Raw genomic sequence first — 72,089 nt, forward strand, 5'->3', positions numbered from 1 at the left:
TATATCTTTCAGTTAACATTATCATGCTTCACATATCACACATGCAGGGGAGGGATGTGTGGGATCCGGGGTGGTGGCGAGAAGGTGGGGCTCCAGAGACATCACTGTAGCGGGCCCCGAGATTTCTGTTGCCAACCCTGTAAATACTAATAATAGATTTAGTACATGCTGTGAGTCCCGAAGTTTCAGTTCGACATGCACACTGTCTTTAAGGCAATGTACAATTACAAAAATAGATATGATATAGATAAAAAGAGAATCGGTATGAAATACAGATGGACGGGATGCACTGACTCTCCTTTTCTGCACCCTCATACTAACCTTCCCTACTCCGCACCCTAACCCTCCCGGTAAGTGCCTAAACCTAACCCTCTCCCCTTAGTGCCTAACCCTCCCCCTTTAGTGCCTAACCCTAACCTCCCCCCGGGGGTGCCTGAACCTAACTCCCCCTGTCTAGAGCCCGACCTCCCTCCTCCCGCAGCCTAACCCTAAGTCTGCCCCCTTTGCGGCTGATACTTACCTTTCTCCGTCTCATTACGATCGGGATGCCGTCTGCCGGGATTCCGACGTCAGCATCCCCAGTTATGTCGGGATTTCGTCACCAGTGTTCTCACGGCGATCAGGATTCCAGTGCCGGGGTTCCGGCAGATGGCAACCCGGTTGTCGGGATCTTAACCGCATCCCGATAAAAAGACATGGTACTGTAGCACTTCTCTTGCAGCAGCCGTTTAATAGCACACCAGTTCAGTGTATTGGTACAAGTACCCAAAATTAGTTTAATTTGGCAGGCCTCGGAAAAGGTCTGCATTTGTCCGGCCCCTCCCCCCCGTTACCTCCAGTGCTCACTGATTTTCACTCACTCTGCATCTAGATTATCACTGTGACCGGTGTCGGTAATCATCAATCTCGGCACATTTGCGGTGCGACTCATACGTATGCACAGTACAAAACAAATTGCTCTACTTCCCAAACTTGGGCATTGTATCCCCCTCTGAATCAGGCCTGACATTGGGACATGTGTGGTTGTAAACCTAACCACAATGCCTGATAACAATCATTATTGGTCATGTTGGTTAATACAGTGGGTAGAAAGCCATCATCTGTGATCTTTCTATCGCACTAAAGGAGGCAGTTACACTGGGAGAGATCCAGATGCTTTCTGAGCACCAAATTACCAGATCTCATCCAATTCAGCCATCTCCATACATCACCAAATTGCGCAATAATTTAGTTGCCTCTGCTTTGGGTCTGTTAAATAGGTTTTTATGGGTGTGCTCTGATAGATTTGTTGTTTCCTGCTAATTTTTACCTCACTGAGTCAGGGTCAGTATACAGTATAAGGTGCACAGAGAGATCCCTCAGGTTAGAAGCAATGGCTTTTGGGTTTTTTCAGCCAAGTTGAGAAAATACAAACTTGTTTTTCCCTGAAGTTGAATCAGTCACCAGCTGCAGTCCATGAGATATATACTGTAGGGGCAGATTTTGAGTTGTGCGCAATTCACAAAGCGCATGGATCTTGTCGATTTCAGTATACTGCACACGCGCCTAAGAAAGAAACTGAGGGCCTGATTCAGAGCCGGACGCTCTTTAAGAGCGCTTGCTCTGAATCAGGGCGTTTTTTTTTCCTTTGTTGCGGCCTCCTGGCCGCTCGTTAAGCTGTGGGTGACCACCCACAGCTTTTGCGAGCGGCCAGGTGATGGTCGCGATGGTCACGACCATCGCAACCATCGGGGCTTGCGACGAGACCCTTGTGGTAGGGTCTCTTCTGTCGCAAGCCCCAGAGAGCTTCCTGCTCTGACAGAGCAGGAAGCTCTCCCTGACATCACTGGTGATGTCAGTGGTGCCTCACACAAATGGCAGGCGTTCCTTCGGGAACGCCTCCGTTTGTGTAGCCACCCCCCCTCCCCGCCTACAAAACGGGTCGAGCTGTCGATCAACATCGACAGCCGCCCCGTTTGTAGTGAGTCCCGGTGCGAGAGAATTTCTCTCTCGCTCCGGGGTTTGCACATGCGCAGTACCCCACTGTCGACCCGCTTGCGAGCACTATGCGCTCGTGAGCGGGTCTGAATCAGGCTTTGGCTTCCACTTATGCATCGGATCAGGTATCCGCATGCGACAGAGGGCCTGATTCAGCACGGATCGCAACTGTGATCGCAGCTGCGTAATCACGTGCAATGTAGCTGTGAAAATATGCTAATGTCTGCCACTGCTCAGCCAGCATAGACACACCCACTGCTGCTTTCTCACATCCGTAATACCTCGCAATCCTACGTATACATTGGTAACATCGAAGCACATCGGCCCGTCACGCACAATTGCAGCAGGTCTGACCCGTCGCAGAAATTGCAAGTCTCCTCGCACGCAGTGAGTACTCAAGCGCCGCAATCGCAGTGGGTAATTTATGCACGCCCATGCAACGGCGTTCAAATGAACAGACAGACCTGCGTTTCTTCAATCACTCCCCCGTCACCACCCCCAAACGCTCATGGCCTGTCACTCATTCTGCGATGGATTCCTATTGACGTGCGTAATCGTAGTGCAATTGCGGAGCATACACATGCGCAGTACTGAACAATCGTCCGATCTGTGTACATAGTTACAATTGCGTGTGAAGCTGAATTAGGCCCAGAGATCGCTAGTGTGTAATGAGTGATCCATCCGTCGACAGACCACACTATCCATGAAATGGGCACCTCTGGGTGGTAACTGGGCTGTGACCATGTGTTTGCACTGAACTCTTTTGTCTCCTGGGAGTGTCATGGGCGCGTAGGCCGACTTCTATGCTCAGTCCCAGCGTGTGGGCGGAGGTGGGACATCTGTTTCAACCGTATCCTTTGCACTCAGCATGGGGCTGGTGAAAGTCCTGACACAGTGGGTGGGATAGGCGGATTCTCATATTGTCATGATGTAGTTAGCAGACATCTGATGCCAGGTGGAAAAGTGCCCGGGATGCACCCAACTCAGAATTGCATGCTGGCTGTTTATATGGAGTTAAAGGGCCAGTATTTGTCTAGAGTTACACACAAATATTCAGGTAATATTAGTTACAGTGTATATGGTACAGGTGTTTTATCACCACATTAACTCTATTTAATGGCGTCTAACAATAGAAACCATAGTTTTCAATGTCATCATATCTACTAATTTTTTTTTTTATTACTGTTGCATTTGTGTTCTATTTTTCAGGCCTCATTCTGTACCAAGCATATGTGCTGCTAAAAGTGTGTAAACTAGGGGTGTGCACCGGCCACTTTTCGTGTTTTGTGTTTTGGTTTTGGATCTGGATCTTTCTTCGCATTTTGGATCTAGATTGGTTTTGCCAAAACCACCCTTCCGTGTTTTGGATTCTGGGTTTTGTGTTTTGGATCTGTATTTTTTTGAAAGAAAAAGCATAAAAACAGCTAAAATCACAGAATTTGTGGGTTTTTCTGCTCCTACGCTTTTATTAACCTCAATAACCTTAATTTCCACTCATTTCCAGTCTATTCTGAACACCTCACACCTCACAATATTGTTTTTAGTCCAAAAGGTTGCACCTAGGTAGCTGGATTATGCCAAGCGACACGAGTGGGCGGCACAAACACGTGGCCCATCTAGGAGTGACACTGCAGTGGCAGACAGGATGGCAGTTTGAAAAACTAGGCCCCAAACAGTACATAATGCAAAGAAAAAAGAGGTGCAAGATGGAATTGTCCTTGGGCCCTCCTACCCACCCTTATGTTGTATAAACAGGACATGCACACTTTAACAAACCAATCATTTCAGCACCAGGGTCTGCAACACGACTGTGGCTGAAATGATTGGTTCGTTTGGGCCCCCACAAAACAAGCTGGCAATTAATCTGTCGCTGCACAAACTGGCTCTACGGAGGCAAGATGTCGTCCTCATCCTCCTCATCCACCGATTCTTCACCCTCTTCAGTGTTGTGTACATCCTCATCCTCACAGAGTATTAATTCGTCCCTGCTGAAATCCACCACCACAGGTCCCTCTGTACGTTCTAGAGGCTGGTCTCCCTGGAAGAGTTGATAATTAATTTTTATGAACATCATCTTCTCCACATTTTGTGGAAGCAACCTCCTACGCCTTTTGCTGACAAGGGGCCTGATTCAGAGCCGCTCGTAAGCAGCAGTACGCTCGTAGCGTTCCGATGTTGTGAAACCACGCATGCGCCGGTGTTAAACTGCGCATGTGCGTACGGCTGATTGCAAGCTTATTTTAAGTCATTCGTCGAATAGCGAACATGAAGTGACATGTCAAATGTGATTGACAGAACAGGCCGTTTTTGGGCGGTGACGGGGGTGGAGATGGGAAAACGCAGGCGTGTCGAGGCATTTTGTGGGCGTCCCTAAATTATCTCATGCGAACGGCAAATGTGATCGGAACAAGTCATACGTCACTGTCTGATCCACTTTCCGTTCAAACTGCTCGCACAACTTGTGGTCTGGTATACTCTACCACAATGTCGATGGTCTCGTCCTCCTTCCCGTGCCTCTTTGATGTTTCATCGATTGATCATTTCTTGCCAGAAAAGCAATCAACTTAGAATTGAAAACTTGCTTGTAATGTGTTTAGCAACTAGTTTTTTTTTGGTAGCACAAAACCGTACGCAGGTGAAATACTCTAATTTCTGGATTAGACAATCAATTAGCGTACCTTTTTTTTTTTTTGGGGGGGGGGTTTTAATTTTTGTTTTGTGTTATTGCAACAATATTGTCATCATGTTTGTGTTTTAGCAACATTTTTAATGGTCCCGGAAATTTCTCATCCATTTTGTTTGGGCAAAGTGTTCCTTTAAACTCCTAAATGGTTTTTAACCCTTTGGAATCTGAATTAAAATTATTTATTTTATTTTTTTTATTTTTTGGGGGGACGGGATTACCTAAAAACCATTTTTAGAATAATGTCACAATACAATGGAGCAGATTTTGAATTGTTTTTATTTTTTACACACATTTTTATATTTTCATGTGCATTTGCCAGTTTGCAGTTCTGGCTAACGTCAAAAACTTAGCCAAAAAAAACAAAAAAAACAATAGTGGCATTTGGCAAAAATAAAATAACACACATTAAAAACAATTCACAAGAAAGGAGAGGGAAGTTTTGGCCATTAAGGAATATGGGGCTAGCACAGAAGGATTGTGGGAAAATTAGCCAGTGCTGTCATCGCTTTTTGCCCGTTTGGCTGGGGTAGGGTGGGAGCCTGACCGGGTCCGGGATGTCCTTTGGCTGGCCTGTCCAGAGGCAGATGTTGGGGCCTCTGGACTAGGCAGAGGGCTAGGCACATTTGGAGGGATGGCTGTTGTTGTGCCAGAGGTGGAGGATCCTGTTGTTCCGGCAGGAAGGGAGGGTGGCTCCACCATGTGCTGGCGAACGAGCTGCTCCAGGGCATTGGCAATTCGGATGTTGGCCCTGGTATTTTCCGCCAGGGCCTGACCAATGGTCACGTTGGCCGCAGCATTTTGCTCCATGGCCTCCGCCACCCGTAGCAGACTGGCGTCCATACTCAGCAGAATCTCCGTGTGGTGATCCGATTTAAAATTGAGATCCGTGAGGAGGGCCACTGCCTGCGAGGGGGATTGCCCTGGACTAGCTTCTGCAGGGTCCCCAGCTGGATCTACTGCTTCCTCCCCTGCAGAGCCAGCAGAAATTCTGCGGCCAAGGCTCCCCTCGGGAGCAGACTCATCCGCCTGTGTCTCTGTGAGAAAAATGAGAAAACAGGAACATTAGAATCTACATATTGTCACAAACACATTTCAGAGTTGGTAACATAACAACATTTACCTGGGACAACATGAGGAGCCGCAAAGTCTGGCATGTCAGTATCCATGTTGGACACGCCAAACACCTCCTCATACTGCACACACCCCTGTGCCAGCTCTTCCAAGTCATTAAGCTCCAATGACACAGGGGTGGGACCCCCACCTGTCCCCCTTGCATGCCTAGCCCTCTCTGCCAGTTTTTGTTTCAGCCGATATTTATAATCGGTCCATCTGTGGGTGAAAAAGTTTGCATTATTCCTGCATTATTTGGCCCTGTAACCACTTTTTTTTAAAATGTAGTTTTTACGTACCGGCGTTTGACATCCCGGGGTAGACGTTCAAACTCACCCACCCTATTGACAGCACTGGCTATCTCCTCCCACATTTTCCACTTCTGGCTTGCACCCATATTCCGATCTGCCTGTAGCAGGGTGTCAACACACATTTGTACCAAAACCTCCATCTCCTTTCTTGTGAATTGTGGCTGCCTTTTTTTTTTGGATTCTTTTGTTGGCCTACTCGACCCAGCAGCCTCTTCCATGGCATCCTCAACACCTTTTTTCAAAAACATTGTTTAAATTTAGATGTCCAACTTTCTCTAAATTCGGGTTCTAAATAATCCTTTAATCCAAAAGAGACAAATACTTACCGGGCACCTCTTGGCCATTGTTTTGCTGGTCTGTAGCCATTTTGAGCACAACAACTTGAACTACTACCGTTTTTGATTTTCCGTGATGTATTTATACATGCGTCATTATTCGTCTGCATCATTGATTGTGCGCTCCTATGATCCGTCCTTAATTTGAGCGGGAAAATAAAGACTATTTATGGCTTTTGGCGACTCGAGTCGAGGTGGCGGGTGATGATTGTTGGAGGTTTCGTGTGTAGTAGTGGATTGTTGGCGGGACTAGTGAATTGAGGCGGATTGTTGGAGTAGGAGTTGGTTCTTGTTTTTTTGGGGGGATTTTCCGTTCGCTTTTTTTTCTTGCAGTTATTTTCTTTGTTGGTTATTTTTTGAGTAAGTATTTTTTACAACTCCTTTAAAAAATAAGGGATCTACAAACCAAATGTTCTTATTTTTTTTTTTTTTTACAATTATTTTGGCCGGGCCCCATTGAAGTTTTTGGACTGTGACTTATTTGTCGAATTTCGGTAAGTTTTTCTTTTTTCATGATTTTCCAAATTTGATGTGTTGGTCTTCGCATATATTTTGACCATTAATGTTTTATTTCTAATTTTATCAATCATGTATTAACACTAAATATAGCGTAATGTTTAGCCAAATATATTTCCTTCGTTTTTCCCTCAAAAATGCAAACTATTTAGCGCACTAATGTTTCCTTATTCCCCATGTAAAAATGCTAACTATTTAGCGCACTAATGTTTCCTTATTCCCCATGTAAAAATGCGAACTATTTAGCGCACTAATGTTTCCTTATTCCCCATGTAAAAATGCGAACTATTTAGCGCACTAATGTTTCCTTATTCCCCATGTAAAAAAGCGAATGATTTAGCGCACTAATGGTTCCTTATTCCCCATGTAAAAAAGCAAACTATTTAGCGCACTAATGTTTCCTTATTCCCCATGTAAAAAAGCAAACTATTTAGCGCACTGTTTCCTTATTCCCCATGTAAAAATGCGAACTATTTAGCGCACTAATGTTTTTTTTATTATAAATTTGGGCATTCTTGTTTGTCCACTCAATGTAGGGTGCATTTTCAAAATAATGTGTGCTCCCCCCTATCTTTTAACGCATTTGGCAAAATTTTTAAGATTCAAATCTGTCCCCCCAAAATTATAAACAGAATTTCTAATTTTGAAATGTAGGTTGTTGCACTCATGACAATACCCCAGCATGTAAGCATCTTTGGATTTTGCGGCAAAGATAAGTATATTTTTGAATTTACATTTGCAACAAACATTAACTACCTGGCTTACCATTTCAGGTTGATGTTGGTCGTCTTATTTTGGCCATGCTTCCGGAACCCGACCAACCTCAACCTCGTCCCAGGCGTAGGCATCGTAGGCATGCAAGGCCCCAGATATATAGAACACGTGTCACCCTTTTTGGAATGCCCGATGATGAGGTTTTAAGACGATACCGTCTTCCTCCACAAATCATCATAGACACTCTCTCATTAATAGAGAGTGATCTGGAGCGGCAAATTGACAGTCCTACAGCAATACCACCACTTACGCAATTAATGGCAGTGTTACATTTCTGTGCCTCAGGATCCTTTCAAACCACGGTGGGAATAGTGGCCGGAATCTCCCAATCCTCCTTTTCAAGGATCCTGAGGGCAGTGATGGAGGCCCTTTTCAAGCACCTCCATCATTTTATTAAAATGCCATTGGATATGGGTTCCCTTAGTGTGGCGAAGGCCAATTTTTACCAAATAGCTGGCTTCCCACACATCATAGGGGTTGTGGATGATACTCACATACCACTTCAGCCTCCAGCACGGCTGGAGGCAATTTTTAGGAACCGCAAGCACTATCACTCACTGAATGTAATGGTGGTATGTGATGCTTCCCTCCAGATCCTGTCCCTGAATGCAAAATTACCCGGGAGTGCACATGACTCATTCGTCATCTGGCAATCAGGGATTTGGCATAAATTAGACAACCTACAAGCTGGTGATGCATGGCTTCTGGGTAAGTGGAGACCTTTAGTTGAAACCAATGCAAAGCTTGATACACAGTGATCCTGATTGTTGTATTTGTTTTTTCACAGGAGACAGTGGCTACCCTTGCACGCCCTGGCTGCTCACTCCTTATTTGGCTCCCACACCAGGGCCACAAAGTGAGTATAATTCCGCACTTACAGCCACCAGGCAGGTGGTGGAGCGCTGTATCGGCCTTTTAAAAGGCCGATTCAGATGCCTCCACCGCTCTGGTGGCGAACTCATGTATTTGCCGGCTATGGTTTCGAAAAATGTGGTCCTGTGTTGGATCTTTCACAACATCGCCATAAGGAGTGGTGTCCCAATGCAGCCAGAGGATGCCTTGCCTGAGGATGGCCCCCCCGAAGTTGGTCGGAGGTCAGTATGTGGGGGGGCCATACGCAATGATGTGGTGGCCCAATTCTTCAGGTAATTATTGTCAAACATTTACTTAATTGACACAATGTCGACATGTACCATTGTAATGTTCCTTTTTGAAATTATTAATTTATTTTTTACTTTTCTTGTCTTCCTTTACACACCTCGACAAAACGATGCCTACTACCTGCTCCACTAAATTGTGTACATGTGGCCACATTGGATCTAACTTTGGAATCAATTATTTAATCACCTCATTTGTGGCTTTATGTTGGCCTGCTACTTATTTCATCAGTTCTTGATTGTTTCTTTTGTTGTTTGCTTTTGGTGTTGGTTTTTTTTGGAGTGTCTTTTCACTGTGTGAATTGCTTGTCACAATTCATTTTCTGTATGTGTTTGGTGTGTATTAAATTTTTGTTTGACGTTAAAAAGACTGTTTTTTACTAAATTCTTATCACGTGTAACCTGGCACAAAAAAGGCCAACTTTCGTAATGCCTAATCCTGTAATGTGTGAAATGTTTACGTCTTTGAACATGCTTTGTGGCTTAACAAAAACATCAAAGGTATTATGTTGAATCAGTAGGTTTCCCAAACTAGGCCTAAGCTGTTTTTTTAAAATAATTACATTACCCACCCAAAGAAAAACAAGAAAATGTTTGAATTTGTAATAACCTATTGGTATGGTGAGGTGTTTAATGTGGCAGCTTACATACTTCCTAGCGCTTTGTACAATATAATTTACCTTACTTTAAAGAACATAATCAAATAGTGGACTTATGGAAGGTTAAACAATGTAATTGTTTCAGACAATGAATGAGACTCATTAAAATACAAAGAAATTTAAATTTCCAAACCAGGAAAAAATAAATTCATCGCCGAAGGGCCGCCGCCATGTGGTCAAGGACCACTAACATGGCAATCATGTGACCACGCAAGGCGGCCAAACCTTCCTGCATACAATGCAGCCGCCTCTGGTCCTCTGTTGGAAAAAAAAAGAGAAAAAAACAAAAACTTTACATTATAAGTTTAAAAAACCAATTCCTCCCAAAAAAAAGTGTAAACAAAGATCCAGTTGTGATGAAAAAAACAAAGTACTGGCAAATGCAAAGATGGCAGAAATACTAAATTACAAATGAACACAAAAAAAGGCGACCACAAAAAATAAGAAGTACCCTTGTTAGGGTAAACAATAACTACCCAAGTATGAGTGTTTGGACATGTGTGATATGTATCATTGGTAAAAATCCTATACATTGTCTATCCAAATAAAAATGTCAACAAGACAAATTTTCAAATTTATAACTGGGAAACCTACCGGTCATCGGGAATTGGGGGTTTGTAGGCCCTACATCCTCCTCCTCCTCGGAGGTGGTACAGTGCTGTAGGCTCCACGGAGGAGAGATCTGGGAGCTGCTTGATGGCGATGAAAAGCGCCGGGGAAGGGGCAGGTGAGGGTGAAGAAAAGAGAAGGGGGGGGTGGAGTGGAGGCTGAAATTTGTGGGGGGCTCAAAATTCCAGAGGGAGGGGCCTCAGGTAGTGGCCGGTCAGGGGTGGAGGGGGAATTGGGGGAAAGTTGGGGAGTTGCTGCTGGGCTTTGCGTAGGACTGAGGGGCCGAGCCCGGCGTCTGTGCCTGTGGCGATGGTGGATTCTGCGTTCAGCCCCTAAATGAGTTGAGAAAAATGTTTAGTTTTTTTTTTGGGGTGGGGGGGTTGGGCCACAAATTAACAACTACACAAATGTTCTAACATTTTAAAAATTTAAAACATGCACACGCAGGCCTGTCCAAAAAATAACAACAGGGCTATACTGAAAACATGCACACGCAGGCCTGTCCAAAAAATAACAACAGGGCTATACTGAAAACATGCACACGCAGGCCTGTCTAAAAACTACCAACAGGGCTATACTGAAAACATGCACACGCAGGCCTGTCCAAAAAATAACAACAGGGCTATACTGAAAACATGCACACGCAGGCCTGTCCAAAAAATAACAACAGCGCTATACTGAAAACATGCACACGCAGGCCTGTCCAAAAAATAACAAAAGGGCTATACTGAAAACATGCACGCGCAGGCCTGTCCAAAAAATAACAACAGGGCTATACTGAAAACATGCACACGCAGATAGGGCTGCAAAAAAAGAAAGGAAAATAAACAAACAAATACTTACTTTCAGCTATCCGCTGCTGAAAACAGGCCAGCAAGCGTGGCGTGCGGCGGCGCAGATCCGACCACCTGCGCTCGAGCTGCCCGATCTGTCGGCGTGAGCCGAAGGAGCGCAGGTGGCGGCGAACCTCTGCATAGGCGGATCGCTTCTGGCGGTTGCTGATGGGGGGAGGCTGGCTGGTGATCCGCCGGTCCATCACCTCCGACCAAAAGCTCCCGCCTGGTAAACGCGGAGGGTCTCATGATGGCAATGTTTTTTTTATACAACAAACAGTTTTAATAAAGGCCAGAGAAAAAATTTGATTGGCTAATGTAGTTGGTAAATTAACAGGAACCATTCTATTGGTTATTGTATGAGTCATGTGTCTTCCAGCCTAAAAAATATAATGTGAGTTATGATAGGCTCGATGCAGTGACATTCATAAGGTAATTTAAATAAAGAAATGAAAAAACTAAAATATGCCTATCACAAACACATGAAAACAATAGGATCATTGGTTCAAACATGTATTTTTTATAAAGTTAAACATTGTTGAAACCGTACGTATTCTGCTGGAAAAATGACACACGGACAAGAATAAAGTTTATTGAAAAAAAACGGATTGCAAACATGTGAAGAGCAATTAAGCTAATTAATATATTGATTGGCATGAAACGATTAAAGTATGTATGCAGAATGAACGAGCAGGTAATCGAAATCTGACAGGCCCACTTCCGGTTTGGACTTGTGCGAGTGTTCTCTGCAACCAAATTGGGAGATGGACGGTCGCAATTTTGCTCGTTCGTAAGCTAGAGGAGGGGTTGGGAGACTTTGGGGCGGAAGATTAGCTACGAGCGAACTTACGAGCGAGCGCTGGAATTTACATTTTCTCGCTCGTTCATCGAACGAGCGTACTGCCGCTTACGAGCGGCTCTGAATGAGGGCCAAGGTTCCCACGCACACAATTCACAAACACAGAAAATAATTTTTTTTTAGGTTTGGACTGGAGTGTACTCTTGGGGGTTACAGCACCCTTAACGGTCAAGCCAGCCGGCCCTTTACTTATGACACAGGCGCACGCTTGGCACTACTTTGTTGATGCACGTGCGGCTACTGCGCACACAATTCACAAACACAGAAAATATTTTTTTTTTTGGTTTGGACTTGAGTGTACTTTGGGGGTTACAGCACCCTTTAACGGTCAAGCCAGCCGGCCCTTTACTTATGACACAGGCGCACGCTTGACGCTGCTACTGTGTTGATGCACGTGCGGCTACAGCGCACACAAGTCACAAACAGAAGAAAAATAGTTCTTTATTTTTTGGAGCACTGTGGGGTTACACCACCCCTTAACAGACTGATGGGACACAGGCGCACGCTTGGCTTTGCTCCTTTGTTGATGCACATGCGGCTACTGCGCATACATTTCGCACACAAACACAGAAAAAAAAGAATTGTTTATTTTTTGTGGAGCGCGCATTGGGGGTTACACCACCCCTTTAACAGACTTATGGGACACAGGCGTACGCTTGGTGCTGATCCTTTGTTGATGCACGTGCGGCTACTGTGCATACATTTCGCACACAAACACAGAAAAAAAAGAATTGTTTATTTTTTGTGGAGTGCACTTTGGGGGTTACACCACCTTTTAAGAGATGAGCCAGCCGGCCCTTTACTTATGGGACACAGGCACACGCTTGGCGCTGCTCCTTTGTTGATGCACATGCAACCACAGTGCACACAATTCACAAACACAGAAAATAATTTTTTATTTTTGTTGGAGTGCACTTTGGGGTTACACCACACTTTAAGAGATGAGCCAGCCAGCCCTTTACTTATGACACAGGCGCACGCTTGGCGCTACTTTGTTGATGCACGTGCGGATACTGCGCACACAATTCACAAACACACACACAAAAAAAAAAGTACAGTACCCCTCACCCAGCACCCCTGTCCCAGCACAGAGCACAGCACCCTTCACCCAGCACAGCACCCCTCTCCCAGCACAGCACCCTTCATCCCTCTCCCAGCACAGCACCTGCGCTAACCACTAGCCATCGTCCAGGGGCCCCATTCCCTCAAACTTGCGCTGGCGCTCACTGTTTGCTGCTGCCAGGCTCGATCAGAACTGTCAGCTGAGCTCTGATCATGGACGCTGCACAGTGACAGTAGCAGCTGCCATAATCTCTGCCCAGCCAGCAGCAGGTGCCCCGGACGTGTCTGCCTTAAACCCCTGCCGGCCCTAGGTGGGCTTGGGTGCCCCTAGGCATTCCAAATGCCCTGGGCATTTGCTTAGTTTGTCTATGCCTAGGGCCGGCTCTGTCTGGTGACCTAGCACTGGCTGTTAGCTGTACAGTGAGACTTATTAAGACATGCCTGCGATTTTTAGTAACTGCACATACGTTAGAGCATACACAACTTTGAGTAACTACAGATGATTCAGAGTCGCAAGCATCTCAGCCGCATTTCCATTTGTGGCTTAGTGGGTGTAACTGGGTGCTTAGACTTAGTATGAGGGTGATGTGGATGCCCAGACGGAATTACGGGCTATTCAAGGTGAGGGAACACAAAGATCTGGCTGATATCAGACGGATCTCCTATGCCAAAGTTAGGGTTGGGGCAAATCTGCACCGACAGTGATGCCTACATTCACAAGCGAATGATAGTAGGTTGTGCGTCAGAATAGATGCGCCAACATGGACATTCTCTTTACATCAGAGCACCCAGATGCAACCCAATAGCATGTGAGTCTGAATTATGCAGAGTGTGTCCACACTCACAGTCTGCAACATCAGCCTCAGGGTATAATTCAGCAAGGAACGCAGATGCTAAAACGCACGCAATCGGTCGATGTTTGTGCTCTGCGCATGTGTATGCATCGCAGTGCGCTTGTGCAAACTAGCAATTGCGATGGGAACTGCGATTGCTGAGGATACGTAAACCCAGAGCACAGTGACTGACAGGAAGTGCCATTTATGGGTGGTGATGGGGGGTGTCGGGCGAATGCAGGCGTGCCAGTGTGTTTCAACGTCGTAGCAGAGGCGTGCATAAATTATCCACTGCGTGGCTATAAGCAGCCAAAGCACTGATGGCGTGTGTGGCTGGTAGCAATTTCTGAGTAATGTCAGGGCTTGTGCAAATGTGCATATGGGTCCGATGTTACCGATGGTTTCGCTGTGTTCCCCTAGTATACGGATGTGAGTAAGGGGAAGTGGGCGTCCTTATGTTAGGATGCGATCGCAATGTGAGTGCAAATATTTAAATAGCACCGCTGATATTAGCAACTGCGCTGCGTGCGTGTAAGCAGAATAGCGATCCGTAGTGAATCAGGCCCTCAGTCCATAACAAACTGTTCAACTTCTAATTAATAAAAAAAAACATTTCTATTAAAAGATATTACAACAACAACAAGTCTAGTACCTTTCCTAGAACACAAATGCTCATAAAAGTTTTCTTATAAAGCTGGGCTGGATAACAACATGTTACACACAATGTCGGAGTAGTCTTCTGCTCTTTTCTCTCCTGACCTTGGTGCAATTTTGTAATTTTCGGAGCTTAAGGTGACCTCAGACTCCATTATGAAATGTTTTCTTTTTCCTGGCTCTCCGCAAGGTATTACAATAGATAGAGCACTTGAAATTGCACTTCTTTCCACAGCTTTCCTAGTCTTCTCTGAGACCTCGGCAATTGCTGTATGCGCAATATGATTGCCGATCACTGCATGCAGCAAAGTACACTTATGGAAAACTACACACAATATGTATGTCCCTGTAGGAAAACAAAATACCTTACTTATAGGAAGTAGATTCTCGGACCACAAAGTGCTGTGGGCGTGCCATGGGGACGGAACGCTGGTGCCTCTCGGGCATTTACATTAACCAGCTTTACCTTGCACCGAGGTTCGCAGGAAAATGTGTGAAGTTGGGTTAACATTATTACATGTTAGAAGTGGCTGTAGTCCATAGCAATCGATCACATTCTAGCTATAGCAGCAATAGAAATAATTGTTAGACCAAATGGGTTTTGCATTTATTTCTGTTGCTGTATTAAATCCATCGGTTTTAATAGTAAACAGCGCCGGTACTAGACCAAGTGGAGCCCAGGGCGAATATTTCCTTTTGCAAAAACCCCCCCCCATACAAAAAATGAACATATCTCAATTTGAACATAACTAGACATGGTGCAAGGCATGGTGTGGGTCACTCATATCCGATCTCTGACCATTCCCTTTTTTTTACCTGGACTGCTCACTTTTTCCTGCACCTGCTTTTTGAATCTTTATTAAATAATATTTTACATAGTACTTGGGATTAGTATTTTTACTGACCCCTGTACCTGCCACCACATTACTGACCCCTATATAACCTACACTACATTACTGACCCCTATACCTGCCACTACATTACTGACCCCTATATACTAGGGGTGAGCGGGTTCGGATTTCTGAAATCCGAACCCCCCCGAGCCCCCCCGATCCGAGTCCGATCCGAGTCAGGCTCGACTTTTCCCGCCTGACTCGGATCTGACATCGAGGCAAAACGTCATCATCCCGCCTTCCGAGTCTCGCGGGTTTTGGATCCTATATAAGGTACCCGCGTCGGCGCCATTTTCTCACTCGGCTGTGGACAGTGAAGAGGGAGGGTGGGAGTTAGTGCTGTGTAGTGTAGTGTAGTGTAGTGCTGCTGTTGTCCACTACTTCAAAGTCCATAGGGGCTGGCTGTGTTGTGCTGTGCTGCTGTTGTTAATAGGGGCTGTGTCCACTACTTCAAAGTCCATAGGGGCTGGCTGGACTGTGTTGTGCAGTCAGTTCTCCATAGGGGCTGTGTCCACTCCAAAGTCCTGTGCAGTGTCCCAGTCCTAAAGGGGTGCTGTAGTGTTGTCCAGGGGGTGCTCTGTCCATCAGGGGTGCTCCCCCCAAGTGCTAAAAAAATAATATATTTTCTGTGTTTGTGAATTGTGTGCGCAGTAGCCGCACGTGCATCAACAAAGTAGTGCCAAGCGTGCGCCTGTGTCATAAGTAAAGGGCCGGCTGGCTTGACCGTTAAAGGGTGCTGTAACCCCCGAAAGTACACTCCAGTCCAAACCAAAAAAAAATTATTTTCTGTGTTTGTGAATTGTGTGCGCAGTAGCCGCACGTGCATCAACAAAGTAGTGCCAAGCGTGCGCCTGTGTCATAAGTAAAGGGCCGGCTGGCTTGATCGTTAAGGGTGCTGTAACCCCCGAAAGTACACTCCAGTCCAAACCAAAAAAAAAATTATTTTCTGTGTTTGTGAATTGTGTGCGCAGTAGCCGCACGTGCATCAACAAAGTAGTGCCAAACGTGCGCCTGTGTCATAAGTAAAGGGCCGGCTGGCTTGACCGTTAAGGGTGCTGTAACCCCCGAAAGTACACTCCAGTCCAAACCAAAAAAAAATTATTTTCTGTGTTTGTGAATTGTGTGCGCAGTAGCCGCACGTGCATCAACAAAGTAGTGCCAAACGTGCGCCTGTGTCATAAGTAAAGGGCCGGCTGGCTTGACCGTTAAGGGTGCTGTAACCCCTGAAAGTACACTCCAGTCCAAACCCAAAAAAAAATTATTTTCTGTGTTTGTGAATTGTGTGCGCAGTAGCCGCACGTGCATCAACAAAGTAGTGCCAAGCGTGCGCCTGTGTCATAAGTAAAGGGCCGGCTGGCTTGACCGTTAAGGGTGCTGTAACCCCCGAAAGTACACTCCAGTCCAAACCAAAAAAAAAATTATTTTCTGTGTTTGTGAATTGTGTGCGCAGTAGCCGCACGTGCATCAACAAAGTAGTGCCAAGCGTGCGCCTGTGTCATAAGTAAAGGGCCGGCTGGCTTGACCGTTAAGGGTGCTGTAACCCCCAAAGTACACTCCAGTCCAAACCAAAAAAAAATTATTTTCTGTGTTTGTGAATTGTGTGCGCAGTAGCCGCACGTGCATCAACAAAGTAGTGCCAAGAGTGCGCCTGTGTCATAAGTAAAGGGCCGGCTGGCTTGACCGTTAAAGGGTGCTGTAACCCACAAAGTACACTCCAGTCCAAACCAAAAAAAAAATTATTTTCTGTGTTTAGCCGCACGTATATATCAAATCGATATAACATAAATGGAGGACCAAACTTTCTCCGATAAAAATAAAATAGAGAAAGATCAAGAACCACTTCCTCCTAGTGCTGAAGCTGCTGCCACTAGTCATGACATAGACGATAACATGCCATCAACGTCGTCTGCCAAGGCCGATGCCCAATGTCATAGTAGAGGGCACATACAATCCCAAATGGCAAAGTTCAGGAAAATGACCTTGAAAAAGACATTTAAATCAGCTGAAGAGAAACGTAAACTTGCCAATATGCCATTTACGACACGGAGTGGCAAGGAACGGCTAAGGTCGATCCCTAGTATGTTCATGACTAGTGGTTCAGCTTCACATGACGATGGAAGCACTCCTCCCACTAAAAAAATCAAAAGAGTTAAGCTGGCAAAAGCACAGCGAAGAACTGTGCTTTCTAAGAAGATATCACAAATCCCCAAGGAGAGTCCAAGTGTGGTGGTGGTTGCGATGCCTGACCTTCCCAGCACTGGACGGGAAGAGGTGGCTCTTTCCACCATTTGCACGCCCCCTGCAAGTGCTGAAAGGAGCACCCACAGTCCACTTGCTGATATGCAAATTGAAGATGTCACTGTTGAAGTACAACAGGATGAGGATACTGGTGTAGCTGGCGCTGAGGAGGAAGTTGGCGAGGAGGATTCTGATGGTGATGTGGTTTGTTTAAATCAGGCTCCGGGGGAGACAGTTGTTGTCCGTGGGATGAAAAAGCCCATCACGGTCATGCCTGGGCAGAAGACCAAACATTCCACCTCTTTGGTCTGGCAATATTTCTATCCAAATCCGGACAACAACTGTCTTGCCATATGTACCATATGTAAAGGTGAAATAAGTAGGGGTAGGGACGTCAACCACCTAGGAACATCCTCCCTTATACGGCACCTGCAGCGCGTTCATAAAAAGTTACTGTCAAGTTCAGAAACTTTGGCTCAGACCGTAAGCAGTCCAGGGACACCTAAATCCCGTTGTCCTGTTGTATCCAAGCGCCTGCAAACCACACCGTCAACTCCCTCCTCGTCAATTTCCTCCTTAGTCAGGATCGGAAGTAGTCCTGCAGGCCATATCACTGGCATGACTGACTCTCCTATCCGGGATTCCTCCGGAGGATCCTGCATTGCTACGCCTACTGCTGCCGCTGCTGCTGTTGCTGCTGCTGCTGGGAGTCGTTCATCATCCCAGAGAGGAAGTAGGAACACCACTACTTTTACTAAACAATTGACCCTCCAACAGTCCTTAGCGAGGAGGATGAAGTACGACAGCAGTCATCCTGAAGCAAAACGTATAACTGAGGCCTTGACTGCTATGTTGGTGTTAGACGTGCGTCCGGTATCCGCCATTAGTGCAGTGGGATTTAGACAATTGATGGAGGTAGTGTGTCCCCGGTTCCAAATCCCGTCTAGATTCCACTTTACTAGGCAGGCGATACCGAGACTGTACAGAAACGTCAGAAAAAGTGTCCTCAGTGTCCTGAAAAATGCCGTTGTACACAATGTCCACTTAACCACGGACATGTGGACAAGTGGAACAGGGCAGACTAAGGACTATATGACTGTGACAGCCCACTGGGTAGATGTATCACCTTACGCAGCAACAGCAGCAGCGTCACCAGTAGCAGCATCTCAGAAACGCCAGCTCGTTACAAGGCAGGCTACGCTGTGTATCACCGGTTTCAGTAAGAGGCACACCGCCGACAACCTCTTAGAGAAACTGAGGGAAATCATCGCCCAGTGGCTTACCCCACTTAGACTCTCCTGGGGATTTGTGATATCTGACAACGCCACCAATATTGTGCGGGCATTACATCTGGGCAAATTCCAGCATGTCCCATGTTTTGCTCACACAATAAACTTGGTGGTGCAGAATTTTCTGAAAAGCGACAGGGGCGTGCAGGAGACGCTTTGGGTGGCCCGAAAAATTTCTGGCCACTTTCGCCATTCAGCGACTGCGTGCCGAAGACTGGAGCGCCAGCAAACACTCTTGAACCTGCCCCGCCATCACCTGAAGCAAGAGGTTGTGACGCGGTGGAACTCAACCCTCTATATGCTTCAGAGGATGGAGGAGCAGCAAAAGGCCATACAAGCCTATACATCCACCTATGACATAGGCAAAGGAGGGGGTATGCACCTGACTCAAGCGCAGTGGAGAATGATTTCCGTGTTGTGCAAGGTTCTTCAGCCCTTCGAACTTGCCACACGTGAAGTCAGTTCAGACACTGCCAGCTTGAGTCAGGTCATTCCCCTCATCAGGCTTTTGCAGAAGCAGCTGGAGAAAGTGAAGGAGGAGCTAAGACGGAGCGATTCCGCTCGGCATGTGGGACTTGTGGATGAAGCCCTTCATTCGCTTTGCCAGGATTCCAGGGTGGTCAATCTGTTGAAATCAGACCACTACATTTTGGCCACCGTGCTCGATCCTAGGTTTAAAGCCTATGTGGTGTCTCTCTTTCCGGCCGACACAAGCCTGCAGAGGTGCAAAGACCTGCTGGTGAACACACTGTCAGCTGAAGCGGAACGTGACACGTCAACGGCTCCTTCTTCATTTTCTCCCGCAACTGGGGCTGCCAGGAAAAAACTTAGGTATCCTAAGCAACCCGCTGGCGGTGATGCAGGGCAGGCAGGACCAAGTTTGGACATCTGGTCCGGACTGAAGGACCTGGCAACAATTTCTGACATGTCTACTGTCACTGCATATGATACTGTCACCATTGACAGAATGGTGGAGGATTACATCGGTGACAGCATCCAAGTAGGCATGTCAGACAGTCCATACCTGTACTGGCAGGAAAAAGAGGCAATTTGGAGGCCCCTGTACAAACTGGCTCTATTTTACCTGAGTTGCCCCCCCTCCAGTGTGTACTCCGAAAGAGTGTTTAGTGCAGCCGGGAACCTTGTCAGCGAAAGGCGTAGGAGGTTGCTTCCACAGAATGTGGAGAAGATGATGTTCATCAAAATGAATTATCAGCTCTTCCAGGGAGACCAGCCTCCAGAACGTACAGAGGGACCTGTGGTGGTGGATTCAAGTGGGGACGAGTTAATACTTTGTGAGGATGAGGATGTACACACTGAAGAGGGTGAGGAATCGGTGGATGAGGAGGATGAGGATGACATCTTGCCTCCGTAGAGCCAGTTTGTGCAGGGACACATTAATTGCCAGCTTGTTTTGTGGGGGCCCAAACGAACCAATCATTTCAGCCACAGTTGTGTGGCAGACCCTGGCGCTGAAATGATTGATTTGTTAAAGTGTGCATGTCCTGTTTATACAACATAAGGGTGGGTGGGAGGGCCCAAGGACAATTCCATCTTGCACCTCTTTTTTTCTTTGCATTATGTACAGTTTGGGGCCTAGTTTTTCTAACTGCCATCCTGTCTGCCACTGCAGTGTCACTCCTAGATGGGTCACGTGTTTGTGCCGCCCACTCGTGTCGCTTAGCATAGTCATCCAGCTACCTCGGTGCAACCTTTTGGACATAAAAACACTATTGTGAGGTGTGAGGTGTTCAGAATAGACTGGAAATTAGTGGAAATTAAGGTTATTGAGGTTAATAATAGCATAGGAGCAGAAAAACCTACAAATTCTGTGATTTTAGCTGTTTTTATGCTTTTTTTCAAAAAAATACAGATCCAAAACACAAAACCCAGAACCCAAAACACGGAAGGGTGGTTTTGGCAAAACCAATCCAGATCCAAAACACGAAGAAAGATCCAGATCCAAAACCAAAACACAAAACACGAAAAGTGGCCGGTGCACACCCCTACTATATACCATACACTAATGACCCCTATATACTCTACACTACATTAATGACCCCCTGTACCTGCCACTACATTACTGACCCCTATATAACCTACACTAAATTACTGACCCCTATATAACCTACACTACATTACTGACCCCTCTATATCTGCCACTACATTACTGACCCCTATATAACCTACACTACATTACTGACCCCTCTATATCTGCCACTACATTACTGACCCCTCTATAACCTACACTACATTACTGACCCCTCTATATCTGCCACTACATTACTGACCCCTATATAACCTACACTACATTACTGACCCCTCTATACCTACCACTACATTACTGACCCCTATATACCCTACACTACATTACTGACCCCTATACCTGCCACTACATTACTGACCCCTATATAACCTACACTAATGACCCCTATATACCCTACACTACATTACTGACCCCCTGTACCTGCCACTACATTACTGACCCCTATATATCCTACATTACATTACTGACGCCTCTATACCCGCCACTACTGACCCCTATATACTCTACACTACTGACCCCTATATACCCTACACTACTGACCCCTGTACCTGCTACTACATTACTGACCCCTATATATCCTACACTACATTACTGACCCCTGTACCTGCTACTACATTACTGACCCCTATATTCCCTACACTACTGACCCCTATATACCCTACACTACTGACCCCTATATACCATACACTAATGACCCCTATATACTCTACACTACATTAATGACCCCCTGTACCTGCCACTACATTACTGACCCCTATATAACCTACACTAAATTACTGACCCCTATATAACCTACACTACATTACTGACCCCTCTATATCTGCCACTACATTACTGACCCCTATATAACCTACACTACATTACTGACCCCTCTATATCTGCCACTACATTACTGACCCCTCTATAACCTACACTACATTACTGACCCCTCTATATCTGCCACTACATTACTGACCCCTATATAACCTACACTACATTACTGACCCCTCTATACCTACCACTACATTACTGACCCCTATATACCCTACACTACATTACTGACCCCTATACCTGCCACTACATTACTGACCCCTATATAACCTACACTAATGACCCCTATATACCCTACACTACATTACTGACCCCCTGTACCTGCCACTACATTACTGACCCCTATATATCCTACATTACATTACTGACGCCTCTATACCCGCCACTACTGACCCCTATATACTCTACACTACTGACCCCTATATACCCTACACTACTGACCCCTGTACCTGCTACTACATTACTGACCCCTATATATCCTACACTACATTACTGACCCCTGTACCTGCTACTACATTACTGACCCCTATATACCCTACACTACTGACCCCTATATACCCTACACTACTGACCCCTATATACTCTACACTACATTATTGACCCCTGTACCTGCTACTACATTACTGACCCCTATATATCCTACACTACATTACTGACCCCTTTATATCCTACACTACATTACTGACACCTATATACCCACCACTACATTACTGACCTATATATACCCTACACTACATTACTGATCTCTCTATACTAGCCACTACATTACTAACCTCTCTATACCCGCCACTACATTTCTAACCCCTCTATACCCTACACTACATTTCTGACCCATATATACCCTACACTACATTACTAACCTCTCTATACCCTACACTACATTACTAACCTCTCTATACCCGCCACTACATTACTAACCCCTATATAACCTACACTACATTACTGACCCCTCTATATCTGCCACTACATTACTGACCCCTATATAACCTACACTACATTACTGACCCCTCTATATCTGCCACTACATTACTGACCCCTCTATAACCTACACTACATTACTGACCCCTCTATATCTGCCACTACATTACTGACCCCTATATAACCTACACTACATTACTGACCCCTCTATACCTACCACTACATTACTGACCCCTATATACCCTACACTACATTACTGACCCCTATACCTGCCACTACATTACTGACCCCTATATAACCTACACTAATGACCCCTATATACCCTACACTACATTACTGACCCCCTGTACCTGCCACTACATTACTGACCCCTATATATCCTACATTACATTACTGACGCCTCTATACCCGCCACTACTGACCCCTATATACTCTACACTACTGACCCCTATATACCCTACACTACTGACCCCTGTACCTGCTACTACATTACTGACCCCTATATATCCTACACTACATTACTGACCCCTGTACCTGCTACTACATTACTGACCCCTATATACCCTACACTACTGACCCCTATATACCCTACACTACTGACCCCTGTATACTCTACACTACATTATTGACCCCTGTACCTGCTACTACATTACTGACCCCTATATATCCTACACTACATTACTGACCCCTTTATATCCTACACTACATTACTGACACCTATATACCCACCACTACATTACTGACCTATATATACCCTACACTACATTACTGATCTCTCTATACTCGCCACTACATTACTAACCTCTCTATACCCGCCACTACATTTCTAACCCCTCTATACCCTACACTACATTTCTGACCCATATATACCCTACACTACATTACTAACCTCTCTATACCCTACACTACATTACTAACCTCTCTATACCCGCCACTACATTACTAACCCCTCTATACCCTACACTACATTACTGACCCATATATACCCTACACTACATTACTAACCTCTCTATACCCTACACTACATTACTAACCCCTCTATACCCTACACTACATTACTGACCCCTCTATACCCTACATTATATTACTGACCCCTCTATACCCTACACTACATTACTGACCCCTCTATACCCTACATTATATTACTGACCCCTCTATACCCTACACTACATTACTGACCCCTCTATACCCTACATTATATTACTGACCCCTCGAGCTACACCGTAAAACATCAATAAACTTTCTCTCCTCACTGCAACAGAGAGAGAAAAAACAATAATTCAACAACATTCAAAATGTATGCTGTTCTTTCAGTGAAGCCATACTTTCTTATTTAGGGTGGGATCAGGGCCAAATTAACTGGGGGGCGTCAGGGGCGGTCTGGGCCTCCACACACAGAGGGGCACCCACTAGCGGCGGTGCAGCCGGTGGCTTGCACCGGGATTCGCTGTCTGCACCCGTCACTAGTGTAGTGTAGACCACAGAGAGCGCGGTCCACACTACACAGTGACAAACACACAGCCGGCGGCTGGTGTTTGTTATGTCAAACAGACTCTCATAGGCTGCTGCGTCAAAGGAGGGAGCCGGCTGGAGCTCAATCATGATGCCTGCCTTACGGCTCTCCCCGCAGCGGGTGTTGGGAGAGACGTCATGACATCTCTCCCATAGTGCAAGAGAAGAGCCGGGACTGGCAGCTGACAGCGGCTGTCGTGTCAGGAGCGGGGATTCATGTAAGTTGTGTTTTTTTTTTCTTCTTGTGTGTTTGTAAGGGGCACTGCATAGGGGGGGCCACTACAGGGGTCACTGTATAGAGGGGTCGCTTCATGGGGTCATTGTGTGGGGGGGCGCTACTTGGGGCAATGCATAGGGGGGACTACTACTGGGGGCAATGCATAGGGGGGACAGCTACTGGGATCAGGAAGGACTATTATTGGGGGCACTATATAAGGGGCACTGCATAAGGGGGGACCACTACTGGGGGCACTATATAAGGGGCACTGTATAGGGGGAACCACTACTAGGGGCACTGTATAGTTGGGACCACTGCTGGGGACATTATATAAGGGGCACTGCATAGGGGGGACCACTACTGGGGGCACTGAATAAGGGGCACTGCATAGGGGGGGATACTACAGTGGGCACTGCATAGGGGGTAACATTACTGGGGGTACTGCATAAGGGGCACTGCTATTGGGGACTTGCTAGGGGGGTTAGGCACCACCGGGGGAGGTTAGGGTTAGACACCCACCGGGGAGGGTTAGGTTTAAGGTGCCGAAAGGGGGGGTTAGGGTTAGCTACAACCGGGGGGAGGTAAGAGTTAGGCACTAGCAGGTGTGGTAAGGGTTAGGCACCACCAAGGGAAGGTTAGGGTTAGGGGGATGAGGATACCTACCGGCCCTTGTTGGGATTCTTCACGATCAGGATTTTGGCATTGGTATTGAACCGCTGACATCTCATCCACCCCTATATCTGGCATATTAGATCTGTATCAGCTATTTGAGATCTGTCATTAGTAATAAATAACATGTTTAAGAATTGTTTTTTGAACATCCCTGGATGTTCGTCCTGCTTCTCCCGCTACCAGTAGAAAAGAACCTATGCAGGTCAATAGATCTCGACTAACCACTGCTGAACTAACCCATCGGTTCCAAAACAGGCCGCTCCGGATCACGTCCTTAAGAATCGTCCTCTCCTTTTGGGAAACGCAAGACCTTAAATGGTTCTGGGAGCGTCCAGTTAGGGGTACTGATCAAGCCATCCCATTTAATGGATAGTCTATTAACAGTGTCTCTTTCCTACAAGGCGAAGACAAAAGAACTGAAGGCTTTAGTTGATTCTGGAGCAGCTGGGAATTTTATTTCAGAGTCTTTGGCACGTTCTCTGGGTATACCGGTCAATCCTCTTCCCAGCAAATTAGCTCTCTCAGGAGTGGATGGCAGTGTCAGTTTGGGGAATCCAATTTTGTCTATTACACACTCAGTGTCTCTTCAGATTTGCTGCCTTCATCAAGAGAAGCTGAAACTCCTAGTCCTTCCCAGATCCTCTTATGAATTGGTTCTTGGTTTACTCTGGCTTAAATAACACAATCCTACGTTGAATTGGTCTACCATGCAAGTCATCGCTTGGGGTCAAAACTGTTTCCATCAGTGTCTCTCTCGTGTAGTACCTGTACATATACATCAATTCTCTGAGAACTCTTCTCCAGTCTTCAATCAATTGGAAGTTCTTCCTGATCCTCGGTTGCCGGAAGTGTACCTGGACTTTGCTGATGTTTTTAAATGAGCAGTCTGCGGATAAATTACCTTCTCATCGCCCTTGGGATTGTAGCATTGATATAATTCCGGGGAAAATGCCTCCTAGAGGTCAAATCTATTCTCTTTCTGTGCCAGAGATGGCAGCCATGTCTGAGTAGAAGCTTCCTCCGTAGGTTTAGGAGCAGTGCTATCACAAATAGCTGATGACGGGAAGAATCATTCCTGTGGATTCTTCTCTCGCAAGTTCTCTCCGGCTGAGAAGAATTACGCCATTGGAGACCAAGACCTACTAGCAATGCGCCTAGCCTTGGAAGAATGGAGACACCTCTTGAAGAGTGCAAAATTTCCAGTTACCATTATCACAGATCACAAGAACCTGGTTTATCTTTAGACTGCCCAACATCTAAATGCCAGACAGGCTCGCTGCTCCCTCTTCTTCTCCCGGTTTGATTTCAAGCTTCAATTTCGACCTGGAATCTTGAAAAAAAAAAGGCTGATGCTCTCTCTCGATCCTTTTTGTCTTCTTTGGAAGAAGAGGATCAACTACAAGTCCAGAAGATATTGGATCATCTTGCCTTTGCTCCCACTCAAATCCTGTCTCCTCCTCCTGGCAAGATTTTTGTAGTTTCTCAATTACGGGAGAAATTATTGACATGGGCCCATGCTTCTCTTTATGCTGGTTACTCGAGCATTCTCAAGACATTCAAATTTTTACAGCGTTCTTACTGGTGGCCCACTATGATGGAGGGTGTTCGAAATTTTATTGTGTCTTGTGCCAAATGTGCCCAACATAAGTCCAATCATCACAAAGTTGTTGATCCACTGTGCCCTCTACCTGTGCCGGTCGCCCCTTGGACCCATCTCTCGGTGGATTTTATTTCTGAATTACCACCATCTAAGGGTCACAATACTATTTGGGTTGTGGTCGACCGGTTTTCTAAGATGGCCCATTTTATTCCTTTAATCGGTCTTCCTTCTGCCCCATAACTAGTAAAGGTATTCATTCAAGAAATCTTAGATTGTATCTGACCATGGGGTACAGTTTGTGGCAAAGTTTTGGAGGGCCCTCTGTGCTTCCTGTGGAATTAAATTGAAATTCTCGTCAGCCTATCACCCTCAAACCAATGGCCAAACAGAAAGGGTGATTCAGGAGTTGGAAAAATTCATCAGACTCTTTGTGTCCTCCTCGCAAGATGATTGGTACAATTTATTACCCTGGGCAGAATTTGCTCACAATTTCAGATACCATTCCTCGTATAATTTTACTCCATTCCTTACAGTGTATGGTAAACATCCACGGGTGCCAGATTCCAATAATTACCACCAATGGAAGTCCCTGCTGTCCCGAGTTTGGTTGATTCTTTCTCAACCTTATGAAAAGATATTCATCATTCTTTGAAAAAGTCTTCTAACTACAAGAAATTTGCTGATCGGAAACGTCTTGACGTCCCCCTTCTAAAGGTTGGAGACAGGGTGTGGCTTTCTTCCAAGAATATTCATCTAAAAGTTCCAAGTATGAAATTTGCCCCTTGCTTCATTGTAATCCATATCGCATTCTGAAGGTCATGAACCCTGTGGTCTATAAATTGGAACTCCCTCCACAGTTGAGAACCTCCAATACCTTTCATGTTTCCTTACTATGACCATTGGTTCTTAATCGATTTCAGCGTTCTCCACCCAAGACTGCTCAAGTACAAACTCTCTGGGGAGTTGAATTTGAAGTTGAGAAAATCTTTGATTCTCAGCATCGCTCTAATTGCCTTTAATATCTGATCGATTGGAAAGGGTATGGTCCTGAAGAACGGACTTGGATTAAGGCCTCTGATGTCCATGCATCTCTGCTTGTTCGAGCTTTCCACAGATTTCCTGGTATGCCTTGTGGGTGTCCAGAGTCCACCCTGAAAGGGGGGGTACAGTCAGGTTGCGGCCTAGGATCGGCTGTTACTCACCCCACTGCTGGCTTCCCCTGTTCCCTCGGGTGGTCAGATGTCAGGTGCGGCAGTGAGTTACGCGCTGAGCATTATACCTAGAGCCATGTAGACATCCATGAGCTGCAAAGTGTCTTGGTTGCTGCAGTTGCCGTCATGGGTGCAGCCATGACAGTCCTCATCACCTGACTACCCTTTACCCAATGGTAGCATGGTGGTGGTCAGCTGACGCTGTCCACCGATGATCTGCTACCTCAGGGTATAAAGCCAGTCTCCGGACAGCAGGAAGTTGCCTGTGCAATGTTGTCACTACCTTGTGTATACTTGCCGTCACCTCATTCCAGGTTCCATTATCGTGATACTCTCGAGACTACAAGTGCCATCTCCTTGTGCAACAGTGCATCCAAACATCTTGCCTGTGTGCCATACAAGTGTCATCTCCTTGTGCAACAGTGCGTCCGAACATCTTGCCTGTGTGCCATACAAGTACCTTCCTCCTTGTGCAGCAGTGCGACAAAACACCTCGCCTGCATGCAGTTACAAGTGCCACCTCTTGGTGCAGCAGTGCATCGAAGCACCTCGCCTGCATGCAATTACAATTGCCACCTCTTGGTGCAGCGGTGCGTCTAAAACCCTCTACCTGTGTACAACTACAAATACCAACTTCTGGTGCAGCTGTACTTCTTTCTCTTTAGTATTTCTCTTGGGCCATCGTTGTATTTTCTCTATTCCCGGGAGTATCGGATACCTGACCAAAGGACCATGACCTGCCTGTTGGGTGCAGCTAAAACCCATATTCCTTTTGGAGGGGTCACTGGTGAACACCTCCCAGCAGGTTAGACTCCACACCTTTGGTCAGAGATCTTATATACAGGCCCCACGCTTCCGATTTCTCCCTCAACCCGGGACCTCAGCTTTCACCCCCTCAGTAGGGGGAATTTCCCTAAGTCAAATGTGACATCTTCCAGACATAGAATCCCTGTACTCCAATTAATGGTTATCTATAGATTAACTAGCAATGTGGGCTGCAGGTCAAATACTATCCTATTACTGGCCAATGCAGAGAAAAAAAAAAATGCTTTGCAGTTGGCATACTGTATGCTGTATCCTGACTATTTCTTAGTCTCTATAGTCTGGCTGCCTGTATTTTGAGTTCCTTTAGTGCCTTTGTGAAGGTGTGGGGGCTGACTTACAGAACTCTCTGCAGGTCACCAAACTCCTGCTCTAACTGCAGTTGCACAGATAGGTGTGCTCCCCCATCTGTCCTGTGATTACTGCCCATAATCACCTCTGATAGCCGGCTAGACAGTAAGCCTGTCTGTCAGCACTATCTGCCCTCTAGCTCCCCTGGGAAACTGTTGCTAACAGGCGGCACTGCTGCTGATTGCACCACTTCTTAAACAGACAAGCCCACCTCACTTGTACAACACTTCTTAGCGATAATGTCCGGCTATGTAAGAAATCTCTGCAGAAGGAGATATATCATCAATAAATTTGAAAAGAAAAGTGGTGAGACTATGGACCTCATTCAGAGTCGGTCAAAGCGGCCGCACGGTCGTATGCCACCGATGTTCGCTATACTGCGCATGCGTAAAGGTCGCAATCTGCGTGCGCAAACTAGCCGCTACGATCAGAAATTTCTCTCTCCTTGAACACAGCCAGGTCGGTAGTTTTGAGGCGTTTGTGGGTGGTAACAGGGGAAGGTGCTTGAAAACGGGGGAGTGGAGATCCGAACGCAGGCGTGCCTAATTATGCGAACGGCGTTTTATGGTAGTGCATACGGTTTATGGGAGTGCATAATTAACAAAGTAGCGTCATGGCACATGTGACATGGGAGGTTTTTACACTGACATGATCGTAGAGCTTAAGTGAGGGTATGGTCAACCTTAAGCTCTACGACCAGTTCCAATGGTTCTTGATGGTCTCGATTAATCCTTATATGCCCAGAGATGACGTGTAATGCGTACGAGGAAGGGGCGTATTTTTTGCTCTTCTGGCCGCTTCCTCCCCTTGGTCGGCCAGCTACCGATCCAAACTTAGGGACGCAACTTGCGAGGGAATCATTTGCATATCTGGCCCCTTTTCCCGTACGATCGTGCAGCCGCTTCGACCGACTCTGAATGAGGTCCTATATTCCCAATAATACTAGATGTAAAGGATAAGGATGCAATTACTATACTGAATTAATTAAAAGCTGAAGGCTATGATTTACAGGACAGTGAATTACCTATCTTTGACGCTACAAACAGAATTAAGAAATTTACAAACAAATCTGAATTCTATCCTACCCAGTATAAAAGTGATTTTATATGTCCATGCTAGAAAATTTTAGGAAACTGTGTGATAAAACATCTAGTACTAAAGAGAGCCTGTATAGAAACAATCTACATTCAAGAGAAAGAAGGGCTCTAAAAGACCTGATGAAAGATGAATCAATCATAATAATGGGGACAGACAAGGGAGGAGGTATTAATATCAAAAATAAAAGTGATTGTTTAGTGTAAGCACATAGGCAGCTTAATAATGAGAAATTTTATTACAAAAAAACACTCAAAGGTCCCCACCTCAACATTTCTTCTTGAATTAAAAAGTTTGTTGAACAATGCACTACAAAAAGGGATTATCACAAATAAAGGGTTTATGTTTTTGTACAATGTACATCCTATTACTCCAAGGTATTATTATCACTTACCCAAAATACACAAATCCCTAGTATCCCTTCTGGGTCAACCTATTGTTTCTGGTATTGGGTCCCTCACAACCGACCTATCTTCTTACGTTGAATTTTATCATATGTAGTCTTATTCAGATCCTACATAAAAGACACTACACACTTTCTTAATCCAATACAAAATGTTGAATGGAAACCTAATTATCTTCTATTAACGTGTGATGTAGAGGTGTTGTATACAAATATTCCACATTGCAAAGGAGTATCAGCTTTAGAAAACTATCTATTAAAATGTAGGATATGATGAATGGTATAATGAGTTTATTCTTGATTCAGTTGCTTTTATATTATCACATAACTATTTGTTTTTGATGCACAATATTATCTTCAAATATGCTGTACCGCCATGGACACCAAGTTCGCTCCGATATTGCCAACCTTTATATGGGACTCTTTGAAAGAGAATTTATATGGGAGGGCCCCTTCGGGGTGAATTTGGTGCTCTATGATCAGTATATTGATTACATGTGTATTATTTGGGAAGGTGGTTTTGATTTGATTTCATCCTATCTCACTCACCTCAACACCAACTCCTATGGTCTTCACTCCACTAGCACTCGGCACACATCTCACATTACTTTTTTGGATATTTCCTTTCAAATTATCGAAAACCAGATAACTGCTATGACTTTCAAGAAGAAGGTACTGTAGATTGTAATAACTTTCTTTATTATACAAGTTGTCAACATAGAACGTGGATAGATAACATACAAAAAGGTCAATATCTAAGATTGAGATTAAATTGTATGACTACATTCTCCTTCTTAGAACAGGCTGAAGAACGAACTGAGTCTTTTAGGAAACAGGAAAACCATGACAATCTACTGTCTGAATCCCTACATGAAGCCTTTAGAAATGATTGTAATGCATTACTTATCCAGAAAAGTAAGGAATGTCTCCCTTCATTAGATATGGACACACAAGGACCCCCAATGTTCATTTCTAAATTCCATCATAGATCTAGTGAAGTTAGACATATTCTCCTGAAGAAGTCTGAGATCTTAAAATTAAATAACATTTTAAAGTAGAACCAGGAAAAAAAACAAAAATAGTTTTTAAGAAGGCAAGCAATTTGAAAAATTATTTGGCTCCTAGTCACTTCAAATCATTAAAAGAAAGTTCTAAGAATGGGCATATAGATGGAACTTGGCTTAATACTAAATCTATGGGCAGCTCTAGTTGTGGAAGGTTAGGTTGTATTACATGTAGTTTTATTCTCATAGAACAAATTATTTTACCTCTAGTTCCCAAGGGTCTACGCATGAGATAAAGGGTTTAATTAACTGTCAAACTAAATTTGTTATTTACCTAATCACATGTGATTGTGGAGCTCAGGATGTTGGGAGAACAACTCGTACATTAAATATAAGATTTCTTGCACACAGAAGAAATATTCTGAAGATATATGGAACACATAGTTTATCTCAACATGTTAGCTTGAAATATAATGGGGATCCTAAAGTCTTGAAAATACAAGGTATAGAACACATCTACCTAAAATCATCCACACAAGAAATGTATTTTAATTTAATGTATCTATTCCCCTCATAATTGCAACTATAAACACTTTTTATATTGGGGGAGGTGCACCTAAGAATAATAACTCAGTAACAACTTTTACAGATAACCCAAACAGGGTTCCAGTATTCTTATAATGGGCACTCACAGATATATTGTATTATATCAGGATTATAATGGTGGAATAAACTTAAAATGTAACTTGTCTTATTTAAATTTAATATTTAATATATATGCAAAATATACAAACTAAAGATTATGAATTAATTCAAAGAAATAAAAGAAAATTGAATTAAAGTGCAGTGTCAAGAATTTACCTGTCTAATGTGTTAAAATGATGACTGTTAATGCTCACTTGTTAATAAATAAAATATAAAAAAGGGATGTTGTACTGAGCGCTCACCTGTGAATACGGAATATAGTGGAGTGAATGTATTGATGTAGAAATAAAATGTTGATTAGTAAAAAGAACTGTGAGAAATGTGGTTATAGAATATAATGTTTTATTCCACTGGTAGGCACAATGCTCCAGTATAAACGTCAGTCTGTATGGATCCCCAGTGCGGGATCAGTTGCTAGATAATTAGAAGGTTCCTTTAGGGTGCCTCTATCTGTAGTCTGGAATAACTATGTCTCCTCTGGGGCACCTGTGATGCAGCAACTGGGTATGTATAAAATAATTCCAATAAGGATAAGTCAATAAATGTCCGGGTGGTAGGTGTGCCCTTTGAGGCTCCACATTTTATCTCTACATCAATACATTCACTCCACTATATTCCGTATTCACAGGTGAGTGCTCAGTACAACATCCCTTTTTTATATGAACCCCTTGGAGACAGGACATCTCCAGTACGAAGCAGCTCCCAAAGCATTAGAATATCTTTCCTTGTTGAGCGCTGTTCACAGATCCCAGTTCAATAAATAAAATATGCTAGTGTGTGTCATGTTTTCTTAATTCTCTATTATTAATAGACACCACTATTCTATGCCTGTTATGAATATGGTGTTAGGGAACTATCTTTGAACAAAATATATAGTAAACATATCACCTATTAAAGTAGGTTTCTTAAATACACTAATATCCTTTTTATTACCACTTTTTTCATATAACTTAATATTTATTCTTATTGTCATTTCATATACACCTCATATTCCTGTCAGGTTTCAGCCTAGGATCGGCCATTACTCACCACAGTGCCAACTTCCCCAGACTTCTCGTGCGGTCAGACGTCGGGTGCGGCGGCAATTGACGCGCCGAGGATTATGGCTTAGGTGCACTTGGACATCCATGTGCTGCTCCGTGACTTGGTTTCCGAGGTTGCCGTCATGGGCACAGCCATGACTGTATTCATCACCTCACTGACCCTTTGTCCATAGATAGCATGGTTGTTGTCAGCTGACGCTGTCCTCCAATGGACTGCTACCTTGGGGTATATTACTGGGCTGTGGAAAACAGGAAGTTGCCTGTACAATGTTGTTACTATAAGTGTTTGCTTGCCATCACTTCATTCCAGGTTCCCTTACTGTTCTACTCTCGAGTCATTTCTAGTCACTCTCCTGTGCCAGCTGTGCATCTGATACCTTGCCCGTGTACTCTGTACGTCCTCTGAGTACAACCACAGTGTCACTCTTCTGTGCCAGCGGTGCATCTGATACCTTGCCCTTGTACTCTGTACGTCCTCTGAGTACAACCACAGTGTCACTCTCCTGTGCCAGCGGTGCATCTGGATACCTTGCCCGCATACTCTGTACATTCTTCAAGTACAATTACAGTGTCACTCTCCTGTGCCAGCAATGAGTCTGATACCTTGCCCGCATACTCAGTACAACATCATAGTTTCAGAAGTACACTCGCTTGGGCCTTATCGGTTTTATCTCTCTCCATTTCCCACCTGTATTGGATACCTGACCAAAGGGCTGTGACCTGCTTGCTGTGTGCAGCTTAAACCCATATCCCGCTTGGAGGGGTCACTGGTGAACACCAGCCTTTGGTCAGGTCTCGCCAACATCCGATACTTGTGGATGAGGAGGTCATACATCCAAGCCCCTCGCCTCCAGTTTCTTCCTCAACCCCGGACCTCAGCTTTCAGCTCCTCAGTAGGAGATCATCCTGAGCCGGTGGTGACAATTCCTTTGTAATACTAGATATTAAATTCACATACACCTTATATCCCTATCGTAAGATGATGTTCTATCCCGACAGTAACCTCCTCAATATTAAATTCATAAGAGGAGAGTAAATTGCACAATTGTCACTTCTATTAGATACTCTTATTGGTATCTCAAACTTATGAGTGACATAAATATAATGTGTTGTTAATCTTCACCGGACAAACGTAATTGGAAACTGCGGGTTATCAAAGTTCAAATTGCTGTCATAGCCATTTGAGTATCATTTATTTGTTGATTCAGTAGACAGCACAACCTGCAGGTGTTCCCTAAACCTCACACTGCTGCACAGGGTCACAATAAAGAATTGATCAATATGGTATTTCAATATAGTATGCTGTGTACTGAGTATCTTTACATAGTAGCAGTCCATTATCCAATTACATTATGACCGAAACAATGTTGCAGCTGTGATCCCATTCAGTCTGAATAGTGCTTCTATGTACTGTATTGAGACCGCTTCTCAGTGTGGCTAAATGCTCTGTCTGAGTACATTAAGATGATATAGTAAATTTGCCAGTGATATCATTGATTTATTATTGTTGAAGTTTCCTTTCTCAGGTAATGTGTCTATTCTCCAGTACTTAAATATATATTAAGAATAGGGGATCGTGGTACACTTTATTAATATAACATTTCATTTTTATTTCTCACAGTGTGTAACCACATGTATTCTATCTGTTGGTATAACCCACAGTGTTTATCTGAATCTCATAAGCTTCTCTGAAGCAACAATCTAACGGCAAGTATCTGTGACATAACGCTGTAGCGATATTCCATAAGCATACTTTCATGACCTTTCTCTGAACTCGTATACAAACGGCATGCTTATACAACACATAGTAAATTGGTGAGCATATCAGTCTATTAAAAAGGATCCAATTAGCCGTGATGATCTCGCCAGTGCAAGTCATCGAGGCAATGGCCTCACTTTACGGCTGCCCGGATACGCTGCAAATTGCTTGCAGGCACATAGGGCCCAGAACAAAATTCAGAGAATTCGGGCTCGGAGCGGGCCACGAAGGGTGCGAGGTGCCGGACCGCTACCAGCGTTTTAACGCTTTTGCAAAAGCAATTCACACCCTTCGCATGGAATAGGATTGACTCCTAAAGGTGTATAATTCCCATACTCCTGATGCACTTTTTGCCATTTGCTTCCTCATAGGATCGAAACCGTTCTGAGGGTTACCATATGTCTTAAAGAAAAAAACATCCAATCATCAACCACATTTCAAGAGTGACAATCATCTGTACCAATCAAATATAACCTCCCTCGCCAAGACCAATAGAGAGTGCCTGACAGTCTTTTCATTGGATAAACTCTGTGGTCTTTCGTTCTTCTAAGAGTGGGGATTCCAGTAACCAATCCAGGACGATTGGCAGTTCTGGAGACAAATGGGAATTATCCATATTGTTAATATAAACAATATATTAAAATAAAGTATAGTAAAGTATTTGAGCAGACACATACAAAACTTTCACAGCACTCAGAGATTTCCAGCAAAAACGAAATGACCTCATCAGGTATATAGAACTCCATAAGTAAGTATTAGGATTATTTATTATTAGCCCTATCTCTTAACCATACATAATAGCAGAACACAATTGATCGGCAGTTGACAGAACGAATGGGAGATATCTTAATTATGACCAACATATTCAAGCAAGTATACCAGTTCCCTGTTGCTCACAACTGTGGTATATATATAACTAAAGGTAAGTATTAAAGTTATTTTTAGCCCTATTTAAAACATACGTCTTGATTTTACATAAACCCAAAAATATAGTGTATATTTATTTATTTTATATATATTTAAACCCTGTAATTTCAAGAATAATATCTAATTTATAACATATAAGGACTAATGTAAAGTATGCTGTTCCTGTATACTATTGATATATGTTTTAATAGTCCATATATCACTACATGTTCTGATAAAGGTGCATGAATAGTACTACTTACCTATCTTGAATCTAGTACAGATTTAATTTTCACAATATAACTACTACATATAATTACTGTTGTTTAACTAATTGAAAAGGATTACTCTTAAACGATATTACCCTACAGGTTCTATTGTTTGAATAATGAGAAGGATCGTTTCAATGGGTATTATGGATTAAGCATACTCTTAAAAGATATTATAAATCCTATAACTTTTATAGTATCAACTAATATATTTATTACCATTTATTCCTACAGAGGAAGAATTATAATATTCAAACTTAAATAATAATTAATTAAACTAACCTATAATGTTCTAATATCCTTATATAAAGTCATAAATAAGTGTAATATGTGATCATGTTAAATTAATATATGAAATAATAAATGTGATAATTCTTAAATAATGTGATAATTCTTGATTATATGTGATAATTTTGGAATAAAGTGTTTAAGATTTTTTTTACAGTGGGAATTATATACAGGTTGAGTATCCCATATCCAAAATGCTTGGAACCAGGGGTATTTTGGATAACTGAATATTCTGTATTTTGGAATATTTGCATATCATAATGAAATATCTTGGGAATGGGACCCCAATATACGCACAGAATGCATGTATGTGTTCTATACACCTTATACACACAGCCTGCAGGTAATTTTATACAATATTTTCAATAATGTTGTGGCTCAAGCAAAGTTTGTGTACAGAAATTAAATTAATTTGTTTCATATACACCTTATACATACAGCCTGAAGGTAATTGTATACAATATTTTTAATTGTGCCTTAGACAAAGTTTGCATACATTGAACCATCAAAAATCAAAGGTTTCATTATCTCAGTCATGCCAAAATTATTCCGTATTTCGGAATATTCCGTATTTCTGAATATTCTGTATTTCTGAATATTTAGATATGGGAGACTCAACCTGTATATGTGAAAAAAGGTGTAAAAATGTATAAATCGTGACACTCAGTTAGTGAAACAAATGTAAATACTCAGAACCCACCTATGTATCAATAAAGAAAATGTTCTGATTATGTGATAAAAAGGTAAAATTGTGTCTCAAAACACTCATTATTCTTATAGTAAAAACATAATTTCCAGTAGTAATAATTCTACCATATATATTTAGTCCAGAAATACCCCATAGTTGATATATTCATTCAATCCCATTGGAATTAATCCTCCCATTTTCTATGTCCATCTACTTTCCCGTCTCAGTAGTTCCTGTACCAAGTCTCCTTCTCTGATACCCAAATGGACCTTTTCGATTCCAAATGCGTCTAATAATTTAAGGTTATTATTATGATGTTCATAGAAATGTCTTGCGATGACCCTAAATTATTAGAAGCATTTGGCATTACTGTGCAGGTCAATAGCTGCAACATTGTTTCGGTCAAGATGTACTCAGTACACAGCATACTATATTGAAATACCTTATCGATTAGGCAATTATTTATTGTGACCCTGTGCAGCAGTGTGAGGCTTAGGGAACACATGCAGGTTGTGCTGTCTGCTGAATCAACAAATAAATGATAGTCAATTGGCTATGGCAGCTATTTGAACTTTGATAACCTGCAGTTTACAAGTCTTCATTTAAGCACGAACCACAGCGTGCAGGAATATTAGCCTGCTACTTCATGAAGATATACCATGTATAGAATATGAATATAGGTTCCATGATACCTAACCATGAACAATAATAGTGCAAAACATCAATTTGCCAGTTCTTGAGCTTGCAATACACCTTGTTTTGATATATGAATTGACTACCTAGGCATGAACAAATATAGTGCAGTAATATGAGCTTGTCAGTTCATGAGCCTTTAATACACCTTAGGTTGTTAATTAAGTTTCCCTTATGTTTATCCGGTGAAGACTAATAACACATTATATTTATGTCACTCATAAGTTTGTGAGACCAATAAGAGTATCTAATAGAAATGACAATTGTGTAATTTACTCTCCTCTTATGAATCTAATATGGAGGAGGTTACTGCCGGGACTATAGATACACATTATATTTATGTTACTCATAAATTTGTGATACCAACAAGAGTATCTAATAAAAGTGACTATTGTGCAATATATTCTCCTCTTATGATTTTAATATGGAGGAGGTTACTGCCGGGACTATAGATAGAACAACATCTTATGATAGGGATATAAGGTGTATATAAATTTAATATCAAGTTTTACAAAGGAATATTAGGTGTATATGATATGACAATAAGAAATACATATTAAATTATGTAAAAAAAATGGTAACAAAGAAGAGGATATTAGTGTATTTAAGAAACCTACTTTAATAGGTGATAAGTATACTATGAGGGGTATTCAATATGAAGCGTAAACTTCGCTGTTGAAGTTTACGTTTCATATCAGAGATTTTACCTTCGTTTAAAGTATCCGAAGTTGGATTTGCATAAAGTTACGAATTTTTCCTTAAAAAAATTGTAGGACCCCCCTAAAGTTGTAAAATCATGGGGGATCACTATGGGTACCCCCATTTTAGCCTTTAAATGAAAGTCGGGGATTTAAACAGCCGCAGCAGGTGTTTTTGCCCAACATTGAAGAAGTGTTGCAGAAAAGCACTTAGATTATTTTTTTCATTTTTTTAAGTGGTCCCATCAAATTTGGGGTACATGAAAATGGGTACTAGCATATTTTTAAGTCCCTAAAGTAAGTTTGTAAAAATTCTGCAATTGTGCACCTGCCGCTATAAATCTATTCTAGAAAACACCTGCTGCATACTTGCAGAATCGCCCTGAACCTATTAATCAATTTTTCTCCATTTTTTTTTTTCACCCCAATTTTTTAATTAATTTTTTGGGGTGTCCCTATTTTTTTTTTAAATTTTTATTGACACAGTTCTTTTTTAATTGTCATTCCCAGGAGTGCAGGCTATTTTTTTTTTAAGCCTGCACCCCTAAACCCCAATTCTGCAAATTTTTTCGCCACCTACTCAGTGGTGAAAAGTTATCCCCGTTTTTTATCAAAGACTTTTCAAAACTGCGAAAAGTCTTTGAAATTGAATACGGTGTAAAAGTAAAACCTGCGTTAATGACGTCATAGCTCCGATATTAACGCAAAAACGATGTTTTCGCTCCCATATTGAATACCCCTGTTTGTATTTTGTTCAAAGATAGATTCCTAACAACATATTCATAACAGGCATACTGTACAATAGCTGTGTCTGTTAATGATACAAAATTAAGAAGAGATGACACACACTAGCATATTTTACTTATTAACAAGTGAGCATTTACAGTCATAATATTAAACACATTAGATTCTTTTCTTCATTTAAATGAATTCATAATCTTTAGTTTGTATATTTCACCTATATATTAAATATTAAATTTAAATAATAATAGTTAAGTTTTACATTTATTACACCTTTATAATCCTGATATAATACAATATATCTATGAGTGCCCATTGTAAGAATATTTGAACGATCTTTGGGTTATCTGTAAAAGGTATTGAACACATGAAACCGAACATAAGAGGAGGTGATAGGTTCAGAAGTCTCTATAGAAAGGAAGCCTTCTGGATTTTTTTCCTTATGAACCCTTTCACCATTAGTCTTAAATGACAATATAGAAATTAATAATATTTAGCATGTGTATGAATTAAAACATTTGAACTGATCTATTATCGGACATTAGGTAAAATGACAACAACACTGCATAACAGCATCAGAGAATTATGTATGATTGAGTAATTTGTATATAATGGTTATGTAACTAAAAGGGGCTAATCTATAAATGAGTGTTGCATTGAATACTTTGTGAATACTTTGTGATAGTCTAATACTCAACTAGATTGTGATGGGTATAAGCAATTAAATGATATATAATAACTAAAATAATATGGTTGGGTTTGGAACCCACAGACCTCTGTGCAATGTGGAGAGGTTTTGACCAGCTGGGCTATTATTATGTTATAATATTGTTAATACTGTTATGGTATTGTATACCGCCTTTACACTTTTATATGTGTTTAAAGAAATGTGTTATCATTAACTAATAAGCAAACTAAATAAAGTATGGTGGCTTATTATGAATGGAATATATATAAGGATGATGTTATAAAATTATTGAGGTTCTAAGGGTAGAACCCTGACCTTATAGCACACTAAAGCATAGGTTTAGTCCATTCCAGATCAGCTTATAAATTGTCTAATGAAAAATTAATTTTCTGTAATTTTCCAGGTGATGCGTAAGAAATAGCTTAAATAAGGTCATATCAAAATTACCCTAAATTGATGATAATTATTTGTGTATATAGAGATTGATTTTTTTGCTATAAGGGTTATTTATACATTTAAGTTCTTTGTGTTTTTACTTATATCTGATGATTATATTAAATTTGATGAACTCCTAATAAGAGTGTTAATTCTAGACATGTGAATGCAAGTATTCAATTGCCACAAATGTTTCTCGTTATCAATTAAGCTGCTATACATCCCATTGGATTAGAGCCATATAAATATAGAACCCTGGCTTCAAGCCCTGTAAATACTATCCCTCTGAGGAAACCGCTAAAGATGCAGTGGAGAAACGCGTTAGTCACTATTCCCACACTGGCATCTTATCTGGCAAAACGGTCTCCTGGTAACCAGACTTTCTTCACAAACTGCTACAAGACAAGTGGTCACTTCCACCTGATCTCCAAATGAGCCACCGCATTGGAGCTGCACACTCCCCCCCCCTGCAGCAGAGTGAATATAGCAGGACATAGAGACACTTCCCGGCAGAGGGTAAAAGACAACTGCTGCCTCAAGAGACTGTGACCCAGGGGGAGGTAGAGGTAAGCTCTGACAGCAGAATGAATTAAGCTATACATTTTCATTAATAGCTTTTACAGTCAGGTCCATAAATATTGGGACATTGACAGAATTTTCAGATTTTGGCCTCTGTTCACCACCACAATGGTTTTGAAATGAAACAAACAAGTTGTGCTTTAACTGCAGACTTTCAGATTTAATTTGAGAGTAATTACATCCAAATCGGGTGAACATTGTAGGAATTACAACGGTTTCAATATGTGCCTCCCACTTTTTAAGGGGCCAAAAGTAATGGGACTATCAACTCAAAAGCTATTTCATGGACAGGTGTGGGCTATTCCCTCGTTATTTCATTATCAATTAAGCAGGTAAAAGATCTGGAGTTGATTCTAGGTGTGACATTTGCATTTGGAATCAGTTGCTGTCAACTCTCAATATGAGATCCAAAGAGCTGTCACTATCAGTGAAGCAAGGCATCATTAGGCTGAAAAATCAAAACAAACCCATCAGAGAGATAGCAAAAACATTAGGTGTGGCCAAATCAACTGTTTGGAACATTCTTAAAAAGAAAGAATGCACCGGAGAGCTCAGCAACACCAAAAGACCCGGATGACCACGGAAAACAACTGTGGTGGATGACAAAAGAATTATTTCCCTGGTGAAGAAAAACCCCTTCACAACAGTTGGCCAAATCAAGAACACTCTCCAGGAGGTAGATGTATATGTGTCAAAGTCAACAATCAAGAGAAGACTTCACAAGAGTGAATATAGAAGGTTCACCACAAGATGTAAACAATTGGTGAGCCACAAAAACAAGAAGACCAGATTAGAGTTTGTCAAACAACATCTAAAAAAGCCATTACAGTTCTGGAACAACATCCTATGGACAGATGAGACAAAGATCAACTTGTACCAGAGTGATGGGAAGAGAAGAGAAGGAAAGGAACTGCTCATAATCCAAAACATACCACCTCATCAGTGAAGCATGGTGGTGGTAATGTCATGGCGTGGGCATGTATGGCTGCCAATGGAACTGGTTCCCTTGTATTTATTGATGATGTGACTGCTGACAAAAGCAGCAGAATGAATTCTGAAGTGTTTCGGGCAATATTATATGCTCATATTCAGTCAAATGCTTCAGAACTTATTAGACGGCGCTTCACAGTGCAGATGGACAATGGCCCGAAGCATACTGCAAAAGCAACCCAAGAGTTTTTTAAGGCTAGAAAGTGGAATGTTACGCAATGGCCAAGTCAATCCCCTGACCTGAATCCGATTGAGCATGCATTTCACTTGATGAAGACAAAACTGAAGGGAAAATGCACCAAGAACAAGCAGGAACTGAAGACATTTGCAGTAGAGGCCTGGCAGAGCATCACCAGGGATGAAACCCAGCGTCTGGTGATGTCTATGCGTTCCAGACTTCAGGCTGTAATTGCCTGCAAAGGATTTGCAACAAAGTATTAAAAAGTGAAAGTTAGATTTAGGATTGTTTAGTTTATCCCATTACTTTTGGCCCCTTAAAAAGTGGGAGGCACATATAGAAACCATTGTAATTCCTACACCGTTCACCTGATTTGGATGTAATTACCCTCAAATTAAATCTGAAAGTCTGCAGTTAAATCACATCTTGTTTGTTTCATTTCAAAATCATTGTGGTGGTGAATAGAGGCCAAAATATGAAAATTCTGTCAATGTCCCAATATTTATGGACCTGACTGTACATCTTTCTCCGGTGTGCTGAGACAGACGGAATTCCTTAGGAAAATAGACTCTATTATACAACTTTACTCCATATGAATTGTATCATTTCTTCATAAGAACTTTCTATCCTAAAATGGTTTTCTACAAGCTATGTGCCAGTAGTGTGGAATTTTATTGTAAAGGGGCATGCTACATGAGTTGGAATTATTCACATACAGTATGTGCTTGTATTAAGAATGTAATGTGGTTTTATTATTTTTTTATAGAGCTCATTAATGTTATAACTATTGCATGTATACTTAATTAAATTAAACTGCATAATTTTTTGCATTCACAAGCGCTCTTTTTACAATATAATTTATTATATTGCATGTATACTTAATTAAATTAAACTGCATAATTTTTTGCATTCACAAGCACTCTTTTTACAATATAATTTATTATATTTACTTGGGTTATACTACAGGTTGAGTCTCCCATATCCAAAATGCTTGGGACCAGGGGTATTTTGGATAACGGAATATTCCGTATTTTGGAATAATTGCATATCATAATGAAATATCTTGGGAATGGGACCCAAATATGCACACAGAATGCATTTATGTGTTATATACACCTTATACACACAGCCTGCAGGAATTTTATACAATATTTTCATTAATTTTGTGGCTCAAGCAAAGTTTGTGTACATACATGAAATAAATTTATGTTTCATTTACACCCTATACACACAGCCTGAAGGTAATTTTATACCATATTTTTAATAATTTGTGCCTTAGACAAAGTTTTTGTACATTGAACCATCAAAAATCAAAGGTTTTATTATCTCAGTCATGCCAAAATTATTCCGTATTTTGGAATATTCCGTATTTCGGAATATTTGGATATGGGAGACTCAACCTGTATTGTGTTGACCCTGTATTGGTTTCCCTGTGCTGTGTCTTGGGCTGTTTCAGAGAAGGGTGCTGGTTCCAGGGCTAAGGTTCAGTGTGCAGTATACGATCTGTAGACTGAGTTGTCCGATAACTGTATTACTTATCCTGACTCTCAGTTTCTGAGTTCCTTACTGAGGGCCTGATTCTGTAAGGATCATAATTGCAAAGCTGAACGCAGGCAGCTTTGCATTTGCGATCCTTGCCGATATGGTAATGCAGCAGGAGGCATTACGCCTCCTGTGCGTTACTTAACCGAGCTGCATTGTCCAAACCAGGATCGGTTAATCTGCGTACCATCGGCCGGCTGCCATGACCCATGGGGACCCGCAAGCAGCTGCTGCAGTTTAGGGGAAGAGGCCAGGAAATCTCCGTCAGTTGACAGAGATCCTGGCTTCTTCCCTGCCCCGCAATGGCGATGACATGCCTCCGTTTCTGGAAATGGAAGGCATTGCCGCCCCCTCCCCGCCTACAAACAGCAGCAAGCTGTCAATCACTGACAGTCTGCGGTCAGTTTGCGTGCGGCCTCGCAGACCCGTTCTGCACATCCCAAACATCAGGAATCTGCGTTCAGAAGTGCACTAGCATGCACTGCTGAATCAGGTACTGAGGGCCTGATTCAGACCCGCTCGTGAGCGCTGAGCACTCGCAAGCGGGTTGATGGTGCCCTAGTGCACATGCGTACGACGGAGGCGGTTCCTTCGTGCGCATGCGCGAGACCCGAATAGCGACGGCCAAGCCGTCGCTATGGGTCTCGCGCCAAAGGGGGCGTGCTGTCCATGTTGAGTGACAGCACGCCCCCTTTGGTGGGCGTGCCGGTTGCGTTGCTGCCCAGACGGAGGCGTTCCCATGGGAACGCTTACCATCTGGGGCCGGCCCCACTGACATCACTAGTGATGTCAGTGGGAGTGCTTTTGGCTCTGATAGAGCCAAAAGCACTCCTGCGCTTGCGGCAGCGAACCATACCGCAGGGTCTCGTCGCAAGCCCGTGATTGTCTTGACCATCGCGACCATCTTTTTGGTCGCTCGCATAAGCTGTGGGTGGTCACCCACAGCTATGCGAGCGGCCAGGAGGCCGCTCCAATTTTAGGTAGGAGGGCCCTGATTCAGAGCGAGCACTCTTGTCAGAGCGTCCTACTCTGAATCAGGCCCTGAGTTCTAATTCCATGTCTTGCATCAGAGCAGTACCAGAGTTACAGCTTCCTCAAACTGTACTCTGACTACATTAGACTCCGATTCCTGGCCTGAGTTCTGAGTTCCAATCTACCATTAATATATTGTCCTGTGTTCTGGGGGTCACCTTTGTCTCTGGAGTCCCTGGTCTTGCTGGCCTTCGTGGGTCACTAGGCCTGTCACCCAATGGGCCTGGTCTGCTCACTCCGGTTCCAGTTCAGAATCCATGCATATCACAAGTCTGTGGTTCCTACATCGTTGCTAGTGTTCCTGTACCCAAAGTATCTCCTGCTGCATTAGCGTATTAGTTGGACGGTATTGCACAGCTTTTTTGCAGCTGTGCAATTAGGCCCGTAGAGAGCCTGTCCAGGCCCTGGTAATTTTCGGGGGCATGGCCTAATCACGCATGGGGTGGCTACGCCTCCTTAGCAGCCCTGTGTGCTAACGAGGGGGACACTGGGAGCACCTCAGCCAGGAGCAAAACCAGGGGGGCACAATCAGCGTGATTGTTCCCCCCCACTCTTGCACAACCAGAGGAGACTGCTACACAGCATCAGTCGCCTTCCTGGCCCCACTGCAGCCCAGCACACAGCAGCGTGCTGTGTGTGGCATCATTTGTAAGGGCTATTACTGCATGGCATAATGTGCAAAGACAGGGCATTAATGTGTGGCATAATGTTTAAAAAGCCAGGCACTGCTGTGTGGCATAATGTGTAAAGACTGGGCACTGCTGTGTGGCATAATGTGTAAAGACCAGGCATTAATGTGCAGCATAATGTTTAAAAACCGGGCACTGCTGTGTGACATAATGTGTAAAGACTGGGCACTGCTGTGTGGCATGTGTAAAGGGCATTAATGTGCGGTATAATGTGTAAAGGCCGGGCATGGCTGTGTGGCATCATTTGTAAGGGGTTAGGGGAGGTCTGAGAGGCATATGGGGAGCTCTAAAGCTTAAATTATGATGGGTCCCAGAAATGGTCAGGTAGGACCCCATTTTTATTAAAGTTGAGGGTCCCTGGGGCCCACATATTTTGTCACTCACCGCGATCACTGAGAGAGCACTTCCTAATCAAAGGCATGTGTCCACCTGAGCTCAGCACACAGACAACTAGTAATTAGTGAGCACATGATTCAAAACACACAGACAGACATGAATGACAGGCTATGATTTAAACACAGACAAGACAGGATTTCCAGCTACCTGCAAAAACCCAGAACAAGGACAGGACATTATGTAGTATCCCAGTAACAACTATGACTGGGAACTGCCACCAAGATGATTTGCTAACCGCAAATCCTAACACATGAGAGGCACTTGGGACAGATATGGTGAAACACTACCTGGACAATCCTGTCATTTGTAGTTGTAGCAGTTACTCACTAGTGATTATTGCTGATGTCACTTAGGAGCAAAGTAAAACAAGGCGATAACAATGTGATTCAACAAACTTGAGTGATAATAACCAGATTCATCTCTAGATAATGGATTCCTACAGTAATAACTTGATTCAAGAAACTGAAATTAATGCATTGCAGTAGATGGGACAGTCTGGGACCTTGTGACTTGGAGATCTTTGTACTTTATTACAAATACTGAAGGAGACAGAGATTGGCATTAAATGTATTAATAACTACATGGGGTTTATTGTGATAGGTGTTGACTGACTCATTTGATAAGAGCAGCATTTGTGCCAGATATAACAAGTGTGTATACTTATGCCTCTTAATAACATAGATATGGAGTGTGGTTTGGGACTCAGCATAGCTCAAAGGTTCCTATACGCAGTCCTCAAAGCTCCCCAACAGTTCAAGTTTTAGAGATATCCATGGTTGAGCACAGGTGGTTAAATCAAATTGACTAAAGTACTAATTATGTCACCTGTGCTCAACCACGGATATCTCTAAAACCTGAACTGTTGGGGAGCCTTGAGCACCGCATTTGGGAACCTCTGGCCTAGCTGAACATGCTTAAAGTGAAGTCCAGCACTCTACAATTCACAAACATCATGTTCTACCCACCACTTAACGCACTACTAATTGAAAGGTAATCCAAAGAAGTCAGGTTCCATCCAACACCTGTCGTTTGGGAGGTTCTCAAATCTAGAGGCCTTTCCCTAGCCTATGTTATATTTCTCCAGGGCTTGGGTGGCGCACTCCACCGCGTCCTTTTACATCTTCTCGGACATGTCAGCATTCTTGATGATGGCTGCCTTCACTGAGCCACTACCTGACAGTAAAGTCCACAATTTTTGATCCGCTGGTGGTGTCTTCATTCCAACTGTGGGGAAAAGAGCTGAACTGGCAACATGGCTGCAACATGTGCATCCTGGAGCAGCCTATAGTGCAGCTCACAACTGGATCTGGTGCTTTGGGTGCTGGCTACTCTTTATTTCTGAAAATCCTACCCACATCCATCCAGTACTTGAGAAGGAGGTATCTACTGGTGCCTCTCACTCTGACCGCATTTGGTTGGGTACTCCCTTCCCACTCTTTTTTTTCCCAACCTGATGCTTTCCACACACAGGCCCTCATTCAGAGGCGGTCGCTAGAAGCGAGCGCTCTCTCTGAATGAGGGCGGCCGCTTCACTTTTCAAGTGCGGCCTCCTGGTCGCTAGCTAAGCTGTGGGTTACCACCCACAGCTTTAGCGACCGACCAGGGTGATAGTCGCGATGGTCAAGACCATCGCGACCATAGGGGCTTGCGACGAGACCCTAAGGTTGGGTCTCGGCAACCGCAAGCCCCAGGAAGCTTCCTGCTCTGATCGAGCAGGATGCTCCCCACTGACATCACTGCTGATGTCAGTGCAGCCACCCACAAAACGGCAGGCGTTCCTTAAGGAATGCCTCCGTTTGTGTAGCCACAAACATCGACAGCCAACATCGACAGCCACCCCTTTTGTAGTGAGCTCCGGAGCGAGAGAAATACTCTCTCGCTCCGGGGCTTGCGCACGTGCTGTGCGGCCGCTGCGCGTGCAAAAGGCCTTAACATCGACCCGGTTGCGAGCGCTCAGCGCTTGCAACTGGGTCTGAATGAAACCCACAGTCCCTTGACAAGTGCTTTGCCTTACAGGAAAATGAGTGTACCTCATTCAATTGGGCTGGTCAGCAACAAGACCTAGAACTTGACAATATTTCATTGTGAGACCTTTCACCCAATATACAAAAAGCACCATTGGAAGCATTAACAACCCCCAGGCTGACTGCAGTTTATTATAATTTCCTGCGAACACAGTATAGTCATTTAGCAGAACAGATAGCTCAGGACACAAAATTATTACTATATATGCCGCATTAGCTAAAGCTGGGTACACATTACACAATTTTTTTGAACAATTTGGCTGATTCAGACAGATTGGAACAACAAATTGTCAAGTGTGTATGCACTTTGGGCGCTCCCGCGGTGTCCGTCGCAACTTTAGATTGCCCCTAAATGCAGCTCAATCTGACAATCCCGTTAACGATTTCCCGCAAATCATTAAGTGTGTATGCACTACCAGATGACCAGGCGATATGTTAACATATAGTTAACAATCTAACCACCAAACAATGCCCGTTATATTGTTTGGTCATTTGGAAGATTGCACAGTGTGTATACACTATATTATTTGTCAGGGAGTTCAAGGAAAATCTGGACGACCATTGCATCATTTGCTGATCGTCTAATGCAGCGTTTTTCAACCACTGTGCTGCGGCACAGTAATGCGGTCCTTAAGTGTGCCGCCAAAGATGCCTGCCAGTGCGCATCCGCTGGCAGTTTAACTTTGAGCCCGGGCAGCGCTGGGCTCTTCCAGGTAGCTCAGACGCTGCCCGGGCCATGAGACGCGGAGGCATGATCTCATAGATCACGCACGCCGCATCGCCGTCCTGCCCGTGGTCACTGCTCTATCCCTGCAGAGTGTGCGTGATTGAGTGTGACTGAGGCTACACACCACTGACTGCTGGGTGCTTATGCCACTGGTGGCTGAGGGACAGGGATGCTTGGGAGCTCCTATCTCTGCTACCATTAGGTCAGGTAAGTCTTTGTGGGGGGCTGGGGTAATAATTGAGTTTGATTTTTTTGGGGGGGCCAATGTCTTCAATTTTTATTTCCTACGGGGGCCAGTGTCTTTGATTTTTATTTCTGTGGGGGCCAATGTCTTTTTTTTTTTCTGTGGGTGCCCATGTTTTTGTTTTTCTCCACGGGGGACAATGTGTGTGTGTGTTTTTCCCCATGAGGGCCAATTTGTGTGTGTTTTTTTTCCCTGTGGGGGCCAATGTCTGTGTGTTTTTTTTCCAGTGGGGGACTGATGGTGTGCCTTGGTAATTTTAAAATCGTGTTCGGTGTGCCGCGAGTTGAAAAAGGTTGAAATCACTGGTCTAATGTGTACTCAGCTTAAAGTTACATAATCTAGTAGCTGTTTACCTGCTTACATTCTACAATGTAACTGACTCTCCAGTTTGGCTTTTATTCTGACACAGTAATGGCATAAACCTGGGGTAGGTAACAAGTGCATTTCAGCTGATGTGGAACTAAACATCCCAGCATTCCCTGCCACCGTTTTAGAATGCCCTAACAGCAAAACTGTGGCAGGCATGCTGGCATGTGTAGTTCTACAACAGCGGGAGTTCCACACGTTGCCTACTCCTGTTATAAACTAAGTGTTCCACAGAATTGGCTCACAACTACATGCTCATCTTTATCATCTGTAACACCGTGGGCCAGATTCAGAGCTGGACACAGTGGCGATGTCGGACGGAAGAGGCCGATGTTTTCAGTCTACGCATGCGTTCCAATGGTTACCACTTAGAGACGCAGAACAAAATTGGACACAGAGAGAGCAATTTTCACGGGCGTGTTGGTGACACCGGCTGTGTGTAAAGAAGCAGTGGCACTGACACAGGAGGTCATATTCAGACGGCAAACTTGCATCTGTCATAGGACTGGCGCAAGCTTCGATGTTGCGACTGATGGTGCTGCTAAATACGCAACAAGATGGAATAGCGCTGCTGCCAATGGACATCTCAGGAGCCTCGGAATCAGTTGTGGCATTAGCATAAGGATGCAGATGCGGCTGCAAGAGACGCAGACCGGCAGCATTCGCGTCCAATCAGAATCAGGCGTGTGTGTGCTTTTTATTCACACAGTCACATGTTCCAGTGACACAAGAGGACTAATAGGAAAGCAAAAACTTTATACCCATTTAACTAATCGCATTAATCACACACAAAGACAGTTTCCAGTCACACCACCACCACAGACGTCTTAAAGGCATATACGTCATATACACAGTGCATATCATTTCCTTCCAGCCTATACATTTATACATTATGGATAAATAACCATTTATTCTTAGATACTGTACATACTGTATAATACATCAGATCGAAAATGATGTTTATATCAGGAAAGATTGAACACAGATGTGCAGCTTTGAAATATATTTCCTCTTTAACATAACAATCTTTAATAACAATCATACACATAATATAAAACAGATCAGCATAGTTGGTACAATTCATATTTATAAATGTGTATAAGTACTTTCTTGGTGTGTTAACAAGTTAGCTCAGCATTCTTTTACATAACGCAGAGACAGTCTCGTTCCACAATCTAGCATACAGTATATTACATATACAATAGACAAAATAGCAATCTTATACAAATGCCTTATCAACAATACTTGTCCCATATATTATAGCTTACACAAAATAAAATATGATATATACATATATATATATATATATTTATATATATATCTAAATTATATATATATATATATGTATATATAATATATATATATATATATATATATATATATATATATATATCACTGCTATCCCAATATATCTAAGAATATCAATGCTTTCTCATGATATATTGGAACTGATATCACTGACACTGCTAGGAGGGGTCAGAGTTCATGCCAACTGTCAAGGACTGTAATGTACCTGTTACTGAAGCCGGACATACATTATGCAATTATCTGCTCAATCCGATAATTATTGGCGTATCATGCAAATTACTGTGTATGGCCACATCTGGTCAGCTATTATCAGATGTGCAAATGCCCAATTTCACTCACTCAGCCACAAGTGGAGATGAAGCTGAGTGGGTGCAACTGGGCATATGCACACAGGATAAGGTTTCCAAAGGCATGATGTGGGCATTTAGGTTGAATTGCAGGCCATTCATAGGTGACTGCATGCATGGATCTCTCACAGCAAAGATGTGACAGGTGTAAATGTGCACTGATAGTGATGATGCCTATTTTCATAAACGGATGGATGGGCAAGGGGGTGTGGCCTTTCGTTGGGGTGTGTGGTCTTGCAGCACACGCCATTTCCATAACTCTAAGGGGTGTGCCCAGCAGTCACGGAGATGCTGGGCTTCCCCCAAATTCTCCCTGCACTGTGAACAGACGCCGTACAGCAACTATTTCCAACCTCTGCTCAGTGCCCTCCCCCCCCCATCTGCAGCCCTTGGAAGGGGAGTGGGGAAGGCAGGGATAGGGGTAGACGCTGCAGCACAGCATGAGTCAACCTGTGATCAGCGGGGCCCAAATGGCACCTCCATAAGGACAGGTCGCATTTTTAAAATCGGTCAGGGTACAGTGGCCTGCTGAAACAGCCTGGCAGGAATGCTAATATAAACACAATAGTTTATCACAAAATATAGGCAAGATAGGCAATGAAATGCATTACCATCTTCCTCAGCCAAAGATGGCACAATAATGGAGCATTATAATGCTAACTTTTGATTTAGATGTACTAAGGAAAACTTTTGTTATTATAGTTACTTCAAATATTTAACCTTAATGGTAACTCTGTATATATACCTAACTTATACCAACACATTGGTGCTGTTTTGCTGTTCGTATTGTTTGCTATATGATGAATGTTTTTGTTTACAGTTATTCTTCAGCTTTATTTCTGCAGTGGGACAAAAAGATCCAGTTATTTCAGTTTTATATCTCTGTATTGATATTACATTTCCCCTCTATTCTGCTGATGACTTAGCATGCCCTTCACCTCAACTACAGTTATTCCAAATCTAATCTTCAGACCCACATACGGTTTTCCTGTCCACTTTCTATCACATGCTTCAATTCTTGAAATTGCGTTTTTGTTCATTCTAGCCTGGTGCTGAACTGTCTTTGCAGACAAATAATTACTCATAAATCACAGTCCTGTGATTGCAGGAGAACATTGTATTACAGTAACCCAGATGCAATTTGGCATCTAGCCTCAGTCTGGTTCAGACTTATCAATGAATTATTGTTGTTACCAGAGTATTGTTAGTTTGAGGGTTATGTCTGTACAACCATGGAGGAGTCACCTGGAAGAGCCATGACAGCATGCCATGGGTCACATTGTTTATATGTAATTACTGTATCCATGACTGGATGTATTGCAATGGTTAATCAGTAAGGTGGACATGGTATAGTTACCAATAGATTAGGGACTAGAATGAGAGATGGGAGGAGAGGAGTTGAGCAGCATACTTCCACATATTTGCCGAAAATTCACTGCGAAAGCAACATCATTGAGCTAGTCTGTTCATGGAGAGGTCTTGGAAAGCTCTATCAGAGGGCAGGATGTACATGAAGACAGAACCTGGCAGGGGAACTGCTTTGGAGGTGGTGAAGGAGGATTCTAAAAGCAAAAGTCCAGAATGAAGTGACAAGCAATTATGTGATCAGATGGAGCACCATTTTCTGCCCCAATTTTGCTAAGTGAGCCTTACAAGGTGCCAGAAGCCAAAAAAGAAGGGTCCTCTCGAAGTTTGATTTACCAGGGAGACAGTCCTCACAGATGAGGGAGGTTACTACAGAGATGAGGGATGTAGACTTGTCAACAGAACAATTGTTTTAGCCATGGTGACTTTCTAGGATCCTTCTTACTGCAAGGCATGGCAGATACATAGAAGGGCACAGTGGTAGCATAAGAGGGATATTAAGGGAGAGGAATGTATCCCCAGGTGTAAAACAAAATTCAGTTGGTGTAGTGGACCAGACTATAGTTGGGGAATAGTTTATGGGTGATGTAGTGTGTGTGAGTGGTGATGGCAGTCTACTGGATGAAAGCCCTATGAATGGAAATAGATAGGTAGTGCAGTGGCAGAATGGTACACCAGGGGAAAATCCAGCTCCTATATGTTCAGGAAGACCAGCTACAGCCATTGGAGGGGGCACAGTTATGCCCTGTCCTGGAGTACATTCCTATTGTGCATGCCACCGCTAATTGGCATAATCTTGGGGGAGCATGTTACATCACCCTGCACTCCATGGTCCCAGCAGAGACATGTGCCCAGGTATTTTGTACCCACCCACTTTCAGCTCCCCTGTGTATATTGAAGGGATCATAATACTAACAAATATCATACAATGACATAAAACGGTAATTAAATATATCCCTGTCAAAATAATCTTACAATATCTGTTGTTTGGGAAACAATTGATGCATCAGGAAGTTGATTTTCTTTTCTGTAATTTCCCACTGCATGTAACCCTTGTTATGGTACACCTGAACAATTGCATTTACCTCTAGAACCACGGTACAGTCTTCTGCCTATAACAACTGCCCTTTTCCCATAAAGAGAGACAGCGATACTGAGATGCCATCAAGGTCTTAAATGTCAGGTGAAGGGTAGTTTATGTTCTCGAACTGGATCTTTGTTCTGGAGTCAGTGTGGATACTGAATGCAGAAAGTTGTCCGGTACTATAAAGCTCATACACATGAGAGGAAAGCTCATACATATGAGAGGAGTGTAGCAACTGGTAATGGCCGAGCAAGAATGGGAAAATGAAGAACTGAAGTAATATGGGAAATCAGGATACCAGATAAGGATTGGCTAGTTGGATACCATATAGGAACTATCATGGTGAGTTACTTGGCTGGGACCGGTTTAACTAGTTACTGAGATAGGACCAGTTAGGCTGGTTACAGGGCTGGGACTGGAAAGGCTGGTAACTGGGTTGAGACCAGTTAGGCCGGTTACTGGGCTGGGACTGGTTAGATGCAGCAGAACTGTGGGCACAGGTAATGGATACTGAGTCTCAGGAGTCAAATGATGCTGACAACGGGATACAGGCAGCAGAACTACGGCCACAGGTAGCTAAAACTGAGTCTCAGGAGCCAAAGGATGCTGGTTTCCCAAAACAGGAAGACCTTTTACAGGGATTGACCATCTCTGATTGGCGCTGGCATTCATATGGCGGGTACCTGATCTGCCATTGGTCATTCGGCAGTCAGGTGACTGGGACCGAGCTGGCAGGAGCAATGTAGGTGGAGACACTGGGACCACCGACAGAAAAAGAGTGTGGAACAGGCAGAGAGGAATGGAGCAACCAGGAGATCCGCATCAGCCACATAGCTGGTAAGCAGAGGGGGGTTATTACCACCAGAGCTGTGATAGTACCCCCCTCGTACTGTTGGCCCCAGGACTCCTTTTAGCCTTTTGAGGGTTCTTGGAATGGATTGCATGAATGAGATGGTGTGCTTTCCAGTTGATGAGGTACTGAAGTTGGTCATAGCAACATCGGGCATCTAGGATTTACTCCATCTCAAATTCCACACCATGCTGAGTCTGGACTTTGGGAGTTCTTGGAGGAGTTGACTAGAAGTGGTTAAGAATTAAAGTTGTCAGTAGAGAAATGTGGAAGGAGTTTGGAATTTGCAAGAAAGATGGAAGTTTAATTTTGTAAGCCACCAGATTAATAACTTGTTCCACAGGAAAGAGCCCAATGAAGCGAGGGGCGAAATTTATTGACGGTACTCTAAGGAGTATATTTACCAAAGTGCAGGTTTTTAGAAGTGGAGTTGTTGCCCATAGCAACCAATCAAATGCTAGATATTATTTTCTAGAAGGTGCTAGATAAATGATAAGTAGAATCTGATTGGTTGCTATGGGCAACAACTCCACTTCAGTAAAAACCCACACTTTAGTAAATATACACTTAAGTCTTAGATTGCATGTGGACAGCCAAACTCGATCTCCAGTTTTGAGACTGGGAACCTCTCTTCTTTTACAGTCAGCAGAAAGCTTGTAGCAGGTTTTGTTTAGTTAAATAAGGGCCAGTGGGCCTGATTCAGAGCCGGACGCTCTGTCAGAGCGCTCGCTATGAATCAGGGCCGGCCTTCTTGTTTTTTAGAGCGGCCTCCTGGCCGCTCGCATAGGTGTGGGTGACCACCCACAGCTATAGCGAGCGGCCAGGAAGATGGTCGTGATGTGGTAGAGTCTCGTTGCCGCAAGCCCCAGAGAGCTTTCGGCTCAAACAGCGGAAAGCTCTCCCACTGACATCACTTGTGATGTCAGTGGGGCCAGCCCCAGACGGTAGGCGTTCCCATGGGAACGCCTCCGTCTGGGCAGCCACGCCCCCGGCCCACCCACCAAAGGGGCCGTGCTGTCACTCAACATCGACAGCACGTCCCCTTTGGTACGAGACCCGGAGCAACGGAGTGCCCGTCGCTATCCGGGTCTTGCGCATGTGCACGACGGAGCCGGCTCCGTCGTGCGCTTGCGCACTGGCCTACCATCGACCCGGTTGTGAGCGCACAGAGCTTGCGACTGGGTCTGAATCAGGCCCAGTGTCTCAAGACATTTTTAACACCATCAAAACAGTGACCCTCAGGGCCTTTTAATTGTGGCAGTTGAACAGTCTGTGATCACCAAAAGAGGAGGTAATAGATTTAAGCAGTTGTGTTTAGGAGAATCAGTGTGAATCTTCAAATTAGATACCATTAGTCCGAAGGGGCTAAATGACGCGTTGGATTATATATCTTTTTAATAAAAACTAGTTAACTCTCCTGCTCATTCTTCCTCTCACTTACATCTATTCTGGACACTGAGGGCCTGATTCAGCAAGGAACACAAGTGGGAGAACACACGCACTCGGCCGATGTTTTTGCACTGCGCATGCGTATACATCGCACTGCACGCGCACAAATTAGCCAGTGCAATCAGGTAAGGGTACGCAGACTACACGCAGTGTGTACGTAGACCCTTCCGATATTGATTGACAGGAAGTGCCATTTGTGGGTGGTGATGGGGGATGGTCAGGTTAACGCAGGAGTGCCTGTGCGTTGGGACGTTGTTAGAGGGGCATGCATAATTAAGGCATAAGCAGCCAGATGACTCGATGCACGCAGGAAGTAGGCAAAATCCTGCACGACATCAGGTCAACCTCTATTGTGCGTATGATTCCGATGGTTCTCGATGTTTCCGCTGTCTTGCGGACTACTCAGGCTTTGAGTAAAGGGAAGTGGGCGGCTTTGTGTAGTGCTGGGCATCTGCATCTTGTGTTGCGGTTGCTATGCGTATTATTATTATTATCCTTTATTTATATGGCGCCACAAGTGTTCCGCAGCGCCTTACATAGTACATAGAACTAATAAGTGAACAAGAAACAAGGTACTTACAGTACATTACAGTGCAGGACAAGGACACGATTTATATACATTGCTGCAATAGCGATTAAGGCACTTACAATAAGCAGCCGGGAGTTGGCAGTCACGTGTTAGGTGCCCTAATGGGGAGTAAAGAGTAGAAGAAAATGTAAAGAGAAGCACATGAGGGAAGAGGTCCCTGCTCGTGAGAGCTTACATTCTAAAGGGGAGGGGCAGACAGACAGGCGTGACACAGAAGGGGAAGATAGGGAGGAAAGAGCATGAAGTGGGTTAGGATGAGAGCTGAAGGCCTTGATGAAGTAGTGGGTCTTGAGAGCTTGTTTGAAGATTTGTAGAGAGGTGGAGAGTCTGATAGGGAGAGGGAGAGCATTCCAAATGTAGGGAGCAGCACGGGCAAAATCTTGGATGCGAGAGTGGGAGGAAGTAATCAGTTGGCAAGAGAGGCGGCATGCATTTGTTGGGTGAAGTGGACGGGCAGGAGTATGAAGGGAGATGAAGTCAGAAATGTATGCGGGAGAGGATTTGGTGAGGGCTTTGTAGGCGAGTGTAAGAACCTTGAATTGGCATCTGAAGGGGAAGGGGAGCCAGTGTAGGACTTGAAGGAGGGGGGAGGCAGATGTAGAACTTCTGGAGAGGAAGATGAGCCAAGCAGCAGCATTGAGAACCGATTGTAGTGGAGAGAGGTGAGAGACCAGCTAGGAGAAAGTTACAGTAGTCCGTATGCATTGATTAGTATATATACGCAGCGGCCGAGTGCGTACACTTGCGTACCTTGCTTAATCAGGCCCTAAGTTTGGGCAATATACTATTATTGTATACATTTTTGTGCGCTTGCACACACTACTAGGAACACGAGGGACAACTGTCGCCATGCCTAGTAGTGAGGTTATAGACACACGATTAATGGGGACATTTATGTTGTATCAATATTAATCCATATTATTTAACATGATAAGATTAAAGAGATTTATGTACGTGTTATACACATCATTAGACTGATTTGAATCAGAAAATTGTGTAATTGCCTATAGGATTACCTTTATACAGTGTTTATGTAGTAATATATTTTGTTTCTCTGTGAATATTTAAGTAATATTAAACCAGAAATATTCATACTTCTCTCTCTTTTTGGTTTATCTCTATATTAATTAGGTGTTCATATCACTTAGCACTTAGGAGTCATCTCATTATATGTCAAAACAGGAGGCTTATATAAAATATAAGTGAATATGTCACACTAGATTGAAAAGTATTATATGTATTAGTTATTATCTTTTACTTAGATTTTGATCTATGTATTATGTAATACTATTTATCTTTTATATATATTAATTGCATATTTTAATTCTATATATTTATTGACTCACATATTTAAATGGGAGGATTCGAGCTCAAAGACATAGAAGCCCGATAAACAGCATCCAGGTGCAATTTATCAACTAATCAGAATCAGGAGGATAAAAAAAAAAGACACGAGTTATTGTGATCTCTAGTCTTGAGAAAGTCTCGGGATTCTACGGGACGAAACGCGTTGATGTCACATTACCCCCGCAGCTACTGTATATCACCCCGGCTCTGGAAATACTTACATGGAAAAGATCGCCGCACTGCCCGACAGTACAGCAGGAATCTATATCAGTGTATGGACTATGCTATGTGGTCTCCTCGGTACCTGAGCCACCACTTCCCACAGGAATAGGATCATCCGGTTCAGTATCCCTGCAGCGTAGCCATGCTGATTACTGCAGACAGGAAAAAGAACATCACCTAAGGGGAAATTTAGTGTGTTGGCTGAAGCGAATACAGGTAATCGATGATTTAGGGGTCTATTTACTAAGCAGTGTTAGGAGACAGAGTGGAAAGTGATAAGGTGCCAGCCAATCAGCTCCCAACTGTCATTTTTCAAACACAGCCTGTGAGATGACAGTTGGGAGCTGATTGGCTGGCACCTTATCACTTTCTTATCACTTTCACTCTGTCTCCTAACACTGCTTAGTAAATAGATCCCTCAGACACCTATCTATATAGGAAATATAAGGAGACCTATAGGAGACCTAGTAGAATCTATACTGGGATGCCAGCAATGGTGGCTCCAGAGGTGGTGCTGCAGCGCAGTCCGAAATTCAAATAGGGGAACCACACCAACTGCCATTTCACACACTGCCAAACATAGATGGCTGGGACTGACTGGCAGTTGGTGTGACTCCCCTATTTGAATTTTGGACTGTGCTGCAGCCCCACCCCTGGAGCCTCCACTGTACGCCAGTATATGATTAACTCTTTATAACAAGCTGCTAACTGACTGACCGCTTTGCATGTCTTATAAACACTGGGAACTCTAGAATAAGCAACACATTTGCTACATGTTATATAAACAGACGAACAAACTAACAAATATGTTGTATTCCTACCAATTACTATATAGATGCCTGGTGAAGAGTGTTTAGTATAAACATTATGATTTTCTTGAGAAATATTTATATGGTTGTACTATATACATCTTTTATATATATTGCTGTTATTTCTTGAGATTTATATTATTGTAGACCTGTATAATTATATGGGACATTATAAAGAATTTTAAAATAAATCAATTTATTGGTATTATCCATAAGTTTCCTGTTTATTAATAGAGGGCAAACTTATTAATATTACATTCTTATAATTACTAAACCACCTAGCGCAGTAATAATCATTGTTCCTTGTGCATTGTATGTTCTCTCAGGTTCTAACCAAACCTAAACTACTTACAGCTGTGGTGAACAATCATTATATATTTAAATCAATAGTGTCAGGAATTGTAGTGGTACCCACTACAATGTGTGTTCAACATCAATTAGAGAGACTACTATAGATAGATAATTCATTTATACCAAATATGCAGGTGAAAATGTCTTATTGCTTGCATGACTGAGAAAAGAATAAATCTCCCAGCAGGATTATTGTGTTAGGCCTGAGAAGCTAACCGGATAATGGGTTGACTGCTAGCTTGTGTTGCTATGGTAACTTAGTACTCTTTAGGTGGTAATGGCTGCACTGAAGAAACTTGACAATTTGCAAGAAAACTGACAATAGAAAAAGAAAATGTGTTTGATAAGGAAAAGTCTAGCAAGAAACTGTCAAGACCTGGCAGATGTACTAAACTCTGAAAAGTGATAAAGTGGAGAGTGATAAATGACCAGCCACTCTGCTCCTAACTGTCATGTTACAGGCTGTGTTTGGTGCAGGCACGGACGCTCTGCCGGCTGCTACTGTCGCTTGCGCAGCGTCCACGGTCAGAGCTCAGCTGACAGTTCCGATCGGGCCTGGCAGCAGCAAACAGTGAGTGGGCAATTGCGGAACAGCCGGTAGTAGTTTGTGGGGGCGGAGCATCTGGATGGCAGCTTGTGGTTAGGCTCTGACGTGTCACACAATCAGAATGAGCTTCTGTGCATGGGCAGAGGCTCATTCAGGACTATAAGTAAATGGTCGCGGGATGGCTGCTGCACCATGAGCCTTTTCAGAGCTCGGAGTAGTGAGTCACACCTCACTGAGTTCCGCCTCCAGCAATCATTACACACAGCTGCGGCCTGCCAGCCTGAGGCGGGAAAAGCGGGACCGCCTGCGGCTTGCTGTACCTTGAGTCGAACGTCTCTGCAGACTGCACTCAAGTAAAGTAAGTTTGGAACTGGGAGAAGGCCAGGGTGCTGTGGTGCTCACTTCTGGGAGAGGGGTTCTTTGCTGGGATAGTGGTGGTGGGTGCTGATACTGTGCTGTGCTCGCCACGCCCCTTTTCAGTATCTCATCTTGCCTAGGGCACTAATTTGGCTAGGGCCAGCACTGTAGGAGATGATTGGTTGGTCATTTATCACTCTCCACTTTATCACTTTCCAGAGCTTAACTACTTGCCTGGCACGGTCGTATCAGATACGGCCATACCAGACAGGGCAACCACCTGCAACCCTAAAAACACCTGACCCATTCATACAGCACCCCAAAATCCCCGACCCAATACTTAAAACCCATTTTCAAACACCTTTTAAATTTTCACCCCGAAAATGACATGCCCTTTTTAGGGGGTATTAAGATATTCTTTTCTTTTTTTTGGTCTAATTAGCCATTAATAAGGGGGGGGGTTCCCAAAGGGTTCTGAACCAGGTCCCCACATTTTTACTCAAAAATCGGGGTTTTGCACATCTTTTCTCCTGCCTTTGGGTGGAGAAACTTTTTCACCTGTTTTTGCCTATGGAGTTTTCACACATGCGAAAACGTCCTGGAATTGAATAGGGCGATACTTTGAAAAGTGGCGAAAATATCGCATCAGCGTATGTTTTTTGGCCGATCGCGGCATTTTGCCTCTAATTGAATATGGGCCATAGCGTACAACTCTGAATCACCCCTGTAGTCATTAGGTCAACATTTACAATGTCGGAATTCAAATCATCAACACCACTATGTTGACAGTTATAGTTATAATGTCAACATGTGAAATGTTAACATTGTAAAAATATTAACAATAACATTTGGTTAGGTTGCAGGGGTAGGTTATGGTTAGGTTGATAGTTAGGCTTAGGTACTAAGGGGAGGGTTAGGAGTAAGGATTAGGAATAGAAGAATTCTCACCAGAACGCTGAAGGATCACAGATCTGACCCGGAAGTGACGGTCACATGACCGCCGGGTCCCAGAACCCGCACTGGAGCTGCTGTAGCCGTTAGGAGCAGGTAAGTCACTGTTGGGCCACCAGGAATGATATATCAACATTCTAACATGGCGATATTTCATGAGTGTATACATGATAATTGTTAACATGTTCAATATCGACATTATAATTGTGACAAATTCTTATGTCCACATATTATACCACATAATCAGCTTCCCCAAAGTTGCGTCAACCTAGCGGAAAACAGCAAAAAGACGGATGTTATGCTGTCTTTTCCCCTCTTTGATATTTTCAAATAAAAGGACATATTTTATAAAGAGTAAAATTCTTCTTTTCACTCATTACAAATCTTAAATGATGCTCCAACAAAACAGTTCCTGTTATTTTTCAAACACATGACAGTTAGGAGCTGACGAGTGTAAACAATTATCTTAGATAAAATGTGAACGGTAAAGAACTAAGTGAATGGAAATAATTGTCCTTGCTATTTTGGCAATTGCTCCATTGACTTCAGTATCAGATCCACCAGTAACAGTAGATCCTCATAGAAGGTAATAGCATCAGTGAATTCAACTATAATTGCTCCATTAATATTACATGCCCTTAAGCAGAGGCAAACGCAGGATTTTTATGAGTTTTTAACTTTTTATATATATATATATATATATATTATATATATATAGTATATGTGTGTGTGTATACATACACACTCATATAGATACACACATATATACATACACACACACACACACATATATATATACATATACACACATATATACATATATACACACACATACATATGTCACACATACCTTACATGCACACAAATATATACACACATATGTCACACATACATTACAAACTAACTTACTGTACTTTGCAGCAGATCTGATCGGTACTGTACCTAGCAGGCTGGCACCATGTAATTAGGACCCTCCCCCTCACGACAAAATGTTGAGATTTGTGGGTCAATCGGCAGGGGGCGGGGCCAAATGACTCGATTCTAATGGAATTACATCATATTGGCTCTGCCTCATCCATACTGACCCACGAATTGCACCAATTTGCCACGAGGGGCGGGGCTTCAGAACATGGTACCCGCACTACAAGCTGTCAGAGGGGGTTTCTGGGTACTCAGAAACCCCTCCATGCGCTACTGCTATAGTAACTTTGTCCTGGTGAAATTTTCCAAGCGTAAATTGGATGAAAATGTGATGTTAGTAGCACATATAGAAGTCTATAAAGCATGAAGAATAGTTGGAGAACTGACTTTAATAAATTTGACAAACAGATACATTTTGCAAAGTACAGTAAAACACAATTTTAGTAATAGCTGACAAATGGTAATATGCTTTTTTGAAGTGAAAATTGCACTGTAACATCATGTTGATTCTTTTTAAATAGGACTTCTAGTGCATACACATACATTAATTGTATTTCACACCAAGGCTATTTTATGTGCAGCTCACAATCTCTGGCCATATACCTGCTTTGACGGGATGGAAATGGGATGCTGGCGTTCGGGATCTTGGCGGTCAGAATCGTGATGCCGGCATCCCGACAGGGTTAGAATACCGACACTTCATTGGTCGGCATCCTAACCCTCCCCCTCTCCCTACTCTCACCCTCCCTCCCCTGTGGCTGAACCTAACCTCCCCCTCCCCGCACCCTAAACCTAACCTCCCCTCCACACACCCTAAACCTAACCTCCCCTCTTAATGCCTAACCCTAACACTCCCCCTAGTGCCTAATCCTAACCCCCAACCCTCCCCCTAATCCTGCTACTTACCTTTGTGATTCCAGCAGTTGGGATGCCGGCGCCAACATTCTGACTGCCGGAATCCCATCTGTCGGTATATTAACCGCATCCCGCTTTGACATGTACAGTAGTGCTCAAACATATTTTGACAAATAGTTTTCTTTGTTGTTCCCCATTGTCAAAAAATGCATCTTATTATTTTTTAAACTTAGTACAAAATAACAAAAATTGGTAACAAAATTGGTCACTGCACACTCTTTGTAAGATTTATAAATACATTATCCCGAGCCTCAAAAGTGTTTCGGAGGTAAAAAAAACTTCCATTAAATTCATAGGCTACAACAAAATAACACCACAAAATTGGATAATTCCAGACAACAGTATTAGTACTTTGTTGCAAAACCATTTGCTGTTATTGCAGTCTGGCGTTGTCTAGATATAGATTAAATAAGATTGAGTAAACGTTCCTGAGGAATATTTGTCTATTCCCTTTGTAAAACACAGGAAGAAGTGCTGGTTTGTGTACTCTTGGGTGTTAACACGTTTGTCTAGCTTGTCCCACAAGTGCTCAATGAGAGTAATATCTGGACCACTCCAGTACATTTAATTAATTTTTGTGGAAGAAGTCCTAAATCATTTTGAAACACTGTTTGGGATCGTTCTCTTGTTGGAAGATCCATTTTCGGGACATGTTCGTGCAAGTGAGCATTTGCTATAGAAACACCCCAAACCAGGAGGTGATCCCAACAATGTTTCACAGTGAAAAGTGATGGAAACACACCTGAGGGGGAGGTGTGGGTGCTGCAGGAATAAGAGGTAGGGAAATAGGGGGTATGCTGAAAACAGCAGTGGAGCAAGATGGTTAGGCTGGGCCAAGGACGTGGGTAGCATATGTTTCAGGTAATTTTTTTTGTAAATTGTTTTAATTAAAGCAATGAGTGTAACAATAAAAAACAATCAATCCAATCAACAGTGTCCAGCAGTTTGTAATCTCCGAGAAGACTAAGGGCCGGATTCAGCTAGCCGCGATAAGCCGCGTTTGTGCGAAAAGTTTGCACAAGCAAAAACTTTTTTGTACAAATGCAGCTAATCGTGCGTATCGTGCAATCCTATTAGCCACGGCCTTTTGGAGGTGCGAAATCTCGGATGTGAAAAAGACACGTTTTTGCATCTAATTGAATTCCCCCATAGAAGTGTCTTGAAATCAGGGTCATTCATTCAGGGTAGGCAGGGGAGGCAAAGCTAAAAATTAATAGATTATTCATCTATAAAAATGATTAGAATAATACAATGAAGATATTAATAACTTATAAACATCTTGTTTATTGTAATCATTTTTATAGTTAACACTAACCAGCTTTGTGGAACTCCCTGGGACTGCAGGGAAATGTGAGACGAGGCAGCAACAGCTCAGCCTCGCTTCTGTATAATTAGACACTGCTTGCAGGGCTGGAGGCGGGGCCACACCACGGGCAGTAAGCTGCACAGAAAGAGAGCTAATAGAGGCATGCCTCTGACTATGGGGGGGCGTGCCTTGAGCACTGATGGACACCTTGGATGTGTCATGTGACCAGGAAGTGCACTGCAGGGTTTAGAGATCAGAGCTCAGCAGCAAGAGAAGACACAGTGATGCAGGTAGGAGAATCAATGGACAATGAAGCTTAGTTTAGTGAGGGGAGAGTTACAGTGAGTAGGGGGTGAGACAGGTTTCCAGCACTTACAGACTCATCTCCATGTGTGCTTCCCCAGCCATTGACCTCACTGCACCTCACTGCACGTCACTGCTTGAAATGCCATCAGATATACTGTACAGCAGATGAAAAATTGTTTAAGATACATCACTGAGATTTTATGATACCGAAGATAAACATGGAAGTAGCATTAAATATATCTTAAAGTCAGAATCATAAACAAAGATGAAAAAGAATTAAAAAATGAAAAGTAAACTTGCTTGCCTTCGATCCCCCCTCCTCCTGGTTTGAAGTAACCTTCCCCTTCAGCACAATACTCGCTTATTTAAGGAATCTTTAAACAGACAGCCCAATTAGTTTCACTGATACTCTGAAGCACACTGATTGGTGGATAGCACTGAACATTTTCCAATCAGTGGAAGCAAAAGAAAAAAACTATAAATAAATATAGTAAAGGGCGCTTCCAAGTGTTGTATCTCCAAGCAGCTGCTGGGGGGGAAAGGTAGTCATCCTCCTGAACAACAATATAAACAACGAGAAAGCAGCGCTAATTATATATATTAAAAAACAATTTAATAAGATTCACAATTGATATAAAAAACTCAGTACTGAGAATATTATTTCAGAAAAAAATTATTATCCCAGGGACATAAATAAACGTGCAAATTGCATACATAAAGGCATAAAGCTTAGAGACCCTGTAGGTACTGGGTATTACAGCATGACCAATTGGACATGCACCGTAGGAAAGTCATGTATGGATGGCCAAGTCCAATATTAATGGAGATATATTACCAGCCTGTAATCACGATGATGAGGAATGATTGAATTAGCGATGGTCTTCGTAGATGTAGTAGTCCAACGCAAAAAGATGTAACCTCGTGGCGACCAGATGCTGGATAAGATCACAATGAGTCCCAATTCCAAATGGTGTCCCAGTAGGTAACAGGGTGCTGAGATCCCAAAGGCAAAGTGCCAAATGCCAGGGTATAATCACCGATGCATTTCACTGCTCAAAGGCAGCTTTTTCAAGGTGTCTGTATGCCTATTCAAGCAGCCTTTATATAGTACTTCTTAATTTGACCTGACTATCCTCAGGTGCAATCAATTAAAATCCTCATTCACTCAAATGCATTCATTTTAAAAAAAATATATAATAATAATGTTAGAGACAATAGTAGGAGGCAAGCCCATCTTGTACCAATATAAAAGTGGAAATTAGAAAAATTAAACAGATAAAATAACCGTACTTACCAACAAGACTGAGGGTCCGATCACAAGAATACACAATCCTTGGATTGTTTGTTTACAATTAGTTGATTCCTCATTGGCCACATTAGAACATGTGATCAAACTAGGCTTACGGCTATGGGACACGACGTCAGCTGACCCACCAGCTGGTTGGCAACCACAGCGTGTGTCATATCCTGAGCTCATACTTAACAATTCGACCACGCTGTTGACTGGTTGTAGTTTACTTCTTGGACACGTTAGGATGCGTGACCTGACCTAAGCTATGGAGCGCGGCATCAATTGACATCGCATTCCAAGCCTCCTATTGTGAATCACCGGCTTGATGGTCTATACGGCGTGTGTGAGGTCCTAGTCCTCACCCATCTAGGCATATGACCCACGCTGTAACCATGGAGACCCACACTCAGATACTAAATAAAAGAGTGATCAGCCTTAATTATCAGCCAATAGATTCACTTCTAATTAACACACTGAAACCCCAGATGGATATACAGAAAAAGTTTTTAAAAAAAGAAAAAACACCGTGTATTGGATGTATATAGATACACAAACAAACAATTGTCACTCATAATGATCTTGCATCATAGGACCCCAAATGGCCATACAACTCATATTAATCATAAAGAGAAACAATGAATGCAAAGATGAAATATAGGACCCCTATATAAACTCAATGGGAATGAATAAAGTTAAATGAAAAATGATAATACAAAATGATAAAAATGAAAATAATTACTAAAAATATAACTTATGAACCTTATAGACCTAAAATCAATAGGCCTAAACTTTAAGAGGTGAGTAGATAATAAACTAAAATGATGATAATAAGACATGGACAGTTCTCCCAAGTGGAATGTCCATATATAAAAAGATAATAATAATAATAATAATAATAATAATAATAATAAAAATAAAACAAATATGACCTGTCCAAATTATAATACAACATTCAATTCCAAAGCCTCATTTAATCCACTCGGGAACAACGAATTGAGTTGGAAGGTCCAATATATCTCTTGTTGGCACAGTTTTCGGAATCTGTCCCACCTGCATGCAGTCGGAGGGATAAACTCCAAGCCAACCACTGACAAGGAGCTTGGGTCACTCCCATGTTTCTCCATAAAGTGTCTAGGTATACTATGATTCGTCATCTTCTTTATAATATTTCTCCGATGTTCCATATATCGCACTTTAAGGTTGGTCGTAAAAACATACTTGAGCGAACAGCCACATTGTAAAAGATAAACCACTCAACTGGTGTTACAATTAATAAAACTTATAATTTTCTTTTCCTCACCCATCATAGTGGCCAGAGAAAGAGTTTTGTTAATAGCATATTTGCACGTGGTGCATCTTGTAGCACCACATCTGAAAAAAACAGTAGGTTTAGAGGTTAACCATGTATTTGAAATCTCCTTGGAAGTCTTAACATCAGCTTTCATAAAACTTGGCACCAAAATTGTTTTTAAGGAGCAATTTTTCCTAAAAATGAATTCAGGATCAGGGGGAAGATGTTCTCTAAGTATAGGGTCTGTTTTCAATATCTGATAATTAGATTAAATAATTTGCTTTATAGCATTTGATTGACTGTTAAATTTCGAATTAAAAGCCAACTCCCTAGTTTTTATTTTTGGGAGGGCTTCATGTTTGGACCTCAATAGAGAATCTCTATCCATTCCCAACACTTCTTCAAAAGCTTTATCCAGGATATATTTAGGATAACCTCTACTGGTAAAAGACTCCAGCATCTTGGCAGATTGTTCTTGGAATATCTCCCTAGTTGAACAATTTCTCCTAAGGGGTATATTCAATTGGGCGCGAGGTTTTGCGAGGAAAAAACCTTGCGCCCCTCGCGGCCAATTTCGGAAACCCGCGGGTATGCGCGCTCCCGATACCCGCGGGATTCAATTAAAAAACAGTGGACGCGGGGTTTTCATCACTGAAAACCCTGCGCCGTGTAAATAAAAAAAAAAAGAAAAGTCACTTACCTGCCCGGGTCCCCGCGGCTCCCGGCGGCCTCCCCTCTCTCTTTTTACTGGAGAGGGGGCTGCTGGGAGTCCCGGGGGCTGATGTGAGAAGCAAAGGCTGCTGGGAGATGTAGTTCTCCCAGCGCCAATTCCGGGGGGGCCACACAAGCACTGCCGGGGCACACTCACAACGGGACACACACACCCACACACACACTCATGCACACACACACTCTCAAACACACTTACATACAGCACACACACTGACATACTCACCACTGCTGCAGAAGAGCCGGCTCCCGACGCAGGATGAAGAAGATGAGAAGACAGCGCTGCAGAAGGTAAGTAATTAAGGACTAATTAAGCTAAATGGTTACTTCCAATTGCTTAATTAGTCCTCGGGGAGGGCGCCGCGGGGTGTCAGAGCAAGTCCCGGTAATTTCTCCATTCCTCGATTTCAGGAAAAATCACGCTTGCTCGGGAGGTGCACAAGCAAAAACCTCCCGGCGCGTGTTTTAAAACAAAACACGCACCTAATAGAATAGCAAAAAACCCGCACCTGCAGGAAAAACCTCGCAGGTGCGGGATTTTTGCTTTTCACGCAGCCTATTGAATATGCCCCTAAGTCTTAATAATTAGCCTTTCGGGATGTTGGTTTTCCATGGCATATAGTGCACACTCCGAAAGTGTAGGTACGCATCCGTGCCAACCTCCTTCGCATAATTGGAAGTACGAATATTGTTATCAATGATTTCTAGGGTCACATCGAGAAAATTAATTTTCCTCCTGACAAAGTTGTGTGTAAAAACCAAATTATAAGTGTTGGTGTTGAGAGAATGAACAAAATCTGAAGCTGTGATAGAATCCCCATCCCAAATGATAAATAGATCATCTATGTAATGGCCATAGAGAACCAGGTGCCAGCCAAGCCCGCCCCCCACACGAGTTCGTCCTCGACTTGACCCACGTAGAGGTTGGCGTAGCTTGGAGCAAATCTGGTTCCCATGGCCGTCCCCATAGTTTGTAGATAAAATGTGTTCGAGAAAATAAAATAATTGTGAGTAAGAATAAATTGGATGGAATCAATTAAGAACCATCTGTGTCTCTCCGTAAGTCACCATCTTGATCTAGAGTATCTTGTATAACCTGCACTCCCAATTGATGGGGGATATTTGTATACAAGCTCTGAACATCGAGTGTAAGAAACGCATATGTAGGTTTCCATATAACACCCTGAATTAACTGTACAAAGTGAGTGGTATCCCGTATATGTGATCTTAGCAGAGAGACACACGGCTGAAGATGAGAGTCAACATAGGCTGAAAGAGAAGAAGTTAAAGTTTGAACACCAGAAATTATAGGGCGTCCCGGGGTGAGGTGAGGGACTTGTGAATTTTAGGAAGGTTATAGTATATGGGTAAAGTAGGAAAAGAGGGCAGGAGGAAACAATGTTCCTCTCTCGATATGACCCCATCATCCAAAGCATGCATAAGGAGAATCTCAAGCTCGGCCTGAAAATGATTGGTGGGGTCCTTTAACAAATCTCTATAAAATTTGGCATTTTCAAGTTGTCTGAGTGCCTCTTTAATATATTCGGACTTATCTTGCAAAGCCAACCCTCCACCCTTATCTGCCTCCTTGATTATGATGCTGGAATCTTTAGTTAAATTACTGAGGGCCCTCTTTTCTCTTTTGTTCAAATTATTAGTCCTACTCCTCACACTAGACTTAGAGAAACATAAATCTCTAAAATTGTCTAGGGTGGTTTTATAAAATGTCTCAATACTGCTGCTTTTGAAACTAATAGGAAAAAAATCAGATTTTAGTTTACATTGACTTTTATCAATATTAAAGATTTTTTCTGTTTCAATAGCCTGATTCCCCAAAGTGCTCTCTTATTGTAGTTCTTCTAAAATATTAATAATTGGATCATCATCATGATCCAGAAGAACTGTAAAAGAAGCATCATCAGTAGCTGAATGGGCCTTCTTTGCAAAGAATCTCTTCCTGCAAAGGGTATGTACAAATCTGTTCAAATCAACATAGAGATCAAATATGTTGGGTTCAGCAGATGGAGCAAATTTTAAACCTTTGTTGAGGAGAGATATTTCATCTTTAGAAAATATCCTTGAAGATAGATTAAAAATAGTTTGACTAGTGATTTTTTGTTGTTGGCTTAATCTTAATCTCTTATGTTTCTCCTTTTTCCCTCTTCTTCTCCCTCTACACTTGAAGTTCGACTTCTTTTGGTTGTGGGAGTTTGTTTGTGAATCCAAGTTGATTCCCGCTGATAGGGGGATGGTCTCCCTAAAAAAACATCCGATCTTTCTCCTCTCTGTTCTGTATATCGAGCAGATTTGTATTTGGGATGAGCCCCAAGATCTCTATTATCTTTATGGGGTGCTGAAGAGATAATGGCCTCTCTCCTATTCCCACTAGTAAAGCCCCTACCATGGTGTTTAAGACGATCAGAGAGGACTCTCTGTCTCATCACTCGTTGGCCAGAGTGGGACTGTCGGAATGGGAGAGTATCAGTATTAACATTCTTATCCCTATTAAAAAGGTGTTGAGAGTTTTGATGTTTATCTCTATATGATTTTACCTGACCCTTAGTATAATCATCTAGATCTCTCTGAAATTTTTTACACTTAATGTTTGTAATGGATTGTTCAAATCTTAACACTCTATCTGTTGTTCTACAATCATAATCCTTATATTCCGGTTGGGTACTCATAGGTTCTAGTTGTTTCTTAATTTCTTCAATATCTTTCACCAATTGTTCAATCTTATTATTCCTTTATTTGATTACCAGTTTCATAAGTGACACTGAACAAATATCTAGTATGTTTTCCCATTCATTTTGAAACCCTGGTTGGTCAGAAAAAAATCGAGGGTTTGAAAATACGTAACCCCCTAGGAATCATTTTCCTATCTAAATAACTCTGGAGATTAGAACTATCTAACCAATTTTTTGTTTCTAATTTTAATAGTTCTTCTAATTTAGAAAAATCTTTTTTCATGGTGTCCTCCTCATGGTACACCTTCTCATTTGCTGTTCCATCCCAATTGGAGATATAGGCTTGCCTCCTATTATGTCTATTATCAAAATTGGAGAAACAACTCATGGCTGCTGCCCAGTGGACTATGTGTGGAAGCAAAAAAAAAACTATAAATAAATATAGTAAAGGGCGCTTCCAGGTGTTGTATCTCCAAGCAGCTGCTGGGGGGGAAAGGTAGTCAGCCTCCTGAACAACAATATAAACAATGAGGAAGCAGCGCTAATTATATATATTAAAAAACAATTTAATAAGATTCACAATTGATATAAAAAACTCAGTACTGAGAATGTTATTTCAGAAAAAAAGTATTATCCCAGGGACATAAATAAACGTGCAAATTGCATACATAAAGGCATAGAGCTTAGAGACCCTGTAGGCACTGGGTATTACAGCATGACCAATTGGACATGCACCGTAGGAAAGTCATGTATGGATGGCCAAGTCCAATGTTAATGGAGATATATTACCAGCCTGTAATCACGATGATGAGGACTGATTGAATTAGCGATGGTCTTCGTAGATGTAGTAGTCCAACGCAAAAAGATGTAACCTCGTGGCGACCAGATGCTGGATAAGATCACAGTGAGTCCCAATTCCAAATGGTGCCCCAGTAGGTAACAGGGGCACATGAGGGGTATATTTACTAAAGTGAGAGTGTTTAGAAGTGGAGATGTTGCCTATAGCAACCAATCAGATTCTAGCTATTATCTTCTAGAAGGTGCTAGTTAAATGTTAAGTAGAATGTTAGTAGAATCGATGTAATGATGATAGATAATACTGTTACTAAAAGATACTACTACTACTAATAATAATAATACAGCGTACGAAAATGTCTTTCAGTGAATTGTATATTCATATACTATAAATAGGTACCATGTAAATAAAAGCTACCAAGTTTATTCACATCAGTAGATGAACTGACTCTCATTATTATAATCATCACCGTCTGTGCTCTACTCCATCTGTCTCAGCAATTTACATTTTCTTCATCTATATTAGATCTGCTTGTGAGGCTACTTACTCTTAATCATCATGATTGGGGCATAGCATGGGCGTTTGTGAGCATGGAAATAACTTCCCAAGTTTAAGGCAACATTTCCTCTTTTGCTACTGTACATACTGTAGGGGCATGTTTGCCATTTACCAGGAATTGGTCCCGATAAATAAATATAATATTGTATTGCCGAATAACGCGGCAATAAGAAATTAAGTACTGTATCGTCTGAAGTTACCAATAATCACACACAGGACAGGTGCTCCGGCAGGAGTCAGGCCCTGCAATGTATGAAGATTAAAGTGATCTCTAATGCGGGTTCGGACCTGACACAGTTACTGCGCATGTGCTAGCGGACCAAACTGAGGAGGGATCTGACAATTTAGTGATGTGTAGCCCATAGGCTACAATGGCTAATGCATTTAAAGATTGCAATAGCCTTTGGTGTTAAGTTGCTGAAAGCTGGGCTTTCCAGGCCTTGGTCATTTTTCATAATTTAGCAACCCCAATAGGTTTCTATAGGGGCTACATTTGGAAATGCAGGGACTGCAGCAGATATTAGAGATAATTTGTGGGGATAATCTTTTTCACTCTTATCCTGTTCTGCTCTGATC

The sequence above is a fragment of the Taudactylus pleione genome, unplaced genomic scaffold (assembly GCF_031769625.1).
Source record: "Taudactylus pleione unplaced genomic scaffold, aTauple2 ptg000113l, whole genome shotgun sequence".
NCBI lineage: Eukaryota > Metazoa > Chordata > Amphibia > Anura > Myobatrachidae > Taudactylus > Taudactylus pleione.